This window comes from Saccoglossus kowalevskii, chromosome 22, assembly GCF_978046115.1.
Source record: "Saccoglossus kowalevskii chromosome 22, keSacKowa6.1, whole genome shotgun sequence".
Lineage (NCBI taxonomy): Eukaryota > Metazoa > Hemichordata > Enteropneusta > Harrimaniidae > Saccoglossus > Saccoglossus kowalevskii.
Window position 1 is genome coordinate 23,232,818 of NC_140662.1, and position 67,490 is coordinate 23,300,307.

A 67,490-nucleotide genomic window follows, 5' to 3' on the forward strand; every position below is an offset into this window, starting at 1 on the left:
TGCATTCTAATCTTTAAAAGTACTCTGAAATTAATTTAACACTAATGCACTGACAGTAATGCATTCTAATCTTTAAAAGTACTCTGGAAATAATTCAACAATAATGCACTGACAGTAATGCACTCTAATCTTTAAAAGTACTCTGAAATTAATTCAACAATAATGCACTGACAGTAATGCATTCTAATCTTTAAAAGTACTCTGGAAGCAATTCAACAATAATGCACTGACGGTAATGCACTCTAATCTTTAAAAGTACTCTGGAAGTAATTCAACAATAATGCACTGACGGTAATGCACTCTAATCTTTAAAAGTACTCTGGAAGCAATTCAACAATAATGCACTGACGGTAATGCACTCTAATCTTTAAAAGTACTATGGAAGTAATTCAACAATAATGCACTGACAGTAATGCATTCTAATCATTAAAAGTTCACTGAGAGTAATTCAACAATAATGCACTGACAGTAATGCACTCTAGTCTTTAAAAGTACTCTCTAAGTAATTCAACAATAATGCATTGACAGTAATGCATTATAATCTTTAAAAGTACTCTGGAAGTAATTCAACAATAATGCACTGACAGTAAGGCACTCTAATCTTTACAAGTTCACTGAGAGTAATGCAACAATAATGCTCTTACAGTAATGCATAACAATGTTTAAAAGTATCCTACTATGTTTTATTCACGTTTAGGGCCTGTAGTATATCGCCTATTTAACCGCGGCTTCTATAAGCCGTCAGAACGTCATATTCAGGCAGTTGAAATGCTGGCATAAATAATAAACATTAGAAACTGGTATGCCACAATATTATGATAATTAGTGTGTGGTAAGTGTTTTCAACATGTACAGATATTTCTAATTATAACACTTTGACATGAAATGATATTTTGTAATGAAAAATGTTACAGAACAGATTCACATGTATGTTATGTTCACGTAAGACGATGGTGGATTGTCATACAATCATATATTAATAATGGCAACATTTCAAATTCGCAGGTTTCGCTATCCATACTATAAGCCCTGCTGCTACTGACAATATGGTACAATCAAGACATCGTAATATTGTGTTCCTGATTCTAGTATGCTATACGCTTGCTCAACTGTGTTTTATGTTGTTATGGCGACGCAGTGTGTTTACCGAATGTACACGAAATAAGATTTCGGGGTTGACACCAACAACAACATTGACAACAAAAGGTGCAGATGTAATGTTCAATTTAACATATTACCCGACACTTGTGCGGAATCTGGATTGCAGGAAGTTGATCGATAGTGATAATATTTCTCAGTTTGCAGACAAGGTGAGGTACATCGAAACTGAAGTTTGGTTTCCGGACAACACATTTCTACAACTGACTCAAGATTGCCACACATTTACGCACGCACATGGGTATTTTAATAAACCGGTTACGCGGGAAGAAAAAGACTTCCCATTGGCATTCGGCATTCTAATGTATAAATCAGTATACCAGGTGGAACAATTATTGCGAACAATATACAGACCACATAACACTTACTGTATCCATATTGATACGAAGGCTACATATGAAATACATGTGGCTATGAAGGCTATAGTAAGGTGTTTTGATAATGTTTTTATTGCTTCTAAATTAAACCACGTTGTCTGGGGAGATATATCTATTCTTGAAGCAGAAAAAAGGTGTCAAGAGGACTCGTTAAAGAAAGATAAAACCTGGAAGTATTACATCAACCTTACAGGACAGGAATTTCCATTGAAAACCAATCTTGAAATCGTTCAAATATTGAAAGAGTTGAATGGTAGTGTCGATGTGATGACTGGTGCAATAGTTAACAAAAACAGGTTGGACTCGATATGGCAAATGAAAAATGATCAGATGCAAAAAATATCAAGGAGGTTGGATCGCCCGCCAAGAAACGTCACTGCCACTAAAGGTGAACTTCACTGTGCACTCAGTCGTGTGTTTGTTGAATTTCTCTTGGAAAGCGATATCTCAAAACAGTGGTTTGCATGGCTATCACAGTCACTCATTCCGGATGAAATGTATTACAATAGTCTTGCATTGTTAAAAGACGCACCCGGGGGACTCTATCCACACACACACTCCGATGTAATTTCAAGGGCAAAAGTATGGTCAGCATCAAAGAAACCATGCCAAGGGAAGTATATCCGCTCTGTATGTGTATTTTCCTGGAAAGACTTACCCTGGCTTTATAAGCAGCCTCATTTGTTTGCTAACAAATTCCACGCAGACAATGATGGACTTGTTCTACGGTGTCTAGAAGAGGAGATCACGCGTCGAATATTCAGTCCAGTGATGCTTAATATTGATTTTTACATACGGTTTGGGAGGTCACATACATTGAATAGCTCATATGAACAATGGCAAATAACAGAGATATAACATGCACTGGTGTATATGGTTAACATAGGAGTATGTAAGCTCTAGTCGTGAATGCATCGCCAGTATGTTCCTCAGTGTCGATATTTGCTCTCAATGAGGTATTCCTCTTCACTTCACTAAGGTTAGCCAATCAATTCGCTATACCCTATCGAGTATAGGAAAAACGAGTCACAAATCATCACTTATCTTTTGTATAACAACCCGTCATTGAGTTAGGCCACTCCAAGAGCCATTGTTAAAGCGCGGGAGTCGTCACCTGCGCATGCGCCAGATGGCCATAGCGTGTCATTGTTCACAAATAAACGTCTAACCATGAGCCTTTGCATTTTTAGCGTGTGTTGTTATCATCGTTTGAAACTCAATTCCCGCGCGTGCGCAGGTGACTACCCTCCAGCTTTAAATGTTAAATCCTTGCTATATTTTTGTGTCCGATTCAAATGTAGAATACAAATGTAATTGTCATTCATTTCTGAATATATTATTCTTGTTTATAGATACATTAGCGTTTATTTCAGTGTTACTATTACATATTACTTCGTAACAATTCTTCTACTCGTGTCTTGTTCTCTCATTAACTGAAAGTTTACTGGCATGTAGATATTTTCTTTTCTTTAAATTAAAGGTATACTAGTGAATCAGTCAATGTTGATACCAAGAAAAGATCATCTTTGAGTCTGACAATTCTATTGTTTGAAAGTGTCGGGGTGGGGTGTGGCGACGATTTTGAGAGCAAGTCAGAGATATGGCACTAGAACCACATTCATTAAAACAAAATGGCTGCCAGTCGGCCATTTTGAATCGTATCTGAAAAACAAAATGATGTGCATGAAGGTCCTATAATTTCCAACATATATACCAATTTTGAACAAAATCAATCTGTAAACAGCCGATAAATGCTTGATTTTGATGAATTTTTAGCGCAAAAATGGCCACCATTCGGCTATTTTTAACAGGATCGTCAAGCCAATATATCTGTATATCTATGACATGATGTATAATGAATTTTCAAAATTTGAACATAATCAGTCACTACAAATCAAAGATATGGCACTAGAATGTAGGCAGCGCTCAGTGATGGTCGAATACAGTGACATCTCTGATTCGGAGTACAACGATGACATTGAGAAATTTTGCTCTCATTACGACGAAAAACAAGATTTTAAGTTAACAAAACAACAAGAACGTCAACGTTTCGGTTTACCTGTAGACAATGAACAGATAGCTGCCATTCAGAATTCGCGAGTGCCAAAAAACACGCGTAGATGTACTAACTGGGGAGTGTCTGTGTGGGATGAATGGGGTCGAGGCAGAAATGAAGGAGTCGAGAAGCACGGGGTAAGCAGTAGTGACGTGTTCACATTTGTTCCCAGATTATGCAGAGAACTTGGTGTACGTGAACTTTCATTTTGGTTGTGTCGCTTTGTTGTCGAGGCTCGTCGACAAGACGGAACAAAATATCCATCTAATAGCCTGCGTGTGCTTTGTAGCACAATTCAGAGATATTTACGTGATGAATGCAAAAGAGTTGACTTGTGCTTTATGGATACATATTTATGGAATTTATGGAATTCCATCACACCCTGGACGGTGTAATGAAGAGTATAGACAGACGGTAAATAGGTGTTATTAAACGTCAAGCTGAACCATACACAGATGATGATGAAAACATATTGTTTTTTCCATAGTCTGCTACAAATTTGAGTTATGCAGTTTACTTTTATGTGTGTAAAGTGTTCGCTCTCCGAGCAGTCGACGAACATAGTAACCTTACAGCCGAACAGTTTGTACAAGGATCAGACAATCAAGCCGACTATATTGAATTTAATGCTAGACCGTGTAAAAATAATCAAGGAAGACTGTATTACTCGCGGAAAATCACGTATAAAAATGTGCGCCAATACGGCGATCCTTCCAACACGCGTTGTGGTGTTCAGTTATTGAAACGTTATTTGCAATGTATTCCACCGAAAGATCCCTTCTACCGACGTCCACTGACGTCCAGCAGAGGGCTCAAATTTTCTAAACAGAAGATTGGAGTAAATACTTTACGACAATATCCCAAAAGAATGCGTGATCTGGCTGGAATAGATGGGTGTCATACTGGACATTCGGGTAAGGTAAGTTTGTCTCAAGTGATTCTGGGGTGGGTGGGATCTTGGAATGGGTTCAAATGTGTTTGAATTTCGCCGATTGAAAACAAATATTGTACATTGTGAAAACGTTTTTCAAACGCGATGCAAATAAATGTCGGTATATTTACTTCTCAAATAATTTTTTCATACTTTTAGGTTACTATGATGAAATTGTTGCACGTATCTGTTGATCGACTTAATTAGTTGATTACGAGTGAATGGCTGTGTTATGTCTGTCATCGTTTAGGCCATGCGAGGTTCTGGATGGAAATTGGTTCAGTGATTTGGAACTAATTACGAGATAACCGTCGCTATTTGGACTATTTCTGACAGTTAGTATTCGCAGTTATTAATGTAGTGAACGATTAATCAAAAGATATGACGTGTTCAGTACTTAGTGTGATTGGCTGTATGATTGAAGGTCACGCCTTAGAGTCTCAATACTTCTTTGTAATTGGTTAAGGTTTTGAAAGTGAATAAAGTGTTTTTAGTTGGTATTGGCGAGTACACGAGGACGGAGGCAGTCTTAGAGTCTTGGGGCGAGTCTTGACGCAATTTAGAGATTCTTGGGTCAGCCTTACGATAGTCTTGGGGACTTTTCCCCAGGGCGCTGTGTCTTATAGGGTGATCAACTGACCGACTAAGACGAGAGTTGAAACGTATTTCGTTGTGTCTTATTTGACTGTAAAGTTTAAGTGACTTTCCGATCCCGTACCTCAAGGGGACGCGATAGAGAGACGACGAGATTCCCCCCTGACACGTGTGGAGAACCCCAGAGAGAAGATTTCCCCCTGATATTACTGCGGCAACTGTTGTATGAAAAAGACTTTGATGAGCAACTAATCAAAAAACGCACTGGTCACAGATCGGATGATGGGTTGAGAACATATAAACGAGTAACTCTGTTCAGAAAATCGTATATGATGGTCTCCAACCTCCACTAGCGAAAGCAAGTACTTCAGCCATCGTAATTGACGATTCTGTACACAAGCCTAAGGTTGAAAGATATGAACAGCCACCGCCTGAACCAGTGACTGCAACACCACATGCAGAATTCAGAGAAATGTGTGGTTCAAATGATTGTTGTTCTAAACAAATTAAAATTAAGATCCAGGATGGAAACAAATGTGTCAATATTGAATTGTAGTGTTGTAGTACTTTTTTCCATAGAAAGTATATTTATGACACACTCAATATTGCAAACTGAACTTTATTTGGCATCAAGGGGGGGCACGCTGCTGGGACAATCTGCCTGTACAAAGTTGAAAATGACTGACTGCCTAACAAACTGTAACTAAGCTATCTAAGATAACGTGTCCCACAGCGGGCCCCCCAGATAGGTCAGTTAGTGACAGTACTAATGACCTTTAGCACCTGGTAACAAAACATACAGAAATCTTCTTAAAACAAACTGCGATAAAGATAAATAAATGTTAACTATTAGTAATCAGTAATGATTATGAGGTGAAGCTGTGGTAGCTGAGATAAGACTACCTGGTAGAACAGCGAAGGCTATTGACTACCTGAGGTAAGTAAGTTATCAGTAGTGCTGCGGAGGCTGCACATACTTGCAGAGACAGCGTAAGCCGAGACCACGTAAGGGTTAGTAAGGCAGCGGAAGCTGCCTGGCAAGGTAGAAATGGCGGGAGCCATAGCTACAAGTATGGTAGGTTAATATACATGAGGATGAAAATAAATACATACTATAAATAAACTAAGAGAAAACACTTGCGTGAAACTATATACACAAGGATGACAAAAATACATACTAAAAATACACTAAGGAAATAAATCTTGGGGGAACAAATGAGTATAATCCACTAATACGAAGCCCCCGAAATATGCTGCAATAAATAATTGCAGCAATGCCCCCAAGATGAAATTAAGCGTGATAGCGTGATAACAGCTGTTGCTCAATACTGCATGAGCATGACCGATAGAGGTATCTGTTGTGTGAATGTACCTGACATAGCTGTCAGATGACCATCGTCCCAGGGCCTTTATCATGTGATCCTGGATCCCTGCTTCAGCTGCTGAGAAAGCGGCACCAATTCAGAAAGAATGGCCAGAATACTGAGTTGTATCTAATCCCAATGCAAGTAAAATTTGATGCAAAAACTGAAGGAAAATAGACATAGTCATAGGCTGTCCGTCTGCAGTTACAAAAAGGGGGTGGTCTAACGAAGGTGAAGGTTGCATAGCAGCCCTAAAAGTTAGGTAACGCTGTAGTGTGCGAACTGGGCACATCCGAGAATTACTGTAAAATTTAATAACTGCCCCTTTACGAAACGGATCAGTCTTAGAAGACTTCAATCTAAGGGAAGCTTGACCATCAGCGCTAAAACTGACATCGCCTATGCATAAGTGAACATTACTATCAAATTTAGATGAAACAGAGAATTCCCCACAACGCATAAATCCGAAAAAGGCTAGCAAAATAACAGTTTGCATAAGAATGTCGGCAAAACCAGTAAACAGTCCTGCCTGCAACCTTGAAAACATTGAAAAAATATTAGCTGAAGTGAAAGGAAGCCGTGTCCTGGAACACTGTCCCTGATCACGCTTGATGGCTCTGAGTAATAAGTTTACACGCAACAGTGGTATATTAACTGAACTCTGCCAGGGATTTGTCACCCCATCCTCAATGTACTTGAATCGTATACCAGCAAGATAAAGTCTAATAGTCGATTCTCGGAGGTGCAAATGTTTGTAGCAGTGTGTAATAAACAACAACAATAAATCCTCAGAAAGCACTGGTAAATTAAAATTTGAACATGGTACATTGTGCATAGACAGAAAATTGGTAAAGAGGGCCAAGCCAGAGTCATACACCTGCCTTGTTCTATGTGATATTGTTGCACTTGACAACTCACGCACTTCAATCCCTAAATAAGTGTTACTTTGCAAAACGGTGGACACAGTGTCTTGTTCAGTTCTGCCTCTGGTGCCAGACTGTGGAATTTCTGCAATTGAAAGCGTGATAAAGCGTCAGCAATAGAGTTCTGCCTGCCAGGAACAAACTGTGCCAACACAATGAAATTATGTTTCATGGCCGTTAAGGTTAAGCGGCGCAAGAGAGCATTAATGGTGTGGCAATGTGATGAAGCTCTTCCTTTCTTCAACACATGAACTGTTGTCTGGTTGTCACAGTTAAAGCGAATTCTCTGTTGAGACCAATGCCTTCCCCACAGCATTGCCGCAATTACAATAGGATAGAGTTCTAATAACGCCATAGATAGTTTATCATGTCGCACGGAGAGCAACTGTGGTGGCCATACTTGACTAAACCAACTCCCCTGGAAATAGCCCCCAAATCCTTTAGTAGATGATGCGTCAGTGAAAATATGCAGGTCTGAAGAACTAACCACTTGGCTGTTCAGAATCAAATGTATACCATTCCAAGAAATAAGAAACTGTCTCCACATAGATAATTCTGACCGACAAGCCGTAGTGAACGTGACATGGTGATGTAATTGGGAAACTGACGTCGCCGGCTGGAGCTAGTAAGAAATGAAGGACCTGCCTGGTATGATTACTCGGGCTGCAAAGTTCAGGTGACCTAACAAAGATAGTAGCTCCCGCTTCGTAACAGTGCGCTTAGTATAGAATTCTGAGATTTTGGCAGTAATCCGGCCCATCTTATTTGTTGGTAAGAACACGGTCATAGTCTTAGAATTGAGCATGAGGTCCAGGTATTCTAACTCTTGCACAGGTCCAAAGGTTTTATGAGCTGCCAAAGGTACTCGAAGTGAGTTGAATATCATGGTCATAATTGCCATAGATCTCATAGCTACTTCCTCTGTCGGATCTATGGTTAAAAAGTCATCTAGTAAATGTAGGATGAATCTCACATTAAATCTATGTTCCACAATCCAGCAAATGGCCTGGGAAAGACTATCGAAAATCTTTGGGCAGGACCTAGACCCGAAAACAAGTCTTACAAAGAAGTAGAACTTCCCATCCCACTTAATGCCATGTAGATGCCATACCGATGGATGCAGTGGTAATTGTTTGAAGGCATCTGTAATGTCAAACTTGCACATGTAAGCACACCCATTCAGACGCTTTATCTCCTGAAAGGCATCATCAATTTTATTATAGGACATGGTCTATGAGTTCATTTAAACTGGGAACCTGTGGATTGGTGTGCGGTGCGAATAAATCAACTATTAGTCTCTGTTTTTTCGAATATTTCCCTTCAGCCACCCCAAGTGGGTTGATTCTGTAAACAGGAAAAGGTGACGATTCAAAGGGTCCTATAATACACCCCTTATCTACCTCTAACTGAAGTAAACGAGAAACAACTTCTGGGTTCTGTCTAGCAGATAAGTTATTGCGGCATTCAAATGAATCAGTAGGTGCATTTTCAATCCCAGTCAGAAAACCATCTCGTAAACCACTGCACAAATATGAAACAAAGTTAGATTCTGGGTGCACTATCAATAACTCTTCTAGTTTATCAACATTGATTGGTGTGGCGGCTGACTTTGGTAGTCACTGGGTAGCGTTGACATTACCAGGAGCAGCAGAAGATCCCTTACTTTTGCGATAGACTTTGAGCAAGTATTAACAGGATGGTTGGCTTTGCATGAAGTGCACACATGAATAAAAGGACATGGATTCCTGGTGCAACCCTTATAAGCCAAATTGAAATTGTTGCAAATCTCTCTACCATTCCAGAAAACTTTAGGACGACCGCGACTGTCATTGCTGGAATCCCCACGTTGTAGAAACTGGGGAGTGAACTGTTTACGGGGACAAAAATCAACCAAGTGCCCAGTACTGCCACAGACTGTACAAGTATTACATTGACGTCCGGACGTAAGATTCATATAAATTTCAGAGTCTCTAATCGATCAATCCCATTTAATATTACACTGTGCTTGCCATGCTGCAGCTTGGTTTGCGAATTCCACATGATAATCATAAAACAAGCTACCCCCAAAATTGACGGCCATGTTGGTAATAAGAGCTTGGTAACAAACAAGTTCTTCACGACGATGTGGAAACGCTTCGCATATAATTGATTGATATTTGCTGAACGCCACCAAGAATTCATTGTGAGTGAGAACTTTGTTTAGTCGAGGGTCAGGATTTCCCTTCAGTATAATCCCGTTACCCGTTGCATCAATAATAGTGCGACTCTCTGAACTGCCATGAGCTGGTATCAGTAAGGTAGCCAAATTAACATATTTACCTTGAAGTATACTGGTTTTCAAGGAATCTGAAACTGGCACGATTCTAGGTAATTCGTGCAAAGCTACACCAAATCGATCCTGTCCAAGAGCCGTGTCGTGAAGGCTTGGTACTGTAACTGTACGTGGCGCGACGTTGTCAAACTCCTGAGGTGACCCCCGCGATGGAACAGCGGCCATGTTGTTTTCAACATCATCGGGTGAACGACGCCATCCGTGTACCGTTTCTCGCAACTCTCTGACCTCCTGAATAAGACTTTCCATATTAGTTGCAGCGTTAACATTGCCTGAGTTGTTGGCTGTAACATCCGCTGATTCAATAGTCTGTGAAGTGAGTTCTAAAATTCCGTGATTCTCGTTTGTGTCACCAGTACGTGTAACTGTACCGTCACTGCTGGTGGTCGAAACACGGCCTTGGCAGTTCAATTTGTATAGTTGAATCGCCTCTTTCTTATTCATGGACTGTGGTACCGTTATGCCCATTTCCAAAAGTTTCTGTCGGACTTCAGCCGCCGTCCAATTGTTAGGGTTTGAGGCATCAAACGTTCGCGATCTCGATGGTTTGTTGACATCGCCCAAGGCGTTATTTGGTAAAGAAAGGGATCGATGGCGACCCCTACCACGGCCTCGACGACTTGATTTTCTCCTCGTGGCCGGCAACACTGGTTCTGTTGTTTGGGGTGCAGTAGACACTCCACGTTTGTGATTAAATGCATATAATTTGTTTAATTTGTAATGCAAATTGTAAACGATAACGCTTTGATTGATATGCAAATTGTAAACGGTTACACTTCTATTGATATGTTAATTGTAAACGCTACACTTTTGATACAAAGTGTAGCATTTACATTTTGCATATGAATAAAAGTGTGACAGTTTACACTTTGCATATTTGCGAACGCGTTGCTTTTTACAATTTGTATATAAATTCACCCTGTTTGCAAGAATAAATCGTTGGTGAGAACAATGATGCACGTGACCAAAAGTGGTATAATAAATATAATCCCATGTCGTGAATTTACGCTTTGTCAAAAACTTATTGCACAAGAACGTTTAAGAATTGGAATCCTAAAACTGTCAATTTAGTGGGGCTTGGATGAAGGTTTATGCCACAAAAAATATATCCTTAGTGTGTGGAATGGAGGGGCTGTTTCTAGGATTTTCTTAGCAGCATAATGACTCGTGCATATCAAATTAATGCATTATTACTAATGAGTGCGTGGCACTACAAATTACCCATAATTCTCAAAGATTTGTACATCAGATTATATACAACTTTTTATTGACATGTATTTTGAACCCTACTAAATTTTGTAAAAAGAAAAAAAAAAGCTTAGAAAGAACTCCCATGTGCTAAGAGTATTGGAGACGCATTAAAATTAATTCAAAATTTAAGATTTGCTTTTCAAACGAGAAGCTTAGCAACTAATTTTTGTCTGCTATTTGAGATGCATAATATAAAAAAAATGGGTTTCACATTATCAAAATTTATAATACATACAGAAAATACATTTGATTTTTCATCCATGGTTTTTAGCTAATAATATATAATCAATATGCATGTTTATCAACGTTAAAATAATCATGTATGTGGATTACCTCAATGAACCAAATGAATTATTATAAACAACAAAGTAATTATTATGCATAGATTTAGGTCTATATATTGTTCAGGGCGCACATGTACAAAGTGTTATTATGTGATGATTAATCCTAACTAAATTAGTGGAAAGCTGAAAAGTAAATTATTATGCAAATTAGGTAATCGTTACAGATGTGTATGAATCTAAAACTAATTTGATCATCACATTGTGTTAGAGTACATATGTACCAAGATTCATTGTTAAGATAAGTACTGTCACAGACCATCTATGTACGAAGTTTCATTGAAAAACTATTATAACCAAAAAGTATGATTTATTGTGCAAATAAGGTAATTAATATGATCTGATTATAATTCAAAACTGAGCGGGTCTGTGCATTGTTCTGGGGCATCAAGTTTCATTGAAATGGAATAATTAGTACATGTGTTATCAGTGTGAAAGCTGAAAATTAGCTAATTATACAAATTAGGTTATTTATACGCACTGATTTTAACCTAAAACTAATTAGGTCTGTGCATTGTCCTAGAAAATCTATGTACCAAGATTTATTTAAATGGGATAATTAGTACTAATTATGCAAATTAGTTGATTAATATGCACATATTTTTACTTAATCGGGTCTTTGGATTGTTCTAGAGCATCTATGTACCAAGTTTCATTGAAAAGTAATGAAGTTATAGTACTTGAAATATCAAAAGGTAAAAATTTTACATATCTGTCTGTGCATTCCTATGCAAGTTTCATTGAAATGTGATGATTAGTACTCAAGATATCGGTGGAAAGCCGAAAATTGACTAATCATTATGCAAGTTAGGTTAGAGCATCTATGTACCAAGTTTCATCAAAATCTAATGAATGGCTCTTTAGATATCAGTGGAACAGTAAAGGAGCAGCTAAAAATTAGTTAATTATCATGCAAATCAGGTATAATTAATATACATGGTTTCATCCAAGACCTAATCAAATCTGCACATTAGCCGAGAGCATCTATCCACCAAGTTTCATTAAAAACCAACATACGGTTCTTGAGACATCTACCAGGTAGTTTTCGATTGCATTTCTATTGTATTGATATTAAATGCCATTCTTTGACACTCGTGTCTTAATGTACGACAGACAAGATACAAAATGGACCCAGTTTTTTCAAAGATTTTGGTGTTGAATGAGATTGGTCAAGGCATGCCAGAGATACACTGAACAACATACATTAAAACAAAATGGCCACCAGACGGCCATTTTGATTCCAATTTTCAGGAAATATAATATGCATCAATGTTCCAACCTGACAGTGTTCTCCATAGCATATAAACAGCAAGGCAGTAGTTTATTTCCATTGGGCACTTGATAAATTGCTAAAAACTCATTTGTAGTTGTATTTTGTATGTCAATCACAATTTTTTTTTTTAAATATGCAAAAAACTTTCAAATTTAAATTTCTAGGGGTAACAAATAAAAACTATGCACGGACTGGTTTTGGAATACAGACAATGCTTGGTTTTGATGCACTTTTAAAATTAAAATGTGTTTCCTTTGAACTTATTTTTGATCATGAAATAAGTGTGTATATGCATGACAACTATGTATATAACAATGATGATTTAATCTTCTAGAAGGGGTCCAAAATTACTGAATGCAGATCAAAACATACACTTCTTTACAATATAATTAAATGTTCAATAAAATCAAAAATAAAATATCTATAACACCCTTCCTGTAGCCTGCTTGAGAAAGTTTGCACCCGGATATCTACAAAAATATTGTTGCTCCACCACAACTACATTGTATATTAACAAAAAACTTGAAAACTACCATTATACTGTGAAATGATACCATCTTTACTGAAAAAAAAACATGTATATTTCTAGACATTGTTAATCTTTCACGTTTTCAATGTTGTTTTTGCCAAGTGCTATGAAAGCTAACATGCAATGATAGCTTAAACAAGCAGCCTATCGGCTGAGATAGCTCCGCTGTTAGCAATGCACATTTCAATTAAAGAACTGTAGACATCATTAGAAAATGAACAATATGTATAGTATCAAAGCAATCGGACTTACAGTTTTTAACAAGAAGTCGAAAATATCACTTTCTACCAAAAATGACCAAAATATTCACCAAAATAAGAGAATTGAAGATATCATCACGAAATGAACAAATCTAAGAAAGGTCTACATGTAGTATCTATATAGTAATATCAAAGCAATTGAACTTTTGGTTTTTAACAAGTCGAAAATATCACTTTTTACCAAAAATTACAAAAATATTCACCAAAATTAGAGAATTGAAGATACCATCACAAAATGAACAAATCTGAGAGAGGTCCACATGTAGTACCTATATATGTAATATCAAAGCAATAAGACTATTGGTTTTTTACAAGAAGTCGAAAATATCACTTTTTACCAAAAATGACAAAAATATTCACCAAAATTATAGAATCGAAGATACCATCACGAAATGAACAAATCTGAGAAAGGTCTACATGTAGTATCTAAATATGTAATATCAAAGCAATTGAACTATTGGTTTTTAATAAGAAATCGAAAATATCACTTTTTACCAAAAATTACAAAAATATTCACCAAAATTAGAGAATTGAAGATATCATCACGAAATGAACAAATCTGAGAGAGGTTCACATGTAGTACCTATATATGTAGTATCAAAGCAATTGGACTTGCGGTTTTTAACAAGAAGTCGAAAATATCACTTTTTACCAAAAATGATAAAAATATTCACCAAAATTAGAGAATTAAAGATATCATTACAAAATGAACAAATCTGAGAGAGGTCCACATGTAGTATCTATATATGTAATATCAAAGCAATTGCACTTGCGGTTTTCAACAAGAAGTCGAAAATATCACTTTTTACCAAAAATGACAAAAATATTCACCAAAATTATAGAATCGAAGATACCATCACGAAATGAACAAATCTGAGAAAGGTCTACATGTAGTATCTAAATATGTAATATCAAAGCAATTGAACTATTGGTTTTTAATAAGAAATCGAAAATATCACTTTTTACCAAAAATTACAAAAATATTCACCAAAATTAGAGAATTGAAGATATCATCACGAAATGAACAAATCTGAGAGAGGTTCACATGTAGTACCTATATATGTAGTATCAAAGCAATTGGACTTGCGGTTTTTAACAAGAAGTCGAAAATATCACTTTTTACCAAAAATGATAAAAATATTCACCAAAATTAGAGAATTAAAGATATCATTACAAAATGAACAAATCTGAGAGAGGTCCACATGTAGTACCTATATATGTAATATCAAAGCAATTGCACTTGCGGTTTTTAACAAGAAGTTGAAAATATCACTTTTTACCCAAAATGACAAAAATATTCACCAAAATTAGAGAATTGAAGATATCAACATGAAATGAACAAACCTAAGAGAGGTCTACCCAAGGTACATATACACCAAGTATCAAAGCATTCAGGCTTGTAGTTTTCAAAAAGAAGTCGAAAAAGTAAAACATTGACACGGACGACGGACGACGACGGACAATCACTCATATGATAAGCTCCGCTCGACAAAGTCGACAGCGGAGCTAAAAAAAAACGTTATATGAAAAAACGTTAACTAAAATATACAGAAGTGGAAGTTATAAATACACACATCAAGCATAGATAGCTGTGTCCTATGAACTTTAAGAGGCTGTCACACTGATCTCATTTGTTTATGCAAATGTTGATACAAAATTATGCTTAATCATTGGTACTAACCTACGGTGACAATGTTACCAGTAAGTTGTTTCATTAACAGAGACACGTACATGTATATTTATCACAGCAATGAACAATGTATTGTATATTCAAGGCGCAAACAGTACCTAATCATGAAGATCTATACTGTCAGTGGTTTTATTTGAAATGATTACAGAATAGATTTGTTAATATTCTTTGCTGATCATAAAAATATATTTATTACTGTCAAGTACTTTATATTAGCTGGAATTAATTTTTGCTAAAAAAACTTTTTGGGTGTTTTGTATATGGAATTTACTGATTTTTTGACGAGTTGAATGTAAAATATATATTTGCTGGATTTTATTTTCACTGAATTATTCCTTCAGCAATAATAAAGTATTTTACAGTATAATAAGTACATTTGTGTGTACGCTGATAGAAAATAAAGTTGCAAGCCTTCATCTTATGATTCTGAATGTGTATGCAGAAATTTATACATGCATGAAAAGGATTTGGAATTGATTTAACCCATTTATTGAAGCGTCCTAATTTCACGAGAAAAGGTTTAGAAGCATAATTACCCAGGGTCACTTATGTAGAGTTCACAGTTTAGTCATAAATAATCATTTACCAAACAACTGTGCTAATAAGTATTGTACTGTGTTGTACTGCTTTACAATAATTTTTATCAATCAGGAAAAACATAATTTAGATTTGGCTTAAAAAGATGTACTGTTTGCCTACGGTGTCGCTCCCATCACACTGCTATGTGAACAAAATACTGTAAAAGAATTCATTGGCATCTAATTTTATAAACATTAGAAATCGTGGTCTCATTAATCATACATAAATTTTTATTACCGGTAGTGGGGATTACCTTTCTCAGTGAAAATAAAAAATTGAAACCCAGTGAATAATTAATACAATCACAGTAGAATATCTATCTTGATAGGTGTGGCACTTTCACTTGGATTGAAGTTGTGCGATTTTCTGATGGGAATCACACAAATATGATACTTTCCACTACAAAATAATTTCATAAGAGAGCCCGAGAAAACAGAATCCTTCATTTAAAAGCCCAGATCAAACTATGTTGAATCAATGCTACAGGAGTAAAACATTAAAGTCATACATCAGAGATGCTTATGATACTTTTGTATTGCATTTTGTATGAAGATTTTTGTAATAAAATTATTCTAATTCACGGCTAGTTTTGTTATAGTTTTCCAAATATCCATATTACAGTGTTGAGGCTATGGTACACAGATCAAATGTACATTGCAAATTTGAGATCCGGAATACTGTCGAATTTAGAAAAAAAATTGTATTTGTTTGATTCAAGTTGTATTACACATGAACCAGTGTCGGACAACCAACAAATTACTGTAGTAATTGAACTGAATATTATATGTACTTGTAATTATATTTCTATAACTGTTACAAAAATTTTGACCTAATTGATTGATAAACTATGGGTGTATTCGTAACTGCATTATCTGCAGTACTTTGCACTTTGTAATCAAAAGTCAAAACTTCAATACAGTGAGGATAGAGAAACCAACTGTACATCCAATTTTCATTAAATGTACCGTAATAAAAAGAGATTATAATAAGTTGCCACCACTTGTTCCCATGTTTTTTATGTCATAGTACCAAACACTGGGTTATGTCTGCAAATACTAGGGCCATGTTCATCATAGTCCGCCTTGGTGTGACATACTTGATAAAATTCAGGCTGTAAAAGACAAAAAAAATGAAAATTACAATGTGATTCATGAATTCAGATAAACAAAACTTGCTCATTTAGCAATAATTGTTCAGGAAATAAAGGTTTAAATACTGTAAAACCATTTATTTTCACTGGGTTTTACTTAGCATTGAATAATTCATTCATCTACAGTGATGAATGACATCAAAAAACATTTTTGACAGTTCAGGTATCAGTTCTGTTTTCTCTACACTATTATATATTTTTAAAACAATGTTACATTTTATAAATTACCATAAATATAGTAGTACCGTACCTACATCGACAAAAATGCGATTGCTTGACGTTGCAAATACATTTTTACAGTTATTAAGCAAAATTTAGGCTACTTTTTAACTATCATAAGAGGTGAGCTCAGTCCACCATTAAATTAATTTTACCCATTTTACTGGGTGTCAAGTTAGCAAGGAAACAGTGGGTTCCATTTTTAGTTTAGATGTTCACAAGTACTTAATTTACATACATGTATCAACCAAAAAAGTGAAATTGTCGAATGGCATCAGACCTCACTACGCCTGAAAAAATAGTGCATGTCTCGTCGAGAAGATCAATACTACGAATTTGCAAAGTTCACCATGCCTTCTTGCAATGAGTTTCAATGAATATTAATTTTGGTGGTCATGGTAACACTGTCAGTTCAAAGCCCTGTTTGCAATAAGATGATAAACATTGGACGGAAAATTGCCAGCATCTTATCACACATTATGTCAACAAACAAATAAACTCTGCTGTGAATATTAGTTACTCTTTGATGGCTGTCACTATCTGACGATCTTGCAATTTGATTGGTACCGACAAAAACTCATCGGGGGAATTGAAAAACTACATCGTTCTGTCAGACGTGTGTTGGGTTTGGAGCACTGCGGAGGGCACAACTCTCAGGCTATGTATGGCAATAAATAAAATAAAATCAAGACAAGCAGCCTATCGGCTGAGATAGCTCCGCTGTTAGCAATGCACATTTCAATTAAAGAACTGAAGACATCATTAGAAAATGAACAATATGAATAGTATCAAAGCAATCGGACTTACAGTTTTTAACAAGAAGTCGAAAATATCACTTTTTACCAAAAATTACAAAAATATTCACCAAAATAAATTAATTAGAGAATTAAAGATATCATTACAAAATGAACAAATCTGAGAGAGGTCCACATGTAGTACCTATATATGTAATATCAAAGCAATCGGACTTACAGTTTTCAACAAGAAGTCGAAAATATCACTTTTTACCAAAAATGACAAAAATATTCACCAAAATTAGAGAATTGAAGATATCATCACGAAATAAACAAATCTGAGAGAGGTCCACATGTAGTACCTATATATGTAGTATCAAAGCAATTGGACTTGCGGTTTTTAACAAGAAGTCGAAAATATCACTTTTCACCAAAAAATGACAAAAATATTCACCAAAATTAGAGAATTAAAGATATCATTACAAAATGAACAAATCTGAGAGAGATCCACATGTAGTACCTATATATGTAATATCAAAGCAATTGCACTTGCGGTTTTTAACAAGAAGGCGAAAATATCAGTTTTTACCAAAAATGACAAAAATATTCACCAAAATTAGAGAATTAAAGATATCATTACAAAATGAACAAATCTGAGAGAGGTCCACATGTAGTACCTATATATGTAATATCAAAGCAATTGCACTTGCGGTTTTTAACAAGAAGTCGAAAATATCAGTTTTTACCAAAAATGACAAAAATATTCACCAAAATTAGAGAATTGAAGATATCATCACGAAATGAACAAATCTGAGAGAGGTCCACATGTAGTACCTATATATGTAGTATCAAAGAAATTGGACTTGCGGTTTTTAACAAGAAGTCGAAAATATCAGTTTTTACCAAAAATGACAAAAATATTCACCAAAATTAAAGAATTAAAGATATCATTACAAAATTAACAAATCTGAGAGAGGTCCACATGTAGTACCTATAGATGTAATATCAAAGCAATTGCACTTGCGGTTTTTAACAAGAAGTCGAAAATATCAGTTTTTACCAAAAATGACAAAAATATTCACCAAAATTAGAGAATTAAAGATATCAACATGAAATGAACAAACCTAAGAGAGGTCTACCCAAGGTACATATACACCAAGTATCAAAGCATTTAGGCTTGTAGTTTTCAAGAAGAAGTCGAAAAAGTAAAACATTGACACGGACGACGACGACGACGACGACGGACGACGACGGACAATCACTCATATGATAAGCTCCGCTCGACAAAGTCGACAGCGGAGCTAAAAGAGTACTTACTGTAGAAGCCAGCATGCTGCCGCCAAACCACACTGCATACCTTTGCATATGATGTGTTATAACTTGCACTTCTATTGGTTTAGGCTGAAAAAAATAACCCATTAGACAAGAATTCAATGAATTTCACCAATTAATAATAAATATCACAATATTGAAACCATACATATTATTGCATTTAGAGAAATCTACAATGTTAAAAACAAATATAATCCATGAGAATGAAAAATGTTACAGAATTATTTTTCAAATCCAGCCCACTGGTGTACACTTGGTGGAATGAAAACTTGTCTACCAATTTACCTTTATTCTACCGCCACTAAGCTGTTCACTAATTTTCAGTCTATTGTCAACAACACGCCTTACATCACGTTGAAGCTTACGACCAAAATCACGGAACATTGTAGAACCTCCAGACAGCACAACATTCTGCAACAAAATAGTATACATGTTAATGACACAGTCCCTGTTGCAATTCCGGGAAATGTTATTCATGTCTAAGTTAAAGTAATACGTTTGAAAAGCAAGATGGCCGCACGTTTGTCTTTCATTGGATCACAGGTTGAATTGTTATGGACATTGCTACATACATGTAAGCAATAAATTGGATATGTAAATCACTGGTCATGTGACCAGGTAAATTACTTCTGAATGAATTGTTAGTGTATCATCAATCGAGAGTGAATAATAGACTCATCAAGTACATGCACATGTACCAACAAAACTTGTTTTAATTTGCAATCTAACATTTTTTTTACAACTTACAAATAAACATAGGCATGTGTTGGGATGTATGCGACAAAAAAAAGTGACATAAGTGATAATAGTATGGCCAAAATAGAAAATGGTTGCCAGTCAACCATCTTTTTTTTTTTTTTTTTAATATTTTTTGTGCCAGGCGACAGTTCCGTGCAAATGTGTGCAAATAGTGCATCTTGGGCACAGAAGTCATATTCATGTTTGGGCAGTCAACCATCTTTGATCCAAATGTGAAACTAATTCTAATGAACATGCACCTTACATTTTTGAAAAAAGATGGCTGCCAGTTGGCCATTTCAGATCCAATCATGAAACGAATGAGAAATAAAATTCTGCAACATAATATGTACCCTCCACCAAGAATTTCTAATTGTACACCACTTGTTTTTCCCAATAATGTATCTACCTTGTAATTTCTCACATGACACAAGGACCAAAGCTGTACTAGCCTGAATTTTAAAACCCCACTCAGAACCTCCTAAACAACATAATTTAGTCAGAGTCGTAACCTAGTTTGCATGAAAATCATATTTAAGGAATTGAGCACACAGTATTGAAGAGTTTGAACCCTCATACATTTGTAAAAATAGCTACTATATTTATATTTATATTTTTAAGGTTAGGATCTAAAATACAGTAGAATACGATTTTTGACAAAACAATCCATGATTTCTCAATTTCTGCACAGATCAACACATGGTAGAAGGGGAGCACGTCAACAGACACTCCTGAACTAGACTATGTGTGCTAAACAAACAGATTTTCTTACCTTATATAGTGGTCTTCTTACATCAATAGGACAGTTCTGTATGACATCATCAACAACATCCGATATAGAGGTTGTATACTCAGCATTGGCAAACTGTAGAATCACAATAAAATATGTTATTACCGAAACACTTTTATGACCTTGGTACGCAATGAGAATCTATCTCTAACTTGCTAAATCTTTGTTTGAAGTTAGTTTTCGGCTTTCTATATGATGAACATTGAATCAAATATTCATCAGCCATGTATGTTTTCTATAACAAAGTAACTGATTTATTTATCCACACATGACACATATTTAAGTATACATGTAGATGCTGGTTTGTGGAATTCAGATTAAACACACATTTAATTCTGTTCTTTTATACAATCTTAGATTCACACTGTTAAGATTTTGTTTTTTTTCATAGTTGCATGGTTACCAATCGTGTAGTAAAGCAGTGAGTAAAGTACTAAATTAATCAACCAGGTCATGTCCTTCTGAATTCCAACTCATGTCACTTACCATATTAATCAACCAGACCCTGTCCATCAGAATTCCAACTAATGTCACTTACCATATTAATCAACCAGACCCTGTCCTGAATTCCAACTAATATCACTTACCATATTAATCAACCAGACCCTGTCCTTCTGAATTCCAACTAATGTCACTCACCATATTAATCAACCAGATCATGTCCATCAGAATTCCAAACAATACATCTCAAAATATTAACCAACCAGGTCCTGTCCATCAGAATTCGAAACAATGCACCTTACCATATTAATCAACCAGGGCCTGTCCATTAAAATGCTAAACAATGCCACTTACCTCAGGATGAAAGAATATTTCCGGTCCTAGAAATCGTTCATACCCGACATCAACTGAGTATAACTGCTTTGTAATGGAGTTGACACCTTCATATTTTTTAATCCATTTTCCAGGGTCTGTATCGTACTTGGCAAATTCCTTAACAATATCGGGACAAATGTATCCCCAGCGCTCCTAAAGGAAAAAACAAAAATTGTTTTTAATTGCAACGCTTGTGAAAGACGTTAGTATATGTAGTAAATTAGGCAATGAACCAAACTTTAGTAGAAATCATATTCATGAGATAGATCAAGGGTGATTTTGTTACTAGCCGGTTAGTTTTTATCTGAACAACCTAAAATTCCTGTCATGCATGCAGTTTTGAATTTTGCTTTGGGTGTGTGCTCAACAAAACTAACCTTAAAAGTATGTATCGTATTTGCTTTATTACTAGTGCATACACCTGTGAGTAAATTATAGAGGTGTACATGTACAAGCTCTTTTATTGGATACATACTTATAATTGAGCAAAAGTGGTAATGTTCATAGTTCGTTGGGACGCATTGGTAACAAGAATGAAAAATAAATCATCATATAAATTCTGAAGGAAAGAGGGTGTAAATTTGTTCTCCAAAATCAATGCATATTTTAACTTGTCATAAGTTTGCCCGCAACACCTGCGCATGCGTCTGATGGCTATAGCGTGTCACTGTTTACAAACAAGCGTCTACCCATGAGCCTTTGCGTTTTTAACACATGTTATCGTCAATTGGGACTCAATTCCTTCGTGTGACGATCCTCCCGCTTTAAGATTCCAACAACAACAAAATCCAAACAAGTTTATGCTATGATCAGAAACATGGCTGTATTTTTTTAGGCCTAGAAAAAACAATTCGAGACTGGCTTGCATTGTAGACCAACATTAAAAAGAACAGCTGTATTTTATGAAAAGTCTGATCTTTATCATCAGAAAATACCACTAGTGACTTGAAGACACCAAGACAGGGCAGGGCAGGAGGAAATAAAACTTGTCCAAATACATCACTTACTTTAATAACTTTTGCAGTTTCTAGTGATTGTTCAGGTGGAATACCAACTTCTCTTTCTCGTAGTAACTGTTGAATGAAGTATGTGATATCTCTACCAGCAATTGGTATGTGTTTAATACAACTGCCAATAACGTAGCCTTCAGCCTGCAATATCAAGTATGGTACGTGTAGGTGGTGCAAACAAACATACATCATGTGACCAACATTGTGGCATAAAGAAAACACAAAAAAATATATCAGATTTTTCCCACAATGCAATATCAACCAGAAATATCATTGACTTCCAAACTATATCATGTTCAAAGTTAAAAATCTAGTGTATAAGGTGGTCCAGCTGACACAATTTTAATATGCAGATTTTAAATGTCAATGATCTGTATTTAAAAGCACTACATTCACACATTGCGAATAATGGTGCTGATTGTCTCCAAACAAAATTGCTAACATGGCCCACTCATGGGTTTCCTGGAAAGACTGCAGGCTATTGAACCTTTACTCTTGACTACATGTCTATTGACTTATTAACCACCTGCTTATCTAAATACTGTTCAACCAATTTCATTATTTTAATCCTTTAAGCAATTTCGTTGGATTTTAAGTCCACAAACTTGGCAGGGAAACGAAGAATTCTATTGTTATTTTACATGTTCACAAAAATCCAGATTTTTTTTTTATTTAAAAAGAAAATTGACCAGAAAAAAAATTGTTAGAGTGTGTGTACTCACCCATGGAAACTCTCTACTCACCCATGGAAACTCTCTACTCACCCATGGAAACCCTGTACTCACCCATGGAAACCCTGTACTCACCCCCATGAAAACCCTGTACTCACCCCCATGGAAACCCTGTACTCACCCCCAAGGAAACCCTGTACTCACCCCCATGGAAACCCTGTACTCACCCATATGGAAACCCTGTACTCACCCATATGGAAACCCTGTACTCACCCCCATGGAAACCCTGTACTCACCCCCATGGAAACCCTGTACTCACCCCCATGGAAACCCTGTACTCACCCCCATGGAAACCCTGTACTCACCCCCATGGAAACCCTGTACTCACCCCCATGGAAACCCTGTACTCACCCCCATGGAAACCCTGTACTCACCCCCATGGAAACCCTGTACTCACCCCCATGGAAACCCTGTACTCACCGAATGCCTCAAAAAGTACAAAGCTACATTAGAATGCATTTTTATATATAGTTTGAGAGGTATGAATTTTTATGTCTGATAATATCTTGTCACTCCAATATTTAATTATATTGCAATATGGAAACTAGCATACGAGTAAACATTGTGTTGCTAGAGACAGAAGGTTTGGGTTTACATGTACTGTAAAATCTGTATTAGAAGCTGCGGCTTCTATTAAATTGGTACAATGCAATAGAGGGGATGCTGCTTCTATTAAATTGGTACAATGCAACAGAGGGGATGTGGCTTCTATTAAATTGGTACAATGCAACAGAGGGGATGCGGCTTCTATTAAAACATCTACACATTATGAGTAATGGTAAATGTTTGGTTCTCAATTGGAATGGGTGCGACGTATCATTAGAGAAGCGGCATTTAATAGAGATTTTACAGTGGTAATACAAGATACACTTACCACCGGTATAACATGAGTGACTCCATCACCGCTGTCAATGACAGTCCCTGTTAATGTACGCTCTCCAACCTGTCTGGAAGTCCATGACGCTGCCAATGCTAAAACAGCCTACAATGATCAGATAGTACAATTACATCATTTGAATAATAGACAAGTAAATTGTATGTATACAAAGTTATAAAATCTACATTTATGGGACAGAGCTCGTTGGAGCTTGTCAAGAGAAGCCTGAGAAGTGAAAACACTATTTTAATTTTGTTCTCAGATGAAAAACTGCTAATTTTTACTACATGCACATTGTACTGTCTGATGTGGGATTCAAAATCACACATCAAGCTCCCTCTTCAGATTAAAAAAACCATCTTGTTACCACTGCTGCTTGTGATGGATTCAAACCCACACATCAGACAAGGAGCTCCCTCTTCAGATTAAAAACCATCTTGTTACCACTGCTGCTTGTGGTGGCTTCAAACCGACACATCAGACAAGGAGCTCCCTCTTCAGATTAAAAACCATCTTGTTACCACTGCTGCTTGTGGTGGATTTAAACCTACACACCTGACAATGCGACCACCACCCTTGATATGATTAGTGAAACATGTATGTAACTGAGGATATATTTACCTGTACAGCAATATAAAGACCTGGAACATTGAAAGATTCAAACATTATTTCAGCAGTATATTCACGATTCTCTGGTGTGTTCAATGGAGGCTCAGTCTGAAAATAGAAAAAAAATATTGAATAAACTATAATAATACAATACAATAAAGAAAAAATTTATTTTATTTTTTTGGGAAAATCACAAAAAACAGAAAATCAAAAACATTTCCTATTTCCTTCTTTTTCTGTTTTTATTTACTTGTATGTTTAATAAACATATCTAACCCCCACATATCACTTGCCCTGCCCAGTCTGAGTAGTTGTCTGTCTGATGTGACAGCGCCCTCAGCAGGCAGAAACTATTTTCACGAAAATGTAATTGCCACAATTGTAAAAAAATGCTATTCAAACCAAAATTGCTGAAATGGATGGAGAATTTAGACATGCCAAATTTTTACCATGGAGGGATACACTTTTAATTACTGGGGTATAATTTCTTGATCTATTAATCATTAATTCAACATGGAAGAGTAATTCTATTATCCCAAAATCCTCAAGTTTTCACAAGGTTTAAATTTATTTATTCATTTATTCATCAAATCAACACGCAAAGAGTATAAAAGAAAAAGAATGCATTATATGATCACAAATCATGCACTGAAAATAGGGAAAGCAGAATCAGCAGCTGTCAGGGGTGTTTAAAACATTCCAACCACTGTACCACATTATTATGCAGAGTACAACATCCCACCCCATGCATTATGCATAGTCACACATGCAACAAACAGGGATTACTATTTATGATTTGGGTACAAGCTATGAGCATTTAACCTTTTCACCACCAGACTTTCTTGCCAAAAGTTTTCTGCACTTTTTTTCCTTAAAAAAATACTAAGAAGGTATGTTCTTTAGTTCACTTAAATTTATTTAATTCTCATTATTTACAAAAATCCATGGTCGTTGCATTTACATTTTGGGTTAACTACAGATGTGAGAAATAACACGTATTCTTAGTCAGTTAACATTCACTACATAGAAGGAAGTGAACAAAGTAAAAAATTTACATTGGTGGAATTGACCATAGCTAATTTGTAGGCTCATTTGAATAAAATAGTCTATTTCTCCCGAAATATGCATAGATTACCGAAAAGAGAATTTATTTTATTCAACCCCAAGCAAATAAAACATTTTCAGCACAAATACTGAATTTGCTTTTTAGAAGTGCATTTAGAAGTGCATCTCCAACAGAAATACACATCAGCCATAAAAAAATGTATTATGCTATGATTACGCAACAGCATTCTACTCCCATTTATTAACAGAAGATTATCTCCAATACGACTGGGGCCAAAAGAAAACCGAAATCTGCCAGAGTTCAATTCAAGTTCAACAGCTAGACGAGCAAAGATGCTAGACAAGCAAAGATGCAGCAAATGGTTATTGCCCCACGCCACCGTCAAACATACAAAACATGCAAAAACATGGCCAAAAACATTAGAAAAAAAAGTTGTAAGCGGAAATTTTCCTATGGTTAACAATTGCATTATTGTACTGTCAAATACTTTATTTTAGCTTGGAATTAATTTTCACATTTTCACTGAAGGAATGATTCAGTGAAAATAAAATCAGGCGAATATACCTACATTTTACATTTAACTTGTGAAAAAATCAGTGAAAATAAATTCCATACAAAACACCCAAAACGTTTTTTTCAGTGAAAATAAATTCCAGCTAAAATAAAGTATTTTACAGTATACTGGATCATTGAAATATGACTTAGTTTGATCAAGACACTTCACATGTCATTCATGCAAGCTCAATTAAATACAGTATGGTAAAAGAATGAATGGTTAGCCAGCATACCATATACAGGTATCTGTGCTATACAGTGGATATTTATTACTTACCAATAGAAAGTAATGATCTTCTGGTTCCGCTCTCAAATATTTAAAAATCGCTTGTTCATAGAACCTTTCCATCAAGTCCCAATCTTCCACAATACCGTGCCGAATTGGGTACTGTTAATAAACAAATACTTTTTGATTTAGTGCATTACATGATGTACAGAAATAATGTTGATACCATATTTGCAGCCTTGTTACTAATAACATCATAACAGGCATTGTGTATCATTTATTATTGGCGATCCGCTCCGCTAGGATTGCCCTTATAATCACTTTTGTCGTTTTGTGTGTGTGTGTGTGTGTCTGTGTGTGTACATTTCCAGTGTTCCAGTGTTCACGTATTATTTCTTCTGTGATTTTTTTGGCTTGGCCGATTTCGTTCAAACTTGGCAGGTAGGTCACACCTTCACCCTAGTTATTAGGAAAAATCTGCAAAAAGTTTTGGCCCACCGTTGCCATAGCAACAGCCAAAAAACTGATTTTTGGATAGCTTCGCGCCAAATGTATCTCCTCCTACAAATTTGGGATAAAACACTTCAGACATAGCTCATTCTACTCAGCTTGAGTGTGGGCACAAAGTTACCATTTGAATTTTTGATATCTGTTTTCATTACCGAGAAATTTGACCCTAAAGTTGGGGTAACTTTTCCCCAGCAACGGCTTTTAACTCCTCTGTGATTGTTTTGGCTCGGCTGGTTTTGTTCATACTTCACAGGTAGGTCGTGCCGTCACTAATTGGAAAACAATCCTGGCCCACCATTGCCATTGCAACATCCAAAAACTGATTTTTGAATACTTTCGCCCGAAATGTATTACCTCCTACCAGTTTTATCAGTGTCGCTGGGTGTATATGATAAAGGGAAGTTGTGCAACCAAATTTGCCGAGTTCGCAGTTTTTCGCCAATAAAAAAATAACTAAGGCAACAACTCACGGTTTTTCAGCATTTTTGTAATAAAGACATTATTCTCCATCAATAATCCGCCCAAAACAGGAACATTTCTACTAATTCTTGTGTTTTTTCGACGTTTTTCGAAAAACCTGCGATTAGGCTGTGAAAGTAGAACATTCCGGAGGGGGCGAAATGGAAGAGCCATATTTAACGCGTAAAAATAGAACACGTATTTTGACCTCTATGCGGTCGTCGCCAAAGAGCCCTGTGTCCATCGCCTGGCAATGCTCTTCCGTTTCACCAGTTGCGTTTTTTTGACTAAAATTTGGGCAGTACTGTCAGTCGCGAAAATTGATGAATAAATTAATACACATAAAATATGAATCACGGGCTAATTCAATGGTCACCGAACACTCCACTGTGGCAAGATAGTAGCGTACTGTATATTTGACCCAGATTTGACAAGCGTGGTACAGTTTTTTGCGCGTGTCCGTAATAACGCGCACAAAGGATTGTGGGGCAGAGTCCTTTATTTGCTGGCATTCTTGACTTTTGACTGCAGTTCTTTTTTATATTTTAGAGTAAATGCTTTTGATATGCTCTTAGGTTTCTTAATATCCGTCTGAAATTCTGGACTGTGGTCATATTTTTCGATTAGGAGTCATATATTTGAATAACTCACCGTGACTAATGTTTTGCATTATGAAGTATATTATTATGAAGGTCAACACACTGTACTTTAGGTAAATATTTACCATCTCGTTATTTCATTATTTCGCTTTCCGGCATTTACAGGAAACGCTTCATTCTAGAAAATGCTATCGCAAAACGGTTGGAAATAATAAATGTAACAGCAGAATACGTCCTAGCACAGTCACTCGACTAGGAGAGTGATTGTGGTCCTAGTAATAAACTAAGTGACTTCCAAAAACTGAATGGTGTTTGCGAACTTCGTATTAGTTATAAACCGACGTTAGCTTCACGTTTATGTCACACCATGGAAACAGCCAAAAACATGGTGCTTGTTTTTGAGCGGAGCGGATTGCCAACCAGCCTACCGGCTTGTTGTTGTTATTAATCACCATTAATCAGAATTAAACAAAATTATTTAATTTTGAAGGCTTTTTGTTGAAATGAAATTACTTGTGAAAAGAAGTTTACCTTCTCATTTGGTAACGTAAAGCTATCATAAAACCCTCCGACTATGATAGCGATGATTTATAAAACACAATATTGACTGAAAACATCACCCTTCAATACTATATTTGCTCTAATAGAGGCAAATATAAACCAAAAATGGAATTTATTATGCACTTGATCATTAATATGAATATTTGATATTTTGAGCACTAACCTACATGTGTACGTACGTCACTTACACAATTGCATGTACAACACAAAAAGAAAATACAGTAAATGATGATCTAATTTTAGATGATCGCGGAGCAATCATTTGCACAATACTGCATACTATAAGTACTAGTACTCGGTAGTATGTGTACCCCACTATGTAAGGAGGCATCATGAAGTTGGCACACAATTTTTCTTTCATTATGTCTACATGTATACAGTTCTGCACATTACATAACCACTAAGAGAGGACGCAACAACAACAACTATGACTACAAGTCAGTGTCAATGACACGTCCCCATTCTGTTCATATTTGAGTGACATATACATTCAAAGCAGAAATCTCAGACCACTGAAAGTGATCCGAATCTGATCCGAAATGCACCTGCATATGTACAACACATTGTACTAAATCTGAACAAAATCCATCCATGCATAACTGAGATCCGGGTCCGGAATGGTGAAAATGTGCGATTTCAATGCATTTTCGGTCTTAAAGCGGCCGCCATTTGGCTATCGTTAATGAGATCATGAAACAAATGCACATACATATTTGTGACATGATGTACCTTGTGTGCGTGAAGTTTGAAATCGATCAATCCAGGCATGTTTCAGATGGAATGGTGAAAATGTGCGATTTTGATGCATTTTCGGTCTTAAAATGGCCGCTATTCGGCTATCATTAATCGGATCATGAAAAAAATGTATGTGCATATGTCCCATATAATGTGTGATGTATGAGTGAAGTTTGAACTTAATCGGTCCATGCATGTTCGAAATACAGGTGATCACGGACGCACAGACGCACGGATGCACACAGGGCAAAACATAAGTCCCCGCTTTCGGACTACGTCCGAACGAGGACTAAAAAGTGCAGCTTTACACCTTTAGATTTGGACTGAAATTATGAACATGTGTTTGAATAATTACACTCATATAGACACACAGTTAAGTGTCAAGTGTTCACGTAAGAGCATTATAATGGTGATGGATAAGACGCTCACTACGAAAACCTGCATCAAACACCAGACAAGCCCTTACCTTGAGCCCTTAAGAAAAAAGGAAAAGAGCACACGCAAGAAACACCAGGCAAAGAGATCTTCAAGCAGAAAGGTGTAATGAAATAATATTCTACTATATCTCTTGCAATAAACATCAGGTGCTGTGTAGGTTTTATGATGATGAACAATAGGGGATCAAAAACAAGCAGTCTGACAATGAGAGATCTCCGCTGTTAGCAATGTACATTTCAATTAAGAACTGAAGATATCATTAGAAAATGAACAAATATGAGAGAGGTCTACCTGAAGTCACTATATACAGACCCGCCAGAAAGTATTTACGCACCACACTACAGGCAACTACTACCTACGATATCATACAATAAAATAAACTCAATAACGGTTTGAATAAATATATTTATATATCTAATAAAATATGCGTTTTTACACACAATAAAAACAACAAAATTGTCATTGTCATGCAGGATTGAATAAAAACGGCAGTCTGAACGAAACAGTGAAAAAACGTTCGAATTCTCTATGGAGAATACCGTGTAAAAGCAAGCTCATGAATATTCATGAAGACATAGAACGCGGCGATTGTCAATAATGCATGTGTCCACCTCTTCGCTGGATGACTTCTCTGAGCCGTTTTGGCATGGTATCGACGAGTTTCCGACACATGTTCACTTGGAACTGTCCCCAAGCTTCCATTATACTCGCGTATAAATCCTCGATGTTAGCAACTGGTCGGGAATGCACCTCTAAATCGATCAACTCCCAGAGGTTCTTAATGGGATTCAAATCTGGAGACTGTGCAGGCCAATTCAAAGTGGTAAAGTTGTCGAAAAAATATCCGTACTCTTGTGGATTATTTAGAAAATCCCTCACTGCCAATGCTGTGTGAACGGGGGCATTATCCTGTTGGAAATGAAAATTGGGTCCAACGAGTCTTAGTGCCGACGGTATCATTTCGTTTTGCAGGATATCCAAATATTTCCATCGGTTCATGGTCGTCGGTACACGGACCAGCGACCCTAAGCCGGTAGCCGAAAAACATCCCCACACCATGACGCTACCACCACCAAATTTTATTGTAGGTTTAATGCATTTCAGCTCGTACTCTTCACCTGGTCTTCGATGTACAAATAATCTTCCACGGCTACGAAACACCGTAAACTTTGATTCGACCGACCAGATAACTTGAGCCCACTGCGCCGGAGTCCAGTCGATGTGTTGTCTGGCAAATTGCAACCGCGCTGCGATGTGTCGAGGTTGTAGTTTAGGTTTCTTGTTTGCAACACAGCCGCGAAGATTACCATCCTTATATAGTCTTGATTTTATAGTGCTCAAACTCAATCTTTTCCCAGTGAGTTGATTAAAATTGGCACGCAAATCACGGGCGGTGTGAAACCGATTCGCTAAACTAGACCTGATGAGTAGCCGGTCTTCGCGTTGCGTTGTACGCCTTGGTCGACCTGATCGACGACGATTGCCCATACTACCTCGCAGACGAAGTTTTCGCAGGTTGAAACGTATGGAGCCTTCAGAAATTCTCAGTCTTCTTGCAATTTCCCTATTAGACACTCCTTCTGTATACAGTGCTTCAATGTTCCCTTTAGTAAATTCTGACATTTCCCTAACTTTTGGCAAGGCTCAATGTTTGTAAATAAAAATTACGTATCTGACACTATGACCTCGATAGGAATATTCATGAACTACAACTGACAGGTATTCCCGCCCAGAAGCGCGTGTTGAAATAATTTCAGCTTCCCAATTGGTTTAAATTTGCATGAGAAAAGACACGACTATCGCACATGTTTTATGGTGCGAAGTTTTAATGAGATGCAAATGATATGCAAATGAGCGCGCTCCCATAGAGTTAACCATGGCGATTTTCGCTCACTGAAAAAGCGTCTACATACAAAAAAACTAAACACAAATCAATCATTTTACTTTGACTAAAATGCACTAGTTCTTCTTAAATTTAGTATATTTTAAAGTCAACACATCATGTTACCCGGAATTGTTATTTTTAGTTACGAAAACGATCAAATGACAGGTGCGTAAATACTTTCTGGCGGGTCTGTAGTATCAAAGCAATCAGACTTGCTGTTTTCAACAAGAAGTCCAAAATATCACTTTTTACCAAAAATGACAAAAATATTTACCTAAATTAGAGAAATAAAGATACAGTGTTCTCCACAAATAAAATTTAAAGAAGCATATCTAATTTGCATATAATTAGCATACCAATTAAACATTTCAAAGACAAATCTTAGCACTTTTATATTTACATCAACCTCAAATACTGTGTACAAGTACTATACCGGTATTAATGTTCTTGAATTATTTCTATGAATTAATTAAACCACTTGATGTCATCCATGTTGTTTCAGTGTTTACCGTACGTTTATTTGCTGATTCTTTTTACTTTTCGCCAATAAAAGGCAAGTAACAAGCAATTTGACCAATAAATTGTTGCTGGTTCTTTTGTTCTCAAGTATCTAAGCTAATTCAGGAATGATGAGGAAACTTGTTTTGACCACACTCCCTATAGAGGGACTGTGTTTTGACTCTCCAATTGCGTGATTAACGCAATGTTTGTGACAATCACTTCACGCATCCAGCCATTGTTTTTGGTTTATTTATTCAGCCAGTTTTTCCACAGACATCCATTCAATTGTCCTAGTTGTCATCTATGCCACTATCTGTCTCTTAGTTCTTTGTTTTATCGCCTGTCAATTAATAAAAGGTCTCTCAATAACGTCGTCGGGACATTTTCCGGGACTCGTGAAACAGCTGTTCACCAAGGGTGCTGAAGATAAATAGAGGGGCGCTACAAATTGAAGAGGGCGCAAATAAATTAAAGAGGGGCGCTGCGCCCCTCTTAAACCCCTCGTGAAGAACACTGAGATATCATCATGAAATCTAAGAGAGGTCTACCCAAGGTACATGTACACCAAGTATCAAAGCATTTAGACTTGTAGTTTTCAAGAAGAACTCGAAAAGGTGAAAAGTTGACACGTACGCTGACGGACACTCACTCATATGATAAGTCTCGCTTGACAAAGTCGATAGCGGAGCTAAAAAAATTGAGTAGCATCATTACCAGAACATGAACAGGGCTCGAGAATTTCAAAATGTCACTTGAATAAAAAGTATAATTAAAAAAAAAAAAAAAAAAATTTCGGTTTACTTATTTATTATTTCCCTAACTTTAACATGTGGTCTTTTGTCTACTACTTAGCGGCTGTGTACCTGTGAGATTATCAAGTGTGTATTTGGATGTTCTAATCTTTGCGTTTTTCCAGTGATTTCTCTAGGTGCAGTTCCTGCAGTTTGAGCTGGCCAACATGTGCGTTTTTTCATGTGGTTGATTACAGGCATGTTGATTTCCCATTTTAGAGCCATGTTTTCAACCTTGTTTATTATTTTCATAGAGCAATCTCATCATATATTAACATTGTCTTCTATGGAGTTTCAATTAGTGGTATGAGCCCATCAAGTTAACTGTCACCTAACGCTCACTTACCCAGGGCTTTCATTAACAGCCGGCAACCGGCCAAAGTGTCCGCCTACTTGCTGCGGGTTTGCCGGCTACTTTATTATTAAATATTTTATTAAAATCAAAACAAAATGTTTATTTTTCCTTTGAAGATGAAACCATAAAATCATGTCCCATAGAACTAAAACATGCGTTCTGAGGCTTCCCTAGATATAACAAATTACGTACGCAATGTGATCATTAAATTTACGCAGTTTGACCTTTGGCGACCTTTTGTGCAAGCCATAACGAGTATTGTTCGAAACGAGCAATCCTATTGGTTCTTTCCCGGTCAGCTTCGTAATATCGGCCAATCAAAACTCGCGTACTATTTACAAAGCACTGCCACGGTAAATCAAAATGGCGGACAAAAGAAAAAAGTTTGCTTTGTCACGTCCCGGAAATCAGAAGTCCCTTTTGGATTCGGGATTTAAGCGGATCAAGGGTAAGTAATTACATTGTTACAGTCAGAGTTCGATCACATTTGTCAGAAAATAATAGGAAGCCACTTGTATTTTTATTGTTTTGAAGTCAATTACTAATTAGTACGCCGGTGTTTTACGTAGCTACGTAATTGCTGTGACCGGCGTCCATCGGCCGTAACAACTTACACTCTGATAGCTAGTGCTGCTACATGAGAGGGTTTGGGATGGATTGGGTTCACGTCAACTTTTATTTTTATTTTTTTTGAATGTGATAAGTCTACTTTTAATTTATATTTTGTCGCCAATGTCACACTGTTAGCGGCGCCATATAAATAATAACAATTTTGATTTATATTACCGCTAATCATTTACCGCTAATAATTTAATTTCTAGATGTAATCAATGTTGAGAGATTGAATATTTGAAGTGGGTAAGTTGCAACTAAATTGTGTTGGGTGTATTGGTGTTGGTAAAGTATTTGTACTTATTATTTGGGGTGGGTGGGGGGGGGGGGTCTGATATTTATAATTTATGTCAAATAAATTTATCATTATATTCTATATTGTAATGTTTCCAGTGCTGTATTACCATGTGTGGTATAATATTTATACATTTATAATTACTCTACAATAAATAGAAAGTTATTGTTAGTGTCATCCACACCAAGTATTATAAGTATTATTCTAATCTAAAGTTTAATTAAATAATTGCTTGATTGAAATTGGATCATCAATTGGTTAGCATATTTACAATCTTTGTATTCATGTTGCAGCTAGTAGTCCAAGTCAGCATGAAGTTAGCAATCTGAATCCTGTACATGTAGATGTACTTAATGAAATTAGATGTGAAACTCAGAGAGCTTTGACGGAGTTGGATCTCAGTCAGTCTGAAGATGATGCCTATACGGAACAGATGATGAACTTGACTCGGACTCTGACTGTGATGCTTATTTCAAATGAGCACAAGGTCGTGGAAATACCGGTTAATCTGATTTTACATACATGTATGGTTGAAATAACTTATATTAAAATGATTATGTTAATTGTAATTAATGTTTTCTGCTTATATTGTGTGATAGCGAACTAGTATGTGTGTATTTTAATATAATATTAATCATTATAAAAAGAACCCTCCCTCCCTGTCCGTAGTGCAATGCGGACAAAAAAAAAATTTCCTTTTGTGTCCTCCTACTATATTACATTTACCTTCTACTCTTAAACTTAATGAAAGCCCTGTTACCAACTGCTGTATTCATCCAACTAAACATTATTTTGTAGAAAATACAACATATGCTTTAGTTTAAGATTTTGTTTATATTTGAAAATTGGATTACCTTGAATAATTGCATGAAATCAATATTTTTGAAAATTAAAACGAAATAAGTCATTTTTTATGCTCGAGCTACTTTCAGTGTGTTAAAATGGCAGCCATTTTGTTTTGCAGATACGCGATATTTACATCGCAATTTTTCAAGCATTTGTTATTACATATCACTGAACCTACTTAATATTGTCAGAAAGTAAGAACACTTTTACTTTATCTTTATTTTGATCATTTTTAACATTTAATTCTGTGTAATAAAACTTTTGAAACTCTTGTTGTAGTTGATAGCATACTTGATATGATTATTACTTGCTTCTAAATGGTTGCATATATGGACTACCTTGTACGCAATTATCTACGCAATGAAAAACAATTTGTATCAACTATTTTTCTTTACAATGTAGCACTTTGGGAAAGCAAATTTGATGTGACTGGAGTAAACCACAAAGACAATGGTCTTATTATTTCAGTTGTCCGACGGGCAATCACATTTGCATTTAGACTTGTCCTGACTGAAAATTTACCTGTCACGGGCGTCGGGCGATATGAATTTTCGAGCCCTGATGAATACAATAGATCTCTACTGATATTCTTTTGATATGCAAATTATCTAAGGCACCAATAATGTACCTAGGAAAACACTGCGCCAATACTCTTCTTGTACATACAGCTGTCAGAATAACTTTGTATTAGTAGAGACGATGAGAAAGAGAAAATGTGAGCCAATCACGACTGACCTTGGTAGCATAATTAGGTCTATCAACTGCTTCATCACCAATATAGAAGTCTAAATCTTCAACACCACGGCCTAAACGTCTCTGATCCCCGATTTTAGCCGACTCCTTTACTGCAATAGCTGGAAATATAAATAAAATAGTAAGTTTGTAATTTTTTAAAAACACAATGAGGTAAATACTTTTAGTGACTCAAAACACTTCAGCATTGTTGATGTAATGGATACTAATTTTCAACAATTGATGGTTAGAGATGATAAGTAATTCATGTTTGATATGGGTACCACACAACGTATATACAAGTAATATACATGGTTCATTTACTATGTTGTTTTTGAACAACAATTATTGCCCTTGAAATTAATTTCATTTTGTATTGTGTCATCATTCTCAGCAAAAAACATTGTGATGAAGAAGTACACGTGATTTTTCGGGTAATGACAGTTAATCAGAAGATACTGAATTGTTCAAGTTACGGACATCAAGTTACGAAAACATGGAGTTACTCGATGTTCAATTACCCGGTAACTTTGAGTTACGGGCAACATATTGGTTTTTGTTGAACGTCCACATTAAGTAACTCGAATTTTAAATAACATTTAACCAAAAATCGAGTTACAGGCAACATATATTTTTTTTCTCTTTCAAATTTTGTAACTCAAACTTTAATTAACAATTAACCGAACAATTTATCATCTCCTTAATCCAGTATTCAATCAGTTTTCAGCATATACCAAAGTATGTACAAACTTCTTAAAATGTGAAGATATGTGTATTTGGGGAGGGGGGGGGGGGGTATTTTGTTATGTTACATCGAAACAAACCAGGTAAAAAAAATCTAGATTCGCCCCTGCACACAGTGTTCTCCCCAGGAATTTAAACCACTGTGGCAGCCTGATTTGCATATAATTTGCATATCATTTACATAATAATAGAAATTGACCAAAGCACATTTACACCCACACAATAAACAACATACATTTAAAAAACAAAGTGGCATATATTTATTTGTTTCACACAGTGTTATAAACACTTTTATTTTGGGTACTTTTGTAATATTAATGAGCTCCGTCACAGTGCAAATATATTTTTTTTTGGAGTCAAAATATTACGTTTCACAATTTAGAAGAGCTTGAATTTAAAAATTTAACATTCCCGAAATGCAAATGCTGCAGACTAAAAAGAAACAAATAAATTGTAAAAGGTTAAATGAAACTAATTTGAAACGTTTGAGCCAGGATTATGTTCACCACTTTCATGATCTTATTTACTACAAAATTTGTAATTATTTGGCGGATTGCTGGTTATTATTCCGACGATCAGCTTCTACAACGAACAAATAACACTTCCAAACGATCATCAAAATTACGACGTGACATAACTTACTTCGCGATGTTATACACCAGTTATACCAATAATTCCTCTTACTCGGTCATGATGCCATGCAAAAATTAAATACTTCTTTTTTTATATGAAAAAAACATAAAATTTGAACTAGTTTTATCGGGAGAAGTTATTTTTGATCACTCGATCACTTCGGTGAAAAACACAGACCCGCCATGATAGTTATGACACATCAGTTGACCGGCATGTGTCCTTTGACCCGGTGGGTCAAAAACGCCATCAACGAATCAGAATGCCGCATGGTAATGCCGATAGAACCCGAAGTTTTCCAAATAATCGTGATCATAAAAATTACATTGCGGAAGTAAAGCGATGTCGTAGCACGATGTGTTGGTATGGATTTCAGATGAAAACTGCATGATGGTTTTCAAAAGAGGTGATTAGAAATTTTTAAAAGATAAAAGAAGTCTTGAAAGAAGAGTTTTTACATGATTCACGATGATAACAGTTCAAATGTATTTTACCCAATCACGCAATAAACACGTTGTTTTTTCTTGAGTAGCGTAAACTGATCGTGAACTTTGCTTTGCCCATGTTACATCGGGTGGAATTGATTTTGAAAGAGTTTTAGCTTTCAATCTAAAGACTGCGTCTATCGTCAGAAAGTATTTACTTACAAACAAAGAGGTGCTAATTTTACAAAATTGACTTGTATTGTTCAATCCCGAGACTATGTCTATTGTTTACAAATTATTATCCACGACTGGCAGGATGCGTGTCGGTCGGTACGTAAGTATAATAACAATATGGCAATAGTCTTGGTCGGAAGCGTTTCCGTGGTGGTCGCTGATTTTGAGTGCTGGTCGGGCCGACAGGCGTGACAAGATCCCCAATGAAAAAAGCACTGTGGCAGTCTTGCTAATCACCGTGGTGGTGTCAGACCGGTGTGGCGGCAAATCGAAGCACTGTGGCGGGACCGCCACGCTGTTTACATCCTGGGGAGAACACTGACACATGTCACAATCGAATATACATGTAGTTGTATTAAGATAAGTTTTCACAGGACGATATTATTGATTATAACTGGGTAGAATGACTAATAACAGAACCATACAACAGTGTGTAGAGTCAATCTTATGTGGAAGATGGTCTGATTCCAAATGTGTTTGATCGTTGTAGTTTCTGAGTGATTACAGGCCGAATAAAGAAATTCATACATTTGCAAAATGATTTAAGCACAATCATCCATTATTAATTATTCATTTCCCTGCATCAAATTGCAAGTGATTTTGACTCAAATCAACACCATTGCATAACTGCATGAATACATTCAGTCAACTGAAAACAGTACCGGTAATGCATTTTTTGATATTCAATAAATCCAACACATTATCCTTACCTGATGGTATTATGTATTGTGGTTCTGTATTCCCAGCATAACCCATCTTGGTGTACCTTTTATACGAACAAAAATGTAAAATGTACTTCTGATTGTACAAGAATCACTAATGATAGTATATTTATTTACATGATAAGTCATTGTATGTAGTTTCAGACTATATTTTTTATGTTAATGCTCTAGAAAAGGAAGCAGGAACATACTAATTTTTATTGCAAAGTGGTATCCTTTTGGATATTGAATCAAAATAAACGAATAGCGCAATCTATTAGCCGATTTATTTTTAAGTGATCAATGGCGATACTAATTAGTATTTGTTGCATTTTGCAATGAAATATTTTGCTTCATTTTCTGACCAAACCGGATTTTGATTTGAGTCTTTTAGAATGTGGATTATGGGCTGATAGATTTATGTACATACATGTATGTATATTGATCATGACGCTACCCTAAGCTACACAGTATGAGGGGTATGGTAGGCAGAGGTAGGACCCGGAATAGCATATATTACACAAAGTTTGTAATGGTAATGTTTCATGTGAAATACACAGTCAGTTATGAGGTAATTGTATGTACTGGTACTTCCTCAAAATGTAACCACATCATTGAAGCGACGACCCGAAATGCCAAAAATTCACAAAATGGCGTTCCGTGCCGAGTGAATCACACTACAGTAGTGACAATCATCGCATACAACAAACAGGATTCCCTGTGTTTATAGCCAGTTCGTTATTGAAGTATCCAGAGCACGCCCAGCTTTTGCCGATCTAACAGGAAGTGCAGTACACACCCCAGTTCAATCAGAACAGAGTCACGATTTTTTCATTTAGAGCAAGATGTTCAAGGCAATATTAGATAATAACATGTTCAATGGGTAGATAACTTACCCTGTGCCATTATCAAGGACAACAGCAGGCATGCGTCCCGCCATAATTCACGTTTTTATGTTAAAACTTTACAGAAGTTCAACTCAGATACAGACACGGAAGTGAGAGCAAAATGGCGGCGAACACCTCATTCACGTTGGCCTTAATACCCAGCATGCCACGTTGCTACTTGTATTTGTCAAGCCTGTGGTACGAATTATTTGAACTTCGTGCCGCCGGCTGGCGCTCATTTATTTATTTTCAGTGGCATTTTAATTTCTCGATATTTTGAGCATATTCACTGGGTTTGAGTTATATTGCTATTTTACATATTCTATTTAGCGGATTTTACTTACCAGTAGAAATAGCGAAATATTAAAACTCAGTGAGTAATTAATACATTTACAGTATATAATAAGATGATTATTAATAAGTCTGGAGCGAACTTTGACAAATAATATCCGTACATAGAAAATGTTGAAGAAGAAATCTAGCCGGGTTAAGGATAATTACTAAAAAAAAAAATTGTTCAAATCTAGACGAATGGAAAAAATAATTCGCACAGTCGTTTAACGTCTGCTGAACCACTGTTACTAACAGAGTACCTGGAATATTAACTACCATATATACACCAGCATAAAGAGTAATTTGACGAATTCGGCGGTCAGTGAAGGCTTAAGTTTTTTGATAGACGATTCATCTTTCGGACATTGAGTAAGTGCGATTTTTTTAACTTTCAGTTTGATTCGCGCACAATTTTGTATTATCTAGATCTAGATCGTAAATGTATGTGTACAAAAAAGCTGAAAATGTTGTAGAGAGGAGTAGTTGGTTCCACCGATTGGATTCCCTAATACCAGAGACGCTCCATGGATTACATTTTCATTGAACTGATATGCAAATCAGTGTGGTCGCATGTAAACTTAGTCAATTTGTCATTGTTGTTCAGTTTAAGGTAGAGATGCAGTTTATTTGTGAATTTCAATCAAAAATAGTTTTTTTCGTTTTTTATATAGATTTTTCTCTAAAGAACATTCTGTGAAAATTTGACCAATGAATTCTTATTGGAACACCGTTAAAATTGCTGTTTATTTTCTGGTTAAAAATAAAAAAACACTCACACGTGGCAATGTTTATGTCCAATTGCCTAATTTGCATGAGTAACCAAATAACAAGACCTTTGATTGACAATATGCAAATCGAAATTGTACGGGTCATAATTCATTCAATTCACGCGCATGTGCAATTATTCTCAAATCAGTTCTCGCTCGCCAGCAAACCAAACATATTTCCTCAGCGTTTTTTCCTAATTTTTATCAATACTTTATGCGTGGTGTGAAAAGAAAGAGAGGTAGAAAGAAGATTCAGATGATTTCTTTGTCGGAAGAAGCAAAAGCTACACTGAAGGCATCAGCCCACCGAACGAAAAACAAAATCGATGTGAGCGTCCAAACATGGCTTTCCCTGAAGGCATGAATCCGAGTTTCTGAATGACTGGGAGATTTTATTTTTAAATAATTGTTCTCAAAAAATAAACTGAGCCTGTGAAGAATAATTTAACATTGTTTACAGTGATAACTGCTCATTGTCGAAACGAAGCTTACCCATTCACGCTAGTCACAATAAACAACATACTCTTGAATAGGCGTCAATGACTACGGTAAAACTTAGACTCTATTTTAGGCATCAGGAATGATTGAAATGTCCGAAAATGACGCCAAAATACACCTTAAAAGTCCCATTTTATTGTTTTTCTAAATCTCATCCCGAATTTACGGCAGAATCTGGTCCCTCAAATAAGGGACACGTGAGCTTTGATTCAAACCGGATACATTGCACTGGGTCGGGGAGATTACAAACTTTTGTGTATCTTTTGTCCAATGGGTACCTGTACTTCGATCATTCAACCAAATAATTTCAATGAAAAATAAATCACAGAGAGAGGTAACTTGATACATTACGGTAACAACTCTTTTGACGCGCTGACCGCTTCTCCGCGTCTGGTGTTTTTTTTCCTTGTCATAATACTTACTGATTGATGATTTTGTTTTGATTTTTGAGTTTTTTAGCCTGCAACTCGGCCACGACCTTTGCTTTTTCCATGAAAAATGGGTAAGTTTACGTCAATTTGACGGACATTTCATTTTTTTAAACTAACGAAGCACACTATTTCGCACTCCTATTTTTTTCATTTGCCGATTTCTATTCAGAAAAATTCGACCGCTCGAAAATGCACCTTAATTTTGCACTCTTAAAACATGTCAGATTTCCAACACTAATTATTTAAAACCGGTCGAAACTTTAAAACTTTTACGTTAGGAGCTGGAGCTCTCTTCTTGCAGGCGACCGTCGCCGGTAGTACAACAGCATGTTTTGTACGTACATCCGTGCGCTGATTGTCTGCGACTGTCTTAGAAAATCCCTGAATAAAGCGTTGCCAAAATCGGAAAAAATAAAAAAATGCCTCCTTAACAAACGAACAGAATTCAAATATTTCTTTTAACAAATATGTTGCACTGGGAAAATGGGATTGGAAACGATGAACAAAACTTCTGTGCCTCGTGTTTCGATTCTAGGATTACGCGATTATTCATTATTGTGCGTTCGCTTCCTGGAGTTGGTTCTCAATACTACATAAAAATCATCAAGGATAAATAATTTAATATCCCACTTTGTACTCTTCACGGTAAACCATAGGCTCTGAAATACTCGTAGATTTTTTATTGAAAATACATCGGAGAAGCCATGATGTTTTGATCGTGATAAAAGGTCACCTTCCTAGGACCGCCCCCTGTTTAATAATTCATGAGATTACGTCATATTTACTGGGCATTGCCACGTGTTTTTACCGACCCCATCAAAACACTGGTCTGAATGACGTGTTTCTGATTTATAAATTCAAGAGCAGTTGTTCTGGTCCAACGATTTTACATAAAATGTCTATGTCTATACGTTAACTTTCAATTTCAATAGTCTAGAAAGTATCACAAAGTATGACAAAGCAGTAATTCCCGGTTTAACGTGCAAATATGCAAATTAGCCTTTTTCTCGTCTTTTATTTTTGGTGAATTCTTGGGTTTTAAATTAAAATAGCTGATAGACGCTTTGGCCATTTGCTTCGAAATTTTCACACATTATTGACAAGGTGTTCCCCCTTCAAAATGCGTCCGGACAGTTTATTACGGCGAGTGGAACAAAAATAACAAGTCCGCAATTAACATGGATATATAAATTATGCAAAAATAGAAAAGAGTGAACTTTGAGGTCATGCTGTGCGATTTTGAAAGTCGTTAGAGAGATGAGTGGACGCATTTGAATTAGTAGTATACCAAGGTATCCAGTGATGTAATTTTACCCACAAACGGACTTGAAGTTTTTAAGCTAATTTTTTTAAACCACTTTTGTCCAAAAAAGCATATTTTTGACCCAAAATCAAAAACGCATTCTGGATATTTAAAATAAAGACAAGTTTTACAAAGTTTGTATAATAAGCTTTCAGAAAATATATGACATGTTGGATATATAATACAATCTTCATTGTCTAATTACTCAATTAAAAAGCAAGCCAAATAAACTGCACCTCTACCTTAAATAATTCATGACACATCATTAGGACGAAAATCTATCAAAGCTGAAATGCTTAAAGCGGAGCGTCGTCACCTACGCATGCGTCATTGTGTGTCATTGTTTACAAACAAGCGTTTTCCCATGAGCCTTTGCGTTCTTAGCGTGTGTTGTTATCGTCGCTTGGGCCTCAATTCTCTATCGGCGAGAAACAAGGCAAGCCATAAAGTTGTCTTGCATGCTGTTGGACGGTTGGCCTGAACGCTATTCGCTTAGATTCATAACTGAAAAGAAACACTATGTCTGTCGAAGAGGGGGCGTTTGACACTTACATCAACACTCGCACGAATATAAACTGGCCACGAATCGAACCTGAAGCGGAGGACACCGCTCATGAATAACTGAACAAAACTTGATATACTTAATTATGAAGCAATTAAGACGATTACGAGAATATTTACGTAATTATGAAAATTAGGGCGATTTATTCATTATTAGTTACCATGATGTAATTTGTGTTTTGCTTCGGAAAATTGTGGCAGAAAATTACAAAAGTCAAAGAAATGAGGAGCGTGTCAAATCAACAAAATATCGACAGAAATGGTGCCATTATTCAAATTATTAAAATAACTTATTCAAAGTATTAAAATAACTTATCTTTCAATAGGAACTTGATTGTAGAGTGAATTCTTTTAACGGCAGCGATTTCAATATAATAATAACATCAATTGAGAAGTTTCCCAAAGTTTGAAATATAAATTTATTTATCTTCTAAAATATAAATAATCATCACATGTGACTACGATTTCATAAGACTTTCCCACGGTCAAATCTGGCATTATGTTATATGACCATAATGTATTGCTTAATATAATTCAAATTGGTTCTTATTTAAACGATATCTTTTAATTTATTTTTAATTTTACAGTTAGAGTGCTATGTCTTCATGGAACTCTAATCGGAGAATCTGTCCGCGTTCAAATACATGTACTAGTATATGGTAGCCGGTTTATGGCCGCGGGTGTACACGCCTCTAAAATAGGTAACTGAATAATTTAGAACATACATACATACATACATATAAAATGCCTATTTTATAACGTAGCATACTGCTATTTATTGATAAATTATTATTTCTTCTCCAGACATAGTTCTCTGGCATGCGTGTGTACATTAGTTACATCAATTGTTTTCAACCATATTTATTGTATAACGACGGATGTAATGTCTTTTAAAACTTGGAACGTACGTTACATGTAAACATAGAACCTTGATGAAAGTCACATGGTTTTGCAGATCAGATTCATCATGGCCGACTGTCGACTTAAAACGTAACATATACGTTAAATTGTAATATTATATTCCTTGTGAAGATACATGTGTATAGTTATTTTCGTAATTTTAGCACCCTCTAAAGCAATCATATCTGTTGATGAGTTATTTCTAGTTCACTTTCACGTTAAAATACCAAACCCCAATCGTAGATCATTATACGACATATCAAACCAAACTGCTCGATGGATTTTAACGGCAAAAATATTATTTTATATTATTTAGGTTATATAATGAAGAAAAAAATAATAATATACGATATAAATAATATCCCAAGTTGTGGGGGAAGGGAACACTGAAACGGACACGTCATGCAACTGGAACTCAATCTCGTTTATTCTTCAACAACAACGTAATACAGATGTTAACTCGTAAACAACTGGAAAGCAACTGCTCAAAACGAGCGCAAAAACATACAATGTTGCCAATTGCCAATATCGCGTCAAGTAACAATTTGTAGGGCGGGAGGCGTTCTCATTGCCCGATTACGAATACGGTGTTTACTCCGACGTTCGGAACACATATTGGCCAAATTACAACTGGGTGTGCTAGTTTCTCATAGCATTACATGCAAAAAATGAAATACGAAGAAAACATGGTTATGAATAAAAGATCAATAATTGAAATGAATCTCCCCACATACTGGGGGCGGGCACAAGAAATATTCTGATTCACAGATCAAATATTTTCCTGAGAGAAATCAATAACACAATACACGTTTAAAAAACTCAAGGTATATATAAATTATTCAAAATTGTAACTGTAGTATTCTACTTCTGTATTATTGTGACCTTTGACCTAGTCTTGTCTTGTAATTAATTATGCGGGCATGCTCAGTAGCACCTAGCAACCAGGGTTCAGTCATCAGTTGGTTAAATAAACAAACCAGTCCTTTCCCTCAGATAAACTGTCTCATAATTATTCTTTAAGAACATTACATTTTGGCGACGAGTGATAAATTAGTTTAATGGTACACCCAGGATCATCCAGATGCAAATTTCCAGAATTTTTGAAGTAATCTGAAGAAGAAATTTGACCTTGAAGACAGAAAGTTGCAGAAATCTGAGCAGCAATACTTTAGTGCACAACACCAAGGAGGTACAGTACATAATATAAATCAATTCTGGAGTGGAAAGTGACACATTGTGGACATGGCTACTGCATTACCAGTATTCCCAGCTTTTTCTGTGTATGGGGACTCTACTTCTATTGGTCCTCGATGGGAGAAATGGTTGAAGAAATTTGAGACATTTCTAGTTGCATACGATATAAAAAACAATGCAAGAAAACGAGCACTGCTGTTGTTTTCTGCGGGAGATGAGGTCGCTGATGTTTTTGAAACACTACCTGACGTTGAGGGCAGTGACAATGTATACAAAGCGGCTGTAGATGCCCTGAATAAATATTTCCTGCCAAAGGTGAATAAAACCTATGAGGTCAATGTTTTTAGGCATGCTACTCAGAAAACTGATGAATCTTTGGATCAGTATTTTACCCGTTTGAAACAACTAGCAAGAAATTGTGGTTTTCATGATGTTAATGAAGAAATAAAATCCCAGATAGTATTATCATGTGTGTCAACTAGGTTACGTCGTAAAGCTCTGAGAGATGATTTAACATTAGAGGCACTGTTAGATTCTGGTCGTTCTTTTGAAGTTTCTGAACGTCAAGCCAGAGGTATTGAAAATCAGTTTGAGACAGAAACAGAAGTAAATACAGTCCAGCCTGTAAAAAAGAGCCAGTGGAAAAGAAATAAATATAAGAAATCCCAGCAGTATACTGGTAAACCAAAACGAGTGGAGCCTGACAGAAAACACAAGTCGTGTTTCAGGTGTGGAGGAAAATATCCACATTCAGGTGAATGTCCAGCAAGAGATCAAAAATGCAGAAAATGTGATAAAACAGGACATTTCGCTAAAGTATGTCGGAGTAAAATATTGCAACATGTCAATTCTGCTACAACTAAAGATTTTTCTTCCTCAGATGATGATTATGCATATCACATCACAGTGTCCTCCATATCAACCAATCAACAGCCTGATACTAAAATTGACATAGATGGTCAAACAGTTAAATGTATCATTGATTCTGGTGCAGGGACAAATGTGTTAGACGAGAAAACATGCAAGCTGTTGAATAATGCAGAAATTACACAATGTTCAAAGAATGTGTATGCATATGGATCTAAGAAACCACTTCCAATACTTGGTGAAGTTAAGGTGAATGTAAAGTCTCCTATAACCCAACAGTCTACTGTCACTAAGTTCCATGTTGTAAAAGGATCAGCAGGAAATTTACTGGGTTATTATACAGCAACACAGCTTGGTTTACTACACATAGTAAATTCACTTTCTACATGTACCAGTGATAGTTTGATTGAGGAGTATGCAGACAGATTTGAAGGTATTGGCAAGATGCGAGATACAAAAGCAATTTTGCATATTAACACATCAGTCAAACCAGTTGCACAGCAGCATCGGCGAGTGCCATTCCATGTACGTGAGCAAGTTGAAGCAGAGATAAATAAGCTAGAGCAGTTAGACATAATAGAGAAGGCAGATGGAGCCACTCCGTGGGTATCTCCCATAGTAATAGTACCTAAAAAGACAGGAATCAGAGTATGTGTTGACATGAGAGCTGCCAATCAAGCTATAGAAAGGGAGAGACATCCCATGCCAACAATAGAAGACCTGATTGTGGATCTAAATGGTGCAACGGTGTTCAGCAAGATTGATCTAAACCAAGGTTATCATCAGCTTGAGCTGGACACAAAATCAAGGCATATAACTACGTTTGCTACTCATATGGGTTTATACAGATACAAGAGACTGAGTTTCGGAATAAACTCTGCTGCTGAAATATTTCAGAAAGCAGTATCAGACATGATACAAGGTATACGTGGTGCTAGAAATCTTTCAGATGACATTATCATATATGGTAAGACACAACAGGAACATGATGAAATGCTAAGAGCAGTGTTCCAAAGGCTGCGGAAGTATAACATCACAGCTAATCAACAGAAATGTGAGTTCAGCAAGTCTTTGATTCAGTTCTATGGTCATACATTTTCCAGTGCCGGTATAATGGCGGATGATAAGAAAGTGACAGCAATAATCAATGTCAGAGCACCAGAAGATGCAACAGCTGTACGTAGTTTCCTAGGCATGGCTCAATACATTGCTCGATTTGTGCCTGATTTTGCAACTATTGCAACACCATTACGTATTCTAACTCACAAAGATACAAAGTGGGAATGGGGACCTGAGCAACAAGGATCATTCGAGAAGTTAAAAAGCCTGATGGCAAGTCACAGGGTGATGAAATACTTTGATCCAAGGCTGAAAACAGAGCTGTTAGTAGATGCAAGCCCAACAGGCCTTGGTGCAGTTTTAACACAAGTAAATGAGACCAGAGATACTTGTAATATCATTGCATATACAAGTCGTGCACTGACAGATACAGAGTCACGGTACAGCCAGACAGAGCGAGAAGCCCTTGCAGTTATATGGGCTTGTGAACATTTTCACATTTATGTATTTGGTTCAGAATTCAAGGTGATAACCGACCATAAGCCATTAGAAGGCATGTTCAATAAGTCTAATTCTAAATTAACAGCCAGACTTGAAAGACTAAGTTTGCGTCTTCAACCGTATCAAGTAGTTCTTGAGTATCAACCAGGTGAATCCAACCCTGCTGATTACATGAGTCGACATCCTGACCAGGTAAACCACTGTAAAGACCATGTTTCACGTATTGATACATACATAAATTTTATAATTGAGAATGCGATACCCCCTGCTATGACAATGGCTGAAATTAAGCAAGCAACATCGGAAGATGAAATCTTACAGAAAATAATGGAAGTTATTAACACACAAAAGTGGTATGATTTGCATCATGATGTTGTACAATACAAAGCAGTCAAAGACGAACTGTCAACAGCCAATGGAGTTGTGTTACGTGGAAACAGAATTGTGGTTCCAAAGAAATTGCAACAGAAAGCCATATGTTTAGCTCATGTCGGTCATCAAGGTGTTGTAAAAACGAAAAAGTTGCTGAGAGAAACTCTTTGGTTTCCAGGTATTGACAGAATGGTGGAAGAAACAGTAACCAGGTGCATACCATGTCAAGCATCAACACATGGACCAAAACCTACTATCGAGCCATTAAAAATGTCTACACTGCCAAATGGTCCTTGGCAAGAGGTCTCAGCAGATTTCTGTGGTCCATTCCCAAATGGTAAATATTTGTTGGTAGTCATCGATGACTATAGTAGATACCCAGAGGTAGAAATTTGTAATTCTACATCTGCAGAAGCAGCTATCCCGCACTTCGATGCAATCTTTGCCAGACAAGGTATACCGGACATTGTTAAAACTGATAATGGCCCGCCATATAATGGAGATGAGTTTAAACGCTTTTCTAAATATGTTGGATTTAGACATAGAAAAATAACACCATTGTGGCCAAAAGCTAATGGAGAAGCCGAGAGGATGATGCGAACGCTGGAAAAAGCAGTCCGTGCAGCCAAGCTAGAAGGCAAAAGCTGGTGCCAAGGACTTTTTCAATTTCTGCGTCAGTATAGAGCTACACCACATTCAACTACAGGCATTTCTCCATTCAAAGCTTTGAATAGTAGAAAAATGAAAACAACCCTACCTCAGATATATAATAATAAACCTGATAGGAAAATTCAAGCAAGTGATGCAAAGAGAAAATTATGCATGAAGAAGTATGCAGACACACGCAACCATGCTAAAGCATCAGATTTAGGCATCAGATACCGAGTCCTTGTAAAACAACAAAAGAGAAATAAAATGTCAACTCCATTCAATCCTGAGCCATATGAAGTTGTGAGTAAGAAAGGCAGTATGACCACCGTCCAGAGAGGAAATCATGAGATCACCAGAAATGCTTCATTCTTTAAGAGAATTCCTCATGAAAATAATGTAGAAACTAATCAAACAATATCGGACAATCTTCAAATATTAGACAATCCTCAAACATCAACAAATCCACCAGAATCGATACGTAGATCCAAGAGAGAAAGACAAAAACCAAGTTATCTTCAAGACTACATAACTTAGTTTCTAAAACATGTCATACTTTCGTGATTTGGGCAAAATAATCCGAAAATAATGGCATTTGAGTAGAAGGACGTCGATCCCTTCACTCACAATTGAAACGATTTTGAAGTTAGTGTTATGTAATTTCTTTTGTTTTATTGAGTGAACATATGCCTATGTTTTAAAAAAATTGTAAGTTCAAGTTCATACTTTCATAAATATTGTTCGTTCTTTGACTTTGATATTCACAATATCAACAATTACAATTTGAAGACTTTTAAATATTGATAAGTTATATTTGTTATACATGCTTTCGTGAGTTTCCTTGTTTATCTAAAAGAGAGGAGAGATGTAGTATTCTACTTCTGTATTATTGTGACCTTTGACCTAGTCTTGTCTTGTAATTAATTATGCGGGCATGCTCAGTAGCACCTAGCAACCAGGGTTCAGTCATCAGTTGGTTAAATAAACAAACCAGTCCTTTCCCTCAGATAAACTGTCTCATAATTATTCTTTAAGAACATTACAGTAACAAGTGTTCAAACATATTTTACAAGTCCTTTATAATGTCACGGACAAACTTTCGTGCTGCTATTGCAGCTTTTCTCGGCGGTCTTGAGGGCGGAGATTTAACAGTACTGTCCGGTTGATCAATTTCACTTCCCTTGTCGGTAAGAGGTTGAAACTCCTGCTGGCTATCATCGGTGGATATCTCCATCGGGTATAATTTCTGAATCGGGCGGTTTGTTGTGCCTGTAGCGGTACGTAATTCTGCTGCTCGTACTAATCCATCTGGACCGTTAAATAATTTGGTGACTTCAGCAATGTTCCATTTGAATCGGCGCTTGACGTCATCATGAACGATTACTACGTCACCAACCTTTATGGCGTTGTGTTTACTTCCATCAGCTGTGAAAGCGTGTCTTTCTCGCAATGCCGAGAGATATTCTGTCGACCAGCGCTTCCAAAATTCATTTTGGAGGGCTGTTAACAATTGATATCGACTATTCATTGTGTGGTGATTTCCACGGATTGATTTGTCGAGTTCATCATCATCGATCAGTGAGTTCGGAAGTGGGGTTAATAGGCGTCCCGAAATCAAATGTGAAGGAGTCAGCGCTGTAAGGTCGTTGTTTGACGGCGATACATAAGTCAAAGGTCGGTCATTGAGAGTTGCTTCAATCTCGGTTAGAATTGTGCGGAGCTGATCGAAAGTGGCTTGAGTTTTACCAAGGGTTTTCTTAAGGGCTGTTTTTGTCATGCCGATCAAGCGTTCCCAAAACCCCCCTTGCCAGGGAGCTCGTTTGGGGATGAATGTCCACGTTACCTTATTTTTGGCGAGAAGTCTTTGAACTTCGGGTGATGACAATAGCTCATGCAATTCGTGCGATGCCGCCAAGTAAGTCGTTGCGTTATCGGAAAGAATTTTGGATGGTAGCGATCGTCTCGCTGCGAACCGTCGAAAGGCTAACATGAAGGAGTGCGTGGATAGATCGGGTACAAGTTCGAGGTGCATACCGCGGGTTACCGCACATGTGAACAAACACACATATGCTTTAGCTGATCGGTGATCGGCGGTACGTACGTACAAGGCACCGGTGAAGTCAACTCCGGTGACAGTGAACGGGGGCGTGACGGTCACACGGTACTTCGGAAGCGGTGCAGTAAGTGGCGCATTGTAGGGTTTACCGTCGACTCGCTTACAGGTGACACAGCGCCGAATAATGTAATTAACAGTCTGTCTGATGTTTGTAATCCAATATTGTTGACGAATAGCAGTCACGACAGCCTGTGTCCCACTGTGGTGTAGACGTTCATGTTCGCGGCGGACAAGTAGCGCAGTAAAGTAATGTTTGCTTGGTAACAATGCAGGAAATTTAGTAGTAAAGTTCACATCTGCGTTGTGAAGTCTGCTGCCACAGCGCAAAACTCCATCGTCATCGATGAATAAACGTAGTTGTCTAACAAGTACACCAAAGCGTTTATTGTTGTGACGGATGGCGGTGAATGAATCAGCGAAGTGTCGTTGCTGAAGATCAGAAACCCATGTCCTTTCAGCTTTAGTGATTTCTTCAGCGGAAATTGGCGAATTCGCGGTAGAAATACGTCGGCGAAGTTTATCGACGAAACGACGAATTAATACAGTAACTCGAAATAATCGTTGTAACGTGCTGAAGCGAGTTGGGTCGATTATATTCTCGAGATTGATGTTGGGTTCATTTGGTTCGTCATCAGCATCATTCATCAACAAATCGGTATCGTGACGCGGTAACGTATCTGAAGTCGCGTTGATTGACAGCGGAGGAATCAGCTCACCTAGCGGTTGATTGGCTGAATGTAGTATGTTGACACTGACGTCATCATTTATTGATGATAATTGCAGTTCTGTGACTGGCCAGGTATCATTTCTGGCCAGCCATGGAGGACCCTTTTTCCAAAGGTCATTGTTCACAAGGTCAATAAAGTTAATACCTCTGGTTAGTAAATCAGCTGGGTTTGACTTGGTAGGAACGTATCGATATGTTCCCTCCGCAGCATTTATTTCATGTATTCGATTAGAAATAAATGGTTGCAATTTCTTGTCAGACTTTAACCAGTACAGCACAATCTGAGAATCAGACCAAAATGTTATATTGTCAATAATATACTTATCACGGAGTGCGGCTTTCACAAATTTACTTAGTCGGGTAGCGGTAACTAAGGCCATCAGTTCTAATCTTGGTATAGTCATAGTAGTTTGGTTTGTGGGCGCAATTCGGTTCTTCGCCATGATGAGAGATGTGACATTGTCCTTTTTGATATAGGCAGTTGCACCATATGCACGCGAGCTCGCGTCTGCAAAAAGATGCAATTCACAATGTTTATTCAAGTTATTCGTAGTTTCAAAATACTTCCGGTTGTATATCATCCCAGTTGCAGCTTGCAGATCATCGCGGATTTCGTACCATCTATTCGTCATTTCGGGGGAAATAATGTCATCCCATTCAAGTTTTTGTTTCCATAGTTCTTGCACAAACAGTTTTGCTTTAACAGTTATCGGCGACAGGAGTCCTAATGGGTCATACAACTGAGAAGTTTCGCTGACTACTCGTCGCTTAGTAATGGGGTCGCGTGATGTACTATTTATAGTTGCAGTTTCTGCTGAGTCTTTCTGGTTAAAAATAGGTTTGTATGTTAACGTGTCAGCTTCAGTGTCCCATAACATACCCAGTACGCCAGTTGTTTGTGTAGGTTGTATCTTGTTGTCGCTCCGCGCAACATCACCCAGTTCTCGGCAATTTGTCGACCAAGAACGTAGGTTGAAGTTACCGGTAGACAAAAGTTTATTTGCGTTATTGTAAAAACAGAATGCTTCATCGGCGGTGGTTGATCCGGAGACGACGTCGTCAACGTATAGGTCGTTGCGTAGTTGATTCACAGTGACATCATCGTCGCTTTCATCAAGTAGGTGGCGTACAGTTGCGTTGAGTATGAATGGACTGCTTCGCGCTCCGAAGAGATTTGTTTTGAATTGTAGTGTGATGAACTCGGAGTTAACGTCGTTTGAGTCCGACAACCACAGGAATTTTATGAATTTCCTGTCATCAGGGTCGATTTGTATTTGAAGGAAAGCCTTCTCAATGTCACTTGTATACGCGATGGGGTTTGCACGAAAACGTAGTAAAATACTAGTCAAATCATTAAGTAGTGGTGGACCTGCCATCAAGCAGTCATTCAAACTTGCATTGCCATTAGCTTTGCAACTACAGTCATATACTATACGTATCGGCGTTGTTTCAGAGTTCTTTTTCACTGGATGATGGGGTAAATAATGTCCTGATTCGGTATCATCGTCGGTGACAATTTCTATGAAGTCGGCATGTAATTGTTCTTTAATTATGCGATCGTATATTTGAATAAGTTCAGGCGTTAATCTCTTAATCATGGCGCGTGTTCTGTTGCAAGACACAGTGTAATTAGTAGGTAGTGGAGCATGATCACTCTTCCAAGGTAACTTGGCAATAAATGTGTTACCTTCTCTGCGTAGATGAGTAGCACAATATTGTTTATATTGTTCATGGTTGTCAATAGTAATATCATAACACACTGGGTCATCTCGTATGCCTATTGACTCAAGGTCCCAGAAACGTAAAAGTGTCTCGTCTAGCTGCGTGTTGTTAATATTTACTGTGTCAGTAGGGGTTTTCTCATTGGTGATGACGTCATCGCTTAGACTGGGGGAGTGTTCAGAGGTTTCACATACATTGTAGACATGCAGTTCAGAGTTAGTAATGCGACTTGCAGAGTTTGCGTTATTGTTCTCGGTTTCGTGATCGAAGGGACCGTTATCAAGTTGCGACGATCGGCGTTCATAGTGCGTAGATGTGGCTGGTGGCGCGGCGTTCGATGACCCCTCGTTGACCGGTCGTAACGATTCGCGTGTGTATAATGTAGAGGCGGTGTTCATTTCAACTTTTCGCGGTATAGCTATAGAGTGTTTATCTACAATTTCCTTTATTGGCGAAGGCATGTTTATCAGTACATGTAGCATGTTGGTTGTAGACGAGGTATTTCCGCAAGGCTTAGGTCCTGATAGAAGGTAACCAAATGGTGACATGACAGCAGTCGGTCCGTCTCCTCGAACGACTCTGTCAGTTACGTATTGCCAGTAATAGTCGGCACCAATAAGTATGTCAATGTCAAAGTTAGGTTCTTTGTCATTAATGGGGTGGGCGAGTACTAGGTCCCTTAAATGTGGTAATTCTAGTAAATCACTAGTGACATAGTTTTCCATATTAGCAGAAATTTCAGGTATCAGCAAAGCGTTCATTTGTGATACAGTACCGTCTAATGCGTGTAAATTCAATGTCCCACTTTGTAGTATACGTCGTTCAGCTTGTTTACTTCCAAAAGCTGAAAGGGCAATTATTTCTGGATTAGTCATGTTCATTGCAATTTTGCTAGCAAGGTTTTCAGTTATAAAACTTCTATTGGCACCCTCGTCAAATAGTACAGTAGCAGTAGTCATGTTATTGTCATAAGAAATGTTAATTTTGGCAGTCTTGAGTAGTACAGGTCTCTGTGAATAGCCAACATTACCGGAATTTGAATGAAATACAGCCGAATTGTTACTGACTTTCGGGTCAGTAAGATTCTCGTTAACCAGTGTCGATGAGCAATCGGTGTGATTGCAAGTGTGAGCCAGTGTACCTCTCCCTGGCACCGAGGTGTAAGTAGTTTTAACGCGAGTGTTTTTATTTGAAGAATGTGATGTACTGGAATGTGAACGGTTTGTTATTTCCTTGTCTTTACTTTTGTCATGCAAGGAGGTGTGATGTTTTTTTTGACAGTGGCGACACGAATACTTCGACCTGCAGTTATTGACGACATGATTTCCCAAACAGTTAAAACATAACTTGTTGCGTTTGACTATGTCAAGTCGTGAATCAAAATCAGAGACAACTACACAGTCGTTTGGGGTATGACCCCCTTTACAATAGGTACATGGAGGAGAGGAGTAAGTCTGTCGCGTAGTCGATCTTCGGCCACCTCTGGTATTAAATGGCGGAGCAGTTCTCTCGCCTCCTCTCGTTGATGTATGGAAGGTGGCTATGGTAGGAGTCTGTCGAGTATGATTGTCAAAGTCACCAATATGATTTACCTTAATTTCAGTTAGTATAGCCTTACGTAAATCGGGAAGTGTCCACGGTGTATCTCCCCGGATGCGGTATAGCGTACGATGAAAGTCAGTGGGTAATTTCTCCAAAATTAACGGTATAAGTAATTCTTCATATGCGCTTTCATCTTTGCCGTGCGAATTAAGTCCACGAACATGCGTTTCAATCGTGTCGTAGAAATGTCTAAGACTCGCTGTGTTGTTCGCCGGTGTAGGTAGTTCCCATAATGCTTTGATGTGTGCATTGATGATGGCTTGTTTCACGCCGTATCCTTCTTCTAGTAAAGTCCGAGCATCGATGTAATTATCGTTAGTGAGTTCGAGTCCTTCAATGGATCTAGCGGCTTCATCTTGTAGTAGGCTGCGCAAATAAGTAAACTTTTGCACATTAGACAGGCTTTCATCGCTGTGGATAGCGGCATTAAATGTATCGTAGAAACTCGTCCAGCACAGAGTATCTCCGGAGAAAGTTTGCAGTTCAAGTTTGGGTAGATTTACTGTTCTTCTTGGCGATGCGTTTGCTTGGAGTTCGTTGGCGCGAAATGAGGGGTTAAATGGGCGGTGCGATGGTACTACTTTGAACTCGCGGTTTCGCTACCGAAATAGTGTATTCAACTTGATCCTTCTTGATGACGAGATCGTCAATGTAGTCACACGATTCTGTGCATTCATTCTCGTAGTCTTCGTCGCTGACTTGCTCCAACTGCATTTGTTGCTGAATTTGTTTGTCGAGATTACGTAGATCAACAAACCGATCGTTCAAAACTTGAGAAAGAGAGTTGATTTCTCAGTAAAGGCTTTCTTTTAATTCGTTCTCGACTTCGTTAGACAGTCGTTGTAGTTTAGGAGTGATTTTGTTAAATGTTCTTGTCATCAAACTGCGTTGAATACGACGAGTGAGCTTGAGTCCCTTGACAGAGAGAGGGTTGGGCTGTGCTGTTGCGGCATCAGTCCCCGATGACGTTCCTGGATCAGACATCGTTGTAGAGTACTTGCTTCTCCGTAGAAATGAGAAATCCTGGTCTCTGCACCAAAAATGTGGGGGAAGGGAACACTGAAACGGACACGTCATGTAACTGGAACTCAATCTCGTTTATTCTTCAACAACAACGTAATACAGATGTTAACTCGTAAACAACTGGAAAGCAACTGCTCAAAACGAGCGCAAAAACATACAATGTTGCCAATTGCCAATATCGCGTCAAGTAACAATTTGTAGGGCGGGAGGCGTTCTCATTGCCCGATTACGAATAGGGTGTTTACTCCGACGTTCGGGACACATATTGGCCAAATTACAACTGGGTGTGCTAGTTTCTCATAGCATTACATGCAAAAAATGAAATACGAAGAAAACATGGTTATAAATAAAAGATCAATAATTGAAATGAATCTCCCCACACAAGTGCTGATATAACTGGGCCATTCAGTTTCCTGATATTGTGATAGGTATTTTTGATGGTTAAAAACCTTTCACTTAGGTAACCGGGATTCGGTCGTTTCCACGCTAGGCTGACAAAAACACACACAAGCTTCGTTCATGTTCCCCAACGATTCTCTGCCAAGTCCCTGGTTTTCACCCGAGACAGCATTAAATCACTCTTTATTTCTTGTCACTCCTTAACCAATTACAATCAGTATAAGAGACTCCAAGGCCTTGCCTTCAAACAAACAACCAATCACATGAAAGTTTTACACATCATAATCAATTAATTACTCGTCAAGCTGTCTAGAAAAAAACACTTCTATATATTGTCAACACTAACTAATATTGATGGGGTAATAGTCTCGCACTAACATTCCACAAAGATACCACCTTAGTTAAAATCGCAAACAAAATTGGTTTAGGATTACAGCTACTGTATTGTATCTTAAAAACTGCAGAGTCATAAGATGTTTTTGGTTGATTTCGACCAGCTCGCCATCTGGTCTTGTCATTAACCTTTATCAGTATATGTCATGGCAACCACTGTCAAACTGACTGAAATATAAATCATGATAATATCATCCAGATCACGTCGCTATCTGATAACGAGATCGCTGACATTGAAAGGTACAAGGTTATGAGACGGGCCGATTGTTAGAACTCCGGAAGACACATGAAACGACTACTAGATCACCTGTTTATCTCCAGTAAAGAAAAAAAAAACATCGACTGAGAACATTTTTAACGTTGATAAGAAAACTATTGTCTAAAACCGAAAATTCAATCAGTAAAAAAGTCATACACACAGCGATATTTATTTGTAGGGCACAAAACAGACATATACCATCTCCAATGGAAACCAATAGTAGACGCACATTATAACCTGGTGATATATAGTAATTATATATATATATATATATATATATATATTCAAAAATAGTACGGTCAAAGTGCTGTTTTTTCCTAAAGTAAATCAAACAATGTTTCAAATAATTCTGAAGATTTTCGCAAGCAACCAAAAAATGCACACATACAGCTGGTATCACAGTACTAGATGTGAGGGCGCACTGCATGCGTCAGTAATGTCACTTTAACCTACTATATATGGAGTTCTTAGTTGTAGGTCACAAGTGCATGCGATACTGGACGATATCGGAGTATTGATTTATATATTATAAGGGTTGGTCAGCCATGTCATGTTTTTTGAGCAGAAGTATCGCAATGACTCCTGCCCATATTATTTAGATCTATTGTCATGGATATTCAGCAAGAAAAGTACACTGTAACAGTCAGATCACATGTAAAACGGGGTACCCCGCCTATTGAAGTATAAGGTAATGGGCCACTGTTTTGATATCTTTGTCCCCTATTTTAAAGATTTTCGGTCATCTTAGCAAAATTTAGGCCATTGGAAGCGCCCTCAACGTCGACCATTTTGCGTCAAGTTTTTAACTGACTGCGGAGCACTCCTACTGAAAATCAAGGTGGATACCCCCCCCCCCCCCTACACACACACCGAATGTTTGCAAGAAAATATTTAACTAGTCGTTCATGTAGTCTACTCTCTCTTCACGAGCCCTTTATCGTCGATACATCTTGACTTTTACCTAGTATAGTTCAGCTAGTTACGCCCATTCTGTTGTATTCTACCCCCTAGTCTAGTCTAGTCTAGTCTACTCAAGTTAGTCCCGTCTATACATATTTACTATACTCTCGTCGAGTTAGGCTTGTCTTACCAACTGTAAAATACTTTATTTCCGCTTGCAAATTTATTTTTGCTAAATAACATTTCTCATATTTTATATTCAACTCATCAATAATCACTGCAAATAAATTCCTTGCAACTTGAAAACAACCAGAAATTCTTTTCAGTGAACCTTTAATCAGATAAACTAAAGTCTTTTATAGTATTCCTATTTACCCCACCCTAGTCTAGTTTAGTAGTTTAGTCAGTCCCGTCATTCCATTCAATTAAACTTGGTTTGTCCGAACGTACTACACCAGTACTCATTTATCACTGTTGAATATATCGATGTAGTACAGATATTGTCCGTCCACTTTCTTCAAAATCGCAACATATTTTCCAACATCTGCCTCGGAACCATCCTCCTTGAACATAATATATTTTCCACGTTCATAAGCTGTGTCGGTTTCTATGCCATCGAGTTCTTCCGAAGTTAACTTTATATCCGCTATCCCAAAAGTTCTTCATGGCAGTCAATACTTCAGAGGCATCTGTGTGTGTGAACATGGGGCTATTATCACTGGTGTGATGTCCTAATATGGAAAATGTTAATTCTTAAACACACGTGTTCGCTATTATTAAAATAAAATATAATAAAAAAAAACCATAAACGTGTTGAATGTGCCTGTTCAAGATTATCAACATGTTTGCTGTAAAAGAAGGAGTATTAGAAATTGACGTCTTATCACATGTTATTGTTTTGTTCGGGCTTGGTAGAATTTTGTTCGTTTGGGGGGAAAGGTATATATTTATCAACATAGCTCTCAAATATATTAGATAATTAAAAGAGAAAACATAGAGTAATTTATTGTAAAACATAAATTTACAATCACCTCACCTCGAATTTGCTAATGGCCAACCCCTAAACGTACACATTTGCCACCCCCCAAAATACCAAATACATACTCCATAATACATCTATACTTATTTATATATATTGACCTTTCAACTATAATTGACTATTTAGAAAGTAATATAAAGCATCGATATTAGAATATTAGCTTAGAATATTTTGAGATCGCGTAGAAGCGACATGAAAATCCATCACCAAGGGAATAAGGATCGGTAAACTGTGCGTTCACTTTACGCACCGACTAGGTCAATTACTAATACTGCAGAAAATACAAGCTATATAGACTGTGTCTAGCGCCTTGTACTATCAACAGTAACAACGCTTGTACTTCCGGTAACATTTTTCGCCCCATGTTCCCTACTAATTTCGACTGATCTCCTCGTGTCGATGTGTATATAATATTATGTCATAATATTAAGTCAGCTATGAAGACGCCACCCACCTTTCTGACCAAGTTTTGTTTTGGCTCCACCGGACATGAATTTGCAATCCATGTGGTACATTTATGTCGTCAATGCATTCATATCACCAGCCTTGTACAGCTCTGAAAACCTGACATCATTGGCACTTGTGGCTGACTTAAGTTCGGATAAAAGCATTGCTGTAGTTGCATCCGTGCTCCGTCATCGGTTGAACTCACAGTCACTTGGGGGCTGAAAATCAATAAATACTAATTTTCAAAAAAAAAATCATCTGCTATACGTACATATAAATAAACAAGTTGTGAAACACGGCACCTAGTAAATCGACACCCTGTCGGTTTCAAATGTCGATTTCTCACCTTAAAATGCGAAACAAAAATTTTAGAGGAAATCAGGTGTTACGCTTATAACCATTGTTCATAATCGCTAACTTGGTTTTATTCAAAACTGCACAAATCCTGCGTTTTCTGATGATATCCGACGATTTCATGAACGAAAATGGCCAGCAGCCAGAATCAAGGGGGATTCGCACAGAGTTCTGGGTAAATCAAGTGCGCATACTCATTTTCAGCCAATCAGGCGTGCCGTAACAGCGAGTATTTCCTTGATTTACCCAGAACTCTGTGCGAATCCCCCTTGATTCTGGGTGCTGGCCATTTTCGTTAATGAAATCGTCGGATATCATCAGAAAACGCGGGATTTGTGCAGTTTTGAATAAAACCAAGTTAGCGATTATGAACAATAGTTATTAACGTAACACCTGATCCCCTCTAAAATTTTTGTTTCGCATTTTAAGGTAAGAAATCGACATTTGAAACCGACAGGGTGTCGATTTACTAGGTGCCGTGTTTCACAACTTGTTTATTTATATACGTATAGCGGATGATTTTTTTTTTTTTTTAAATTAGTATTTATTGATTTTCAGCCCCAAGTGACTGTGGTTGAACTCGCCGCGGCGCAGCAGTACACGTTGTCTTGAGCTTCGTACAATAGATTATTACCAAAGGCTTCAGCGTGGTATTAAGAATTTGTTTTCTGGGTTGGGTGATACCAAGGTTGAAAATGGGTGCACATATGGGTGTAATTCCTGGAATTGCAATAGAGAGGGTTCAGGCCGAAATACAATATATAGTGTTTCCATGTTTCGTCTGATATTTCTGTGGTATTCTGCTGCTGTAAATAATGCAAGATTTGTTCCGAAATTCAGTGTGTTGTGTGCACTCCAGGGTTATTCGTTTTTTTCTCAAAACACCCCTATTTGTTAATGGCAGAGTCCAATAGTTTCACCCCAACTGGGAAATCTGCATTGTTGCTTGAATGAGAGCTAATTAAACACATTTTCCAGACCGGCGAAAGTGTATGCAACAGCCAATTTTAACAGCCTGCCAAGTGATTTTACTCTGAATGTCAACAAGAAAGAGGCTAGTCCATTTTACGCAGGAATAATTGGGGGTAGAATATGTGAGGGATAGTATCAACAGAGATGTGTATACTGAAAAGTAACATCTATCCTTCTTTTGCATTACTTAGCATTTCTGTTTTAGTATACTGGTTTGAAAATGTTGAATTTGCATGATTTGCGATGTTTTTTTTAACTGAAACTCCCCTATTGATCGAATGTCGGGTTTGAAGAAGAACGGCACACCACGTGATTCGTTTGAATACAATGGTGAAGGGTTGACACAAATTTATGTTGAAGTTAAAAGTTTCTCCACAGAATTTTGCATTGGCAAACATGCCATGCTACTGCGGTACTCCACTGACGGGATGACTTTCGTCGACAGCGGTCGTCGCTGAGCCGCACGCTACAACTTCGCTTGTAATGTAACTTGTTAGCCGTGGATTGAATGAATCTTCATTACCGGTTAAAATGTTGTTCATTTGGCGTTGGTACTGTAAAATGACTAATTTTCACTGGGTTTAAATTTCACTGATTTACCATTTCAGGCATATTCAGTAGGTTTTAAATTCACGGTTTCGTCATTTAGATAATGTGTTCTATGCTAAATGTTACATATTCACTGTGTTTTAATTTAGCGCATTTTTCCAGTCAGCGAAATAAGCTAAATTAAAACCCAGTAAACAATTACCCCTTTTACAGTAATCTTTATTTGTAACTGGGTAACGTCGCAACGTCGCCAGCAGAAACATCCTAACTAAAACCGGGCACCGTATATGAAGTTCGCAAAAAACATTCAGTCTTTAGAAGTCACTTAATTGTATTGCTAGGACGTATTCTGCCGTTAAATGTATTATTTCCATCCGTTTTGCGATAGTATTTTCTAGATTGGAGGCAGTATTTACATTTCATTCAAAGTTCAAAGTTGCGTTGAGATTACGTTGATACAGTGTAACAATGTCCGTCGGCGCCGGTGTGCAACGTAACCAAAATAAAAGACATAATCATTTAAACACTGCTATCACAAGACTGGTAGGAGGTAATAAAGTTGGCGCGAAAGTATTCAAAAAAACAGTTTCTGACTGTTGCCATGGTAGCTGTGGGCCAGGATTGTTTTTTCCAATTAGTGACGGTACAACCTGCCTGTCATGTATGAACAAAATTAGCTAAGAGAGGAGTTAGAAGCTGTTGCTGGTGAAAAGTTACCCCAACGTTGGGGTCCATTTTCTCGGTAATAAAAATAGATATAAAAAACAGTAAATTGTTGCCTACACTCAAGCTGAGTAGAATGAGCTATGTCCGTGCTTCTTAATTAAAGAAATGTAAGGTGTAATACATTTGGCGTGAAGGTATTAAAAAAATCAGTTTTTGGATGTTGCCATGGAAACGGTGGTCAGAATTTGTTTTCGGATTTTACAAAAAGTAACTTTGTGCCCACACTCAAGCTAAGTAAAATAAGCTATGTCTGGGGTGTTGTATCCTAAATTTGTAGCAGGAGATACGTTTAGTGAGAAGTTATCAACAAAGCTTGGACGTTCAGTTGTGAGACATGACAAAATAAACGGTGCCAGTGATAGATTTCGAGTATGAAAAAACAAAATAAACGCAATCAAAGGCGCCGACCACGCGCGTTGGAAATAAAGAGAACGCGTTGCGACGAGTAATCTCGCCTGCATCTTTCACTCACGCAAACGCACACACATGCTATTTCCGTATATTGAATACGTTGGCAACGGAAGGGACAAGTTTAAATCATCTTTGTATTAACACAACTTGAAAGCAACAGTTTCACACTGAATATATGTTTATAAATTATCAAACTAAACATTCAATGAAGCGGACTGCGACGGTTAAGACGAAAAGACAAGGCTAAGAGAGAGAGACCTAGCTCGAGCCATTCCATTAGAGCGCGTCCGTTCCATTAGAGAGCGTTCCATTAGAGAGCGGTCACGTGACGTGTGATCACCTGACAAGTGCTGGATACACGCTCTAACGGAAAATACCGTTAGGTTTAGCGAATTTACGAACCGTTACGAAAGAGTTTGCTCGTTCGAAGACCGTTTTTGTAAAAGCGACAGCCTTGGTCGATACACTGTTCATTTACACAATCTTTCCTGGCACCATACGCACTCACACTGTTAGCGGCGGAGTGAAACGCGCCCATGTCATGCCATTAACCGATTACTGACGTCTATGTATTTCATGTCTTTGGCATGAAAGCTATAAAATATATAAAATACAATGCCTTGCTATCGTTTGAACATTTCAAATATTTAATTAGTCTAGCGTTTTTTTTTTTCATTCCATTGGAGACGAGTCGCTCTTCATTTCATTACAGGACGGTATGACCCAAACCACCCTCTAACGTCGCTCTATTTACTTGAATTGATATGGGAGCTATTAAATATATTTAATACAATATATTCAAACAGTTTTGAATGTTTCAATTATTTAATTGGCCAAGCGATATTGTCATTCCATTACAGACGAGTCGCTCTTCATTCCATTACAGGACGGTATGACCAAAACCACCCATAACGTCATCCTATTGATTTGAAATGTGAGCTATAATATATATTTAATATAATGTATTCAAACAGTTTTCAACATTTCAGTTATTTAATTGCCCAAGCGATCGTGTCATTCCATTACAGACGAGTCGCTCTTCATTCCATTACAGGACGGTATGACCAAAACCACCCTCTAACGTAGCTGTATTTACTTGAATTGATATGGGAGCTATTAAATATATTTAATACAATATATTCAAACAGTTTTGAACATTTCAATTATTTAAGTGGCCAAGCGATCGTGTCATTCCATTACAGACGAGTCGCTCTTCATTCCATTACAGGACGGTATGACCAAAACCACCCTCTAACGTAGCTGTATTTACTTGAATTGATATGGGAGCTATTAAATATATTTAATACAATATATTCAAACAGTTTTCAACATTTCAGTTATTTAATTGCCCAAGCGATCGTGTCATTCCATTACAGACGAGTCGCTCTTCATTCCATTACAGGACGGTATGACCAAAACCACCCTCTAACGTCGCTCTATTTACTTGAATTGATATGGGAGCTATTAAATATATTTAATACAATATATTCAAACAGTTTTGAATGTTTCAATTATTTAATTGGCCAAGCGATATTGTCATTCCATTACAGACGAGTCGCTCTTCATTCCATTACAGGACGGTATGACCAAAACCACCCATAACGTCATCCTATTGATTTGAAATGTGAGCTATAATATATATTTAATATAATGTATTCAAACAGTTTTCAACATTTCAGTTATTTAATTGCCCAAGCGATCGTGTCATTCCATTACAGACGAGTCGCTCTTCATTCCATTACAGGACGGTATGACCAAAACCACCCTCTAACGTAGCTGTATTTACTTGAATTGATATGGGAGCTATTAAATATATTTAATACAATATATTCAAACAGTTTTGAACATTTCAATTATTTAAGTGGCCAAGCGATCGTGTCATTCCATTACAGACGAGTCGCTCTTCATTCCATTACAGGACGGTATGACCAAAACCACCCTCTAACGTAGCTGTATTTACTTGAATTGATATGGGAGCTATTAAATATATTTAATACAATATATTCAAACAGTTTTCAACATTTCAGTTATTTAATTGCCCAAGCGATCGTGTCATTCCATTACAGACGAGTCGCTCTTCATTCCATTACAGGACGGTATGACCAAAACCACCCTCTAACGTCGCTCTATTTACTTGAATTGATATGGGAGCTATTAAATATATTTAATACAATATATTCAAACAGTTTTGAATGTTTCAATTATTTAATTGGCCAAGCGATATTGTCATTCCATTACAGACGAGTCGCTCTTCATTCCATTACAGGACGGTATGACCAAAACCACCCATAACGTCATCCTATTGATTTGAAATGTGAGCTATAATATATATTTAATATAATGTATTCAAACAGTTTTCAACATTTCAGTTATTTAATTGCCCAAGCGATCGTGTCATTCCATTACAGACGAGTCGCTCTTCATTCCATTACAGGACGGTATGACCAAAACCACCCTCTAACGTAGCTGTATTTACTTGAATTGATATGGGAGCTATTAAATATATTTAATACAATATATTCAAACAGTTTTGAACATTTCAATTATTTAAGTGGCCAAGCGATCGTGTCATTCCATTACAGACGAGTCGCTCTTCATTCCATTACAGGACGGTATGACCAAAACCACCCTCTAACGTAGCTGTATTTACTTGAATTGATATGGGAGCTATTAAATATATTTAATACAATATATTCAAACAGTTTTCAACATTTCAGTTATTTAATTGCCCAAGCGATCGTGTCATTCCATTACAGACGAGTCGCTCTTCATTCCATTACAGGACGGTTTGACCCAAACCACCCTTTAACCTCGCTCTATTTAATCGATTTGATATGGGAGCAATTACATATATTTAATACAATATATTCAAACAGTTTTCAACAATTCAGTTATTTAATTGGCCAAGCGATCGTGTCATTCCATTACAGACAAGTCGCTCTTCGTTCCATTACAGGACGGTATGACCCAAACCACCCTCTAACGTCGCTCTATTTACTTGAATTGATATGGGAGCTATTAAATATATTTAATACAGTATATTCTAACAGTTTTGAATGTTTCAATTATTTAATTGGCCAAGCGATATTGTCATTCCATTACAGACGAGTCGCTCTTCATTCCATTACAGGACGGTATGACCAAAACCACCCATAACGTCATCCTATTGATTTGAAATGTGAGCTATAATATATATTTAATATAATGTATTCAAACAGTTTCCAACATTTCAATAATTTGATTAGCCATATTCACGTATTATGTGCTCATCCCGTTACCTACAGTTATTCCACAAACCATCGATTTAAATTGATAAATATAAACAGAATATGGTAAACACATTGTTAATGCTTGAAGTAAACATGCCTATTTATCAGATAAAAAACATGTTATTTAATTTAATGAAGTCATGAAACACACAACGTCATAGTAATATTTCCTTTAATTCAAAGTTGGTTAAAGCGGGGTCGTCACCAGCGCACGCCGGAATTGAGTCCAAAGCGAGGATCATAACACACTCTAAACACGCTAGATAACTGATTTCCGGAGGGTGTAAAAAGTGAATGCCTACTTAGGGTAGTTTGCTACCACTAAAAATACTCAGAAATCCAGCTAGAGGGATTGGGTTACTACTGTAATGGTAAAGATTCTGAAATAAAAATATAGGGTCACCGAACTTTTCTAAGAAAGAGCATCAAATATTGATGAAAAATGCATGTTAGAATATTTTTTTTTTGTTTTTTGTTAGAATAGTTTACAATGTTGGAATGTTATAAGATGGCGGCTCTTTAGACACATTTAGTAGATAACTATGTAGCATGTTATTATATAGTGGTTAGGTAGCGAGAAATTTACTTCAAATGTGACTTAACGCAGCACTCTTAAATTACTCTTAGTTGGCTTTATTTACTTAGAGGGCCAGTTATATAGTAGATATGATTTGTGCATGATATGTACTTTGAAGTCAAGCCAAACAATATAATGCTCCCTAAAGAAAGACCTCTTCAACTGTAGCAAGCAAGTTACAGTTTTTTATATCACTTTTCATTCTCTATATATTCAACTTTTCATCACTATTATGTAGTCCGTCGTATTGATTCTCCAGCAAAAAACTGTGGGTAAAGTGTGACATCATATCCACTGTTTTAAAAAAATTGAGAAAATGTATTAATTTATAACGTGAAAAATACTGAAGCGAGTTTGTTCAAATTGTCAGTGTGCATATTACTCACGTGTATAATTGTAGTAATGGAAATTAGAATGTTACAAATAAACATAAAGTGAAGATATTGCTAAAAACGTGAAAACAATAACAATCATTATTTTAATCATTAAAAGTAGAATGACATTGTTTTGTTCCTTTTTGTTGCCAACAGGTTATATATCACCCGTATAATCTATTCACATTGATAAATTGTATACAATATAAGGACATTTGAGCATTTTGTAGAAAAACACACAAATGAATACTGGTATTTACATTTCCGTCCTGACAACTTTTTTATATGCATGCTACCACGTTCTACACTTTCAGCCAATTTGAAGTTCGAAGTTATAGATGAAATCATTTGTCAATTTCTGACAACAGAGAATATGATGTCATACTGATTGTATGTTCTTATGTTGTCAGACTTTTCTTTTAATATATAACATTCAAATTATTTGTGTATTTAGCTTGCTATTGGATTTGATGTGTGAATGCATCTTTAACTACATCTTCCTACAAGAACTTATTCAAGCAAAATATATTTCCCCATGTTTGACCGCATACATCGGTGTTGATGTGGTGGAATGAATTATATATCGTTGTTTCCTAAATTATTAAAAGTTGATGGTAATAAAGTTATAAACTCATATACACTAAACACATGTAAATATAAATCATGACAGCAACTTCAACTGTCATAAAGGAAAACCACTATGTGTATAACTCCCAGATATTCTGAATAAAATATAATTACACGTT

At 36.9% G+C, this 67,490-nt stretch overlaps 7 protein-coding genes across 7 annotated transcripts; 3 read left to right on the forward strand and 4 right to left on the reverse strand.

Annotated features, from left to right (window-relative positions):
* Window positions 1–1,046: 1,046 nt before the first annotated feature.
* On the forward strand, window positions 1,047–3,053 carry LOC100377690 (beta-1,3-galactosyl-O-glycosyl-glycoprotein beta-1,6-N-acetylglucosaminyltransferase-like). Its single transcript, XM_002738515.2, has one exon. The coding sequence runs from the start codon at window positions 1,047–1,049 to the stop codon at window positions 2,391–2,393; it is 1,347 nt and encodes a 448-aa protein (XP_002738561.1). The 3' UTR covers window positions 2,394–3,053.
* Window positions 3,054–3,437: 384 nt separating this feature from the next.
* Window positions 3,438–5,672, forward strand: LOC144359229 (uncharacterized). Its single transcript, XM_085495832.1, has 3 exons — window positions 3,438–3,728; window positions 4,079–4,510; window positions 5,436–5,672. The coding sequence occupies exons 1-3, from the start codon at window positions 3,438–3,440 to the stop codon at window positions 5,670–5,672; spliced, it is 960 nt and encodes a 319-aa protein (XP_085351958.1).
* A 1,738-nt stretch (window positions 5,673–7,410) lies between these two features.
* Window positions 7,411–7,950, reverse strand: LOC100369289 (uncharacterized). Its single transcript, XM_006823833.1, has one exon. The coding sequence runs from the start codon at window positions 7,948–7,950 to the stop codon at window positions 7,411–7,413; it is 540 nt and encodes a 179-aa protein (XP_006823896.1).
* A 75-nt stretch (window positions 7,951–8,025) lies between these two features.
* Window positions 8,026–8,631, reverse strand: LOC146729195 (uncharacterized). The gene has a single exon (XM_085495833.1). It carries the CDS (start codon window positions 8,629–8,631, stop codon window positions 8,026–8,028), a length of 606 nt encoding a protein of 201 aa, XP_085351959.1.
* A 6,496-nt stretch (window positions 8,632–15,127) lies between these two features.
* LOC100377137 (actin-related protein 3) lies at window positions 15,128–39,600 on the reverse strand. The gene is made up of 12 exons (XM_002738511.4): window positions 39,461–39,600; window positions 38,574–38,629; window positions 35,834–35,952; window positions 26,563–26,673; window positions 24,677–24,772; window positions 24,053–24,160; window positions 22,445–22,588; window positions 21,417–21,590; window positions 20,604–20,696; window positions 19,379–19,504; window positions 19,079–19,162; window positions 15,128–16,769 (listed from the first exon to the last, which is right to left on the reverse strand). Exons 1-12 carry the CDS (start codon window positions 39,502–39,504, stop codon window positions 16,674–16,676), a joined length of 1,251 nt encoding a protein of 416 aa, XP_002738557.1. The 5' UTR covers window positions 39,505–39,600; the 3' UTR covers window positions 15,128–16,673.
* LOC146729196 (uncharacterized) lies at window positions 33,696–35,398 on the forward strand. Its single transcript, XM_085496101.1, has 3 exons — window positions 33,696–33,793; window positions 34,546–34,754; window positions 35,378–35,398. Exons 1-3 carry the CDS (start codon window positions 33,709–33,711, stop codon window positions 35,396–35,398), a joined length of 315 nt encoding a protein of 104 aa, XP_085352227.1. The 5' UTR covers window positions 33,696–33,708.
* Window positions 39,601–49,951: 10,351 nt separating the features above from the next.
* On the reverse strand, window positions 49,952–56,036 carry LOC146729197 (uncharacterized). Its single transcript, XM_085495834.1, has 3 exons — window positions 55,937–56,036; window positions 55,645–55,822; window positions 49,952–55,418 (listed from the first exon to the last, which is right to left on the reverse strand). The coding sequence occupies exons 1-3, from the start codon at window positions 56,034–56,036 to the stop codon at window positions 49,952–49,954; spliced, it is 5,745 nt and encodes a 1,914-aa protein (XP_085351960.1).
* Between the last annotated feature and the right edge of the window lie 11,454 nt (window positions 56,037–67,490).

Bases quoted from the DNA above. Each gene is read 5' to 3' on its own strand.
- LOC100377690 (XM_002738515.2), top strand. From the start codon at position 1,047: ATGGTACAATCAAGACATCGTAATATTGTGTTCCTGATTCTAGTATGC.
- LOC144359229 (XM_085495832.1), top strand. From the start codon at position 3,438: ATGGCACTAGAATGTAGGCAGCGCTCAGTGATGGTCGAATACAGTGAC. The intron at 3,729-4,078 runs GTAAGCAGTAGT...TTTTTTCCATAG, and splicing joins AAGGAGTCGAGAAGCACGGG to TCTGCTACAAATTTGAGTTA. The intron at 4,511-5,435 runs GTAAGTTTGTCT...AACTCTGTTCAG, and splicing joins ATACTGGACATTCGGGTAAG to AAAATCGTATATGATGGTCT.
- LOC100369289 (XM_006823833.1), bottom strand. From the start codon at position 7,950: ATGTGGAGACAGTTTCTTATTTCTTGGAATGGTATACATTTGATTCTG.
- LOC146729195 (XM_085495833.1), bottom strand. From the start codon at position 8,631: ATGTCCTATAATAAAATTGATGATGCCTTTCAGGAGATAAAGCGTCTG.
- LOC146729196 (XM_085496101.1), top strand. From the start codon at position 33,709: ATGGCGGACAAAAGAAAAAAGTTTGCTTTGTCACGTCCCGGAAATCAG. The intron at 33,794-34,545 runs GTAAGTAATTAC...TTCATGTTGCAG, and splicing joins GGGATTTAAGCGGATCAAGG to CTAGTAGTCCAAGTCAGCAT. The intron at 34,755-35,377 runs GTTAATCTGATT...CTCTTGTTGTAG, and splicing joins ACAAGGTCGTGGAAATACCG to TTGATAGCATACTTGATATG.
- LOC100377137 (XM_002738511.4), bottom strand. From the start codon at position 39,504: ATGGCGGGACGCATGCCTGCTGTTGTCCTTGATAATGGCACAGG. The intron at 19,505-20,603 runs GTAAGAAAATCT...ATTTTGTTGCAG, and splicing joins TAAGAAGACCACTATATAAG to AATGTTGTGCTGTCTGGAGG. The intron at 16,770-19,078 runs GTAAGTACTCTT...TGTCTTTTACAG, and splicing joins GCAGCATGCTGGCTTCTACA to CCTGAATTTTATCAAGTATG.
- LOC146729197 (XM_085495834.1), bottom strand. From the start codon at position 56,036: ATGTCTGATCCAGGAACGTCATCGGGGACTGATGCCGCAACAGCACAG. The intron at 55,823-55,936 runs GTTTGATGACAA...CTCTTTCTCAAG, and splicing joins CACTCGTCGTATTCAACGCA to TTTTGAACGATCGGTTTGTT. The intron at 55,419-55,644 runs GCGAGTTCAAAG...TTATTTGCGCAG, and splicing joins ACTATTTCGGTAGCGAAACC to CCTACTACAAGATGAAGCCG.